This window comes from Acipenser ruthenus, chromosome 11 (genome assembly GCF_902713425.1).
Source record: "Acipenser ruthenus chromosome 11, fAciRut3.2 maternal haplotype, whole genome shotgun sequence".
Classification (NCBI taxonomy): Eukaryota; Metazoa; Chordata; class Actinopteri; order Acipenseriformes; family Acipenseridae; genus Acipenser; species Acipenser ruthenus.
In genome coordinates this window covers 12,345,029-12,405,138 of record NC_081199.1, presented here as the reverse complement: position 1 = coordinate 12,405,138, position 60,110 = coordinate 12,345,029, and the positions used below count along the sequence as shown (strand labels likewise).

Here is a 60,110-nt window from a genome sequence, read left to right as displayed (position 1 = left end):
ATTTTCCAGCGAAAGTTAAGATTTGCTAGTTTATAAACACATTTTGTTGATTACAAAATGCTTTGGCTAGATGTATATAATCATGGACTTATGTTAAAACCAAATCAGTAAAATAAATAATAAAATGAATCACTACTAGTTGTAGCCTATGTGTGTTTGTTATTTTTTATACACATACAAAATTAATCATATCTATTGTTAACTATTTTGCACAAATTATGATGATGATTTCCATTACATGAGAGTAGATGTTAAAACTTCATGCTGATTTGAACTCAAGATAAGCACCAACTAAGACGTAGCTTTACCGTAAACTAATGTGATCCATATGTGTCTCCATCCATTTGCGCTTCCTTCCATACGATGATGTAGATATCCTTCTGTCTGGTGTTGATGGCTGAAGTGTAATGCTGGCTCCAGGGATCAGCTTATTGCCTCCCTAGCGCATCAGCACACACAGCGACTGTAATGCTGGCTCCGGGGATCAACCACAGTGCGGTCTCCCCAGCGCATTAGCATGACAACCGTCTGGATTGAGCTAAGTAGAGTACATCTCTGGGGTCTTCAAGTGGGCACCTTCCATCCTTGGTGTTTCGTCGACTAGCCCACGACACCTCAAGAGGGCTCGACGGTGATTCTGGCGTCCCAGCATCACTCCCCTCTGTCCCCCACTCAACTCAGCCCAGCTTACTTACCTGTACATCAGCGTTTCTTTCTTTCTATTGTGCTTGAGATCCCCAGCCAGAATCTTTCCGTCTCAACCACAGCCAGTTGCTGCTCCTCTCTGTTGCTTCAGATAAGTTCTTCACTGTGCGACGCAACTCTTGGCCAGTGAATCCGACGTCTCTGAGAAACCGGGTTGTAGAGTGTGCCACAAATCCTCGACAACCCACCTCCGCTGGGTAAACTCGGACCAAGGGCGTAGGTTTGGTTTGAACATTGGTGGGGACACCATTTTTTAGGGGGGCGGAGTTGCGGTCGCTAGGGGGCTTCAGGGGCGTGCCCCCCCGGGAAGAAATTTTTTTAGGAGACAGCTGTTAAATGGTCACTTCTGGTGGCTTGAAATGAATGCTGGACATGAATCGAGGACAATCTGATTGACATGAAGTTAGCTGGTATACACTTAAAACACTATGATAAAGTGTCCCTCCTGGAAGCTGGTTTGACATCCCTGCTATAGAATTACTAATAACCTGAATTATAACCTATCCCAGCCTTACTGTAAGCTACCATTACCCCTGCCACTACAAGCATGATCACATGCACGCTCACGTGCTCTGCCTGCCTCTCCTGTGTCTGTGCTGCTGCTCGTACCTGGGTACATTGCTTCATTCACCTGATAAAATAATAAACTGATGCATGTCATATAGAGAGAGAATATATGGCTATGCTAACTTATTTTGCTGAGTATTACTATACAGCATTAGCCTACTATCATATCACAATGTGTCCCAAACAATAATATATCTCAAAACTGAGTCTAACACTTTCACTGTTATAATCACTAAGCCATTACAGACCTCACCTGCGACCCTGTTGCTCCACCTGCCTCTGTACTGCTTTTACTAGGATACACTGCTTCACTCGCCTGATAAAATGATAAATTGATGCATGCTGTTTAAAGAGAAAGTATGACTGCTAACTTCATTAGTAAATTATTTTTTCATTTGCTATGAGAATCATTATCAATTGTGTTTATTACTTTAACAACATCTTCCATCCTACTTACACTTTGACTTTTTGTAAAACACGTCCTTATGTCCATCTTTCTTTTTTTGGCTGCCATTCTGCTTTAGTCACCTAAAGCCAAATTGAAGTGATTAGCTAACGTTAGTTGGTTGACGATATCAAAACATGCTCACGCACACTCACACTCTCTCTCACACACACACATAATGATTAGCTGTGAAACAAGCTAGCTAGCCACCAAGGATGTGGGGTTAGCAGCTAGCAAAGGGTCGCTAACGTAATAAACCTACTTACCTACCCATTAGGTAGGTCGGTAGGTTTATTCTGTCAAACTATGTTGCTGACGAGCTGACAATACCTTCAGCCCCGGCACCTGGCTTTCATTCAGTCAGTGGCTCACACTCATATCAGACTGACCGGCAAGCGGCAGCTTCAGATGAGCGTCTTTCCAGAGTCCAGCCTAAGCCAGGGTTCTCAATCTTTTTTTACTCACGCCCCACTGAAATTTATTTTTATATCTGCCCACCTCCCCATTTAATTTGACTTTTTATTATCTATTTTTTATGACTGCCTATATAATATAGAGCGTTTATTTAGCCGCCTGGATAGTCACACTGTCCATTCAATCAAATACATATGTTCGTGTTCGCTTTTTACACACACGATACAAAAATATCAAGCAAGGAGTAAGTTAGTTACAAAGGGATGAAGGAGGAGGATTGAAATAATGCGACAACTCATTAACCAACAAACACAACATAAATATCGAATTAAACTGATTATATTTATTCTTATTTTTTAAAATAAATGTGAAAAATGTGGCACAATATACACCGTTTATTGAGATATACACCTCATTTCCAAAATAAATAAATACAAACATCTACTGGTATTGTAACGTTATTGTACCCAATGCATAATTATATAACTTGTGATTACATATTTGACCTTGAGGAATGAATGTATTTTATACATGACAATTTACAACTACGGTTAAATATTTTATAATTTAATAATGACGGCGATTCCCCTTAGTCCACAAGGTGAAACGTAGTATCAGCTACAATACAACAACCTTTTAGGAGGATATTGCACATTCTAATGGATGACATTCTTAAACGTCTATTATATTTTACACATACATTAAATATACATTTTCTAAATGTTATTTTACTGTGTGAAACACTAAAAAATACTAACTATATACACGTTTAAACTTTGTTTATAGAAAATGTACATGTTGCGGTTATGGGTGTGCTTCAACGTGTGATTGATTACATGACTAATCCCAAAGGTTTACTGGATAGAAGAGGAATTGGGCAAACAGCGTTTTGCTATGTGCTGAATAAATACCACGGATTAGATCCACAAATAACACTCGTTCGAGCCTCTCTTTTTTGTTGTTGTAAAAAACAGTGGGTGACTCCAAATGTACAGAAAAAAAAACCACGTAAGAAATGCAATTGACTATTTTTTTTTTTTTTTTTTTAAAGTTAAATTAAATTAGATTGATACTGATGGCTAAACAATGCTAATGGTTCCAACTGTTATGTTATCTCCAGTATTCTAAATATATATGATTATTTTTTGTCAAACTATATTTAATTTAATGTTTATGAACCCAGTCAACCAAATACAGATTCTCCCTAGCTTTTGTGATGTGCAGTTCATGAACGACTCGTTCTTTCCGGTTCAAATAAACCTACGTAAACAATCTTAATGCGGTCTACACTGATTGGTTTTGTGTCATTGAATCAGTGAATCAAATGAACGAAATGAATCGATTCACCAAACTGAACTGAATCAAATGAATTGAGTCACTAAAAATTATCGAACTGCCCATCACTAGTCCTCCCCGACCCCCCTTCCCCCGAGTCTGACTCACTAGTGGCCTACTAGCTAGTGGAGGACATGCCGGTGGTGATGCTGAACTGCTAGCTAAGGCATCGCCATCAGGAGCAGTTGTTCCCTCATTTTTGATTGGACTTTCCTTTCCCACGACACGTTTCAAATTCAGTAGCGACGACTAGGCTACCTGACGTGATTACGTAGGGACCTCTCACTAGCTGACCACCACTTTTCAAGATCAGTTACTTACCTCGCCAGCCCACCCCATAACCTCTATGTAGAAATGAGAGCAGGTCTGGAATCAGTGTGGCAGGATAGGATGTGCTTTTACGGGGGCGGGAGACATAACGAGGAGGGAGAGGCAACTTTAACTCTGATCGCTTTTATTAGAATATTTACAGTGCAAACCGTGGAAAAAATAATAAATCACGAGAGGTACTGGATCCGGGCAAATTAGATGCCGGAACGAAAAAAGTCAAATCTGAGAGGTGCCGGATCCTGTTCCGGCAGGATCCGATTCAAATTAAGCACTGGGTAGATTTTGTTAAAAATATTTACTGTAACACAAGGCACTAAAAACGAATTGAAGGATGGTGGTGGTTTTGATAATTTAGCAACATTATAGCTCTCTGGTGTTAAACTTTTAAAACAGTTAAGCACCAATGTTCGAAATGATTTGCACCCCTGACGCTGGAGCTGCAGCTCATCATGTCTGCACCACGCAGCTATGAGTCCTGTGAAAATGATGCAGTACATGCATGAAAACATAGGGAGCCGTCCGATCATTCCAGTGACGGCTGCTTCTGGTGAGCACAGCTTTTCCAGGCTGAAACGGATCAAGACTGCGCTCAACAGTGACTCAAAAAAGGTTGTCAAATTTGGCCATTCTGTCAAATGAGAGCGAAGTTGCCAAGAATTTAGAATACTCACATTTGATAAAGGACTTTGCTGCCGCTAAAGCTAGGAAAATGTCTTTGCAATTTATAGCCAAGTAATTTAGAACGTAAAATGAAAAAAAAAAAAAAAAAAAGATTTGATAATGCCCAGGGGTTATTTTGTAAAAACATTTTGTAAAAAAGTGGCATTGCACACAGAGTGTGAAGTGTCAAAAATGTATTTGTTGTTATTATTATTATTTATGTATTTATTTCTGCCTGGTTATTCTTGTATGGTTACATGATGCACCTATATACTAATTTTAAGATACGGTTGCTACTGTAGCATTCATTTGATGTTCTGGATCCCGCACTTAATCATCACTGGCTAGTGCACTGCACAGCCTGAGGCCGGCCCTGGGAGCAGGACCCTGATGTGGAGAACGTGAGACATCACCACCAGATTATAAAGTGATACAAACCTATCTTACATATTGAAACGCACTGGCACATAGACTCAGTCACAGTATTGAGTACAGTATTGAATGATGCAGAACTGCATTAGGGTCTATTAGGGTCTGAAACTCGCTGGCACACTATTGGAATGAGCTAGCTGCATTAAGACTCTCACATTATTATTATTATTATTATTATTATTATTATTATTATTATTATTATTATTATTATTATTATTATTATTACTATTATTAATATTTATTTATTTATTTCTTAGCAGACTCTCTCACTCTCTCACATCAATGATACACACCTCTATTGAACTCTGAAACGCACCCTCACACACACACACACACAATGCTGCACCAACTACTAGGCTACACACGAGATTCAAGCCCTTTTATTATTATTATTATTATTATTATTATTATTATTATTATTATTATTATTATTATTATTATTATTATCATTATGAGTTTATTTGGCAGACGCCTTTATCCAAGGTAACTTACAGGACAATACTTCAATACAGTGTAGTTTACAATAAGTGCAAATAACCCAAGAATACAATATGAGATGAGAAGTAACAAGTTAGGAGGAAGACAATTTGTAGCAACAATGACAGAGTAGTCGTGCGCTTCTAAAGGACTGAGATCAGAGTCGTTTTGGACTGACCTGTGAGTTTGTGTGCAGCCTCTCTCTCTGGTCTCTCTCTGGTCTCTCTCCTCACTCAAGAGTAAGTCAGTTCTAACTCAGAGCCTCTGTACTGCTGCTGTTATATACTGAGAGACACACACACACACACACACCCCCACCTGCACTGACATGCACTGAGACACACTGATAGGCACACACACACACACACACACACACACACACACACACACACACACACACACACACACACACACACACACACACACACACACACACACACACACACACACACACACACACACACACACACACACACACACACACACACACACACACACACAGAGAGGGGGCTGTGTGGTCCAGTGGTTAAAGAAAAGGGCTTATAACCAGGAGGTCCCCAGTTCAAATCCCACCTCAGCCACTGACTCATTGTGTTACCCTGAGCAAGCCATTTAACCTCCTTGTGCTCCATCTTTCGGGTGAGACATAGTTGTAAGTGACTCTACAGCTGATGCATAGTACACACGCCCTAGTCTCTGTAAGTCACCTTGGATAAAGGTGTCTGCTAAATAAACACACACACACAGTTAACGATCCAAAGCGCGCCAACATTTATTTTTTATTTTTTTTTATTACCTCTGTCAGCACAGTATTGTATTATCTTCTGCTGGCACCCTCCCATATTACCGTTATGTTATCTCTGTTTGTCTGCATTGCCACTGAAGATCATTTGGGAAGGGAAGGAATATTTTACCAATACAATGCATTACTGTTTTGTTACAGGAAACATTTGTTTATCTCTAATTTAATTTAATCACAGGTGTATTTACAGACTGCCATGCTCTCATTTGGAGTATGCAAATATAATGGCTAAATTCTAATTCAGGTTGTAAGTGCCTGAATTGGAATTTAGCCATTATATTTGCATACTCCAACTTTATAGCCTACAGTGTAAACTATCAGAAATAGATAAGGAATGTTTGATAGGTGAATAAAATATATTGAACTCTGCCATTCTATTCATTTTGAGGTCTGATAAACCCCTACGCATGACTATATATTGATGGACATTACATAAGCAAATGAGATGCCCTTTTTTTGGGGGGGATGCCATGTTCCTTCTCAAAAATGTTTCAATATTGACCTTTAATAAAGGAAAACGACTGTGTTAATTAATTTTCATGTATCTATTTCAGTGCAATGTAGATCCTTCATTGTAATAAAGAAAACAGCTTTTTTTTAAAAAAAGAAACAAAAATTAAAATTTGATTTGTGTCTTCATAAAAAATAATGTTTTCTGGGGAGAGTAAAAAACACATTAACTTTTATTTATGTACTAAGGGTTTGTCAGGATTTGCGTGGTGAAGTGCAGAAAGGGAATGTCCACACAAAGTTCAGTAAAAAAAAAAAGTGCTTTGTTATTTCAAAAAGCCGTCGATCAAAATAATAAAGTCACCCCTGCTACCAACAATGGTATCAGGGGGAAAGAAAAACCAAACAGTCTCCAAACAAAAACTATATAATAATTAATCCGGCACAGCGGTGCCACCTGGATCCCTCCGTGCACGAAAAGCTGTGCTCTCAACACCATATTATGGTGTGGTGCTGTGCTGGGCTGTGTAGTGCTGTGCTTAGGCTATGCAGTGGACAGCAGCAACACAATCACAATGCAACACAAGTCAGAAGCAATGCAAATACAACACAAACACAACATAAACACTACAGTAAGAATCAAACTAATACTAATAATAATGCAATAACGACGGCTGGTTGTTGAATTCTTGGTCAGTTCAACTCTAACCCTCTGTGTGTAAACTGCGATGCAGCCACAATAAACACATGATATCTGATTTACAGAGAATAAGGAAACTCTGGCAGATCAATAGAGCAGTCATTCAGCTGCCCAGAGTCCACTCTGGAGGCGGGGGCATGTGAATGGAACGAGCCTCAATACGTCATGGAACCCTTCAGAGTTAAACAGCGTGAGAAAATGTGAACAGGATGGCTGCAGGGGTGACGTCAGACCAGAAACAGACTCAGGAAGTAGCGGAAGAAACTGAGGCGCTACAGCGCTCACTATTTTATTAAATAATAATCAAACAAAATATTTAAAAAAAAACACAAAACAAAAGGGGCACGTTGGCAAAACAAACAAGTATCGTGCTGGTTTTTAGCCAGCATGTATAGCAAGTGTTTAATCTAGACTAGTTTTTCTATTACCTCCTCACCACACTCGTTCTCCACTAGTGAACCCTTCACCAAGGGCAGCCAAACGGCAGATCTTTTATAGTTTGTGACCGAGGGACTAACTAACTATCACTTATATTATCCCTCGGTGACATTCTGCACGGGTCTACCAAGTATGCGCGACTGTCAGCTAGTTAAACAATCAGTAGCTGACAGTCATGCATTCTCACAAGGTATTTAAAATTAAAAAATGCAAAACACATAATAGTGGCGACATTTCGTCCGCGCCGCAAACAATAATAATACAAATAATAATAATACAAAAAATAAGAAACAGCGCACATATATAGAGGCGGGGCACTGTGCCACTGAAGTGTTAGGAACTTAAACAAATAACTGTACTGGGAACGGCTGTGCCTGGGTAACTTGCGCTGGAAATCTGCATTTCTGAAGCCAAACCCAGTGCTTAATTTGAGCCGGATCCTGCCGGAAAAGGATCCAGCACCTCTCAGATTTGACTTTTTTCGTTCCGGCACCTAATTTGCCCGGATCCGGTACCTCTCGTGGCATGATTTATTATTTTTTCCACTGTTTACACTGTAAACATTCTAATAAAAGCAATCAGAGTTAAAGTTGCCTCTGCCTCCTCCAGTGCTTACTTTGTAAATTGGGAGGTCCCAGAACACATAGTGAGCTTGAGAAGGGGGTTGTTCCGGGGGGCTCTGAGGTACCGGAACGCATGAGAAAAAAGTGACAAACACAATGCAGCCAGACAATGTAACTATAACCTGTGTTAAGGTGTCATCTTTAGCCTTGGCTACAATGCTTGCTGTCACTAAATGGGCCTTGGTTCGGGCATGTTCAAAAACCTTTTTTCTGAGGGGTATTTGTTGTTTTTTTACGTCGGAGGCAGAGGATGTTACTGTACATTCCACCCACTCTTTTGCTAGTTTCATCCTTCTAGTCTTTTCCTGACCCAAGCTCCCTACCTTTTTGCATGTTGTACAGCCCAGCTTTGAATTTTGCATGACAAGCCAGGGGTTATACGTTTGCTTTTTCTTGAACTGAGCCTCCGTCCAAACTGCACCTGCTCCGGGCACTTCGTTGGTGGATGCACTGTCCTCCCTAGTGATGTGTAGTTCGTGAACAAATCGTTCTTTTTGAATGACTCACTAAGGTGAACGATGGGAATCGGATCAGAGTCCCTATTGAATCGGTTCTTTTGATTCACCCTATGAACAAGCTGCGTGGCGCACAGGAGTCGAGTTACCAGCCTATCAGAAGTCATGAAATGATTCCTTACCTCTCGAGTCTGACTGATTTGTTCATTGTAACAAGGAAACTGGGTTGTCTCTCAACTCGTTGAGTGTTCTGAAACTGAAGACCGTATGTGCCTTGTTGGATCCAAATTCCTGCTTACTTAGTGCATGATAAGAACTCTGTGTGAGCCAAAATGGTGTCAGTTGCATCCTCCATACCATAGCTATATATCTATGATCCAGACAGTGTGTACGTTCTAGAGTGCTGCTTCACGCTGTCAGAAACTCAGATTACAAGTTTGTGCACCATAATTTTATTTTTTATTTTTCTTACAATTCTTCTTAGTTTACTATGCACGTAACCTTGTGTAAGTCTGCCAAACAAATAATTAATAAAATGAATCACTACTAGTTGTGGCCTATGTGTGTTTGTTATTTTTTATACACATACAAAATTAATCATATCTATTCTTAACTATTTAGCACAAATTATGATTCATACTTCTGTCATCTTGAGTAAAGTCAGTCAAATTACTAAATAATATTAATAATAATAATAATAATAATAATAATAATAATAATAATAATAATAATAATAATAATAATAATAATAATAATAATAATTGAGATATACACCTCATTTCCAACGTAACGTTATTTTTTGTAATGTTATTGTACCCAAGGCTTAATTATATAACTTGTGATTACATATTTGACCTCGAGGAATGAATGTATTTTATACATGACAATTTATAACTACGGTTAAATATTTTATATTTTAATAATGACGGCGATTCACATTAGTCCACAAGGTGAAACATAGTATCAGCTATGATACAACAACCTTTTAGGAGGATATTGCACATTCTAATGGATGACGTTCTTAAACGTCTATTATATTTTACACACATTAAATATACATTTTCTAAATGTTATTTTACTGTGTTAAACACTAAAAATACTAAACATATACACCTTTAAACTTTGTTTATATAAAATATACATGTTGCGGTTATGGGTGTGCTTCAACGTGTGATTGATTACATGACTAATCCCAAAGGTTTACTGGATAGAAGAGGAATTGGGCAAACAGCGTTTTGCTATGTGCTGAATAAATACCACGGATTAGTTCCACAAATACCACTCGTTCGAGCCACTCTTTTTTGTTGTAAAAAACAATGGGTGACTCCAAATGTATAGATAAAAAACACATAAGAAATGCAATTGACTATTTTTTTTTTTTTTAAAGATTAAATTAAATTAGTTTGATACTGATGGCTAAACAATGCTAATGTTTCAAACTGTTATGTTATCTCCAGTATTCTAAAGATATATATATATTTTTGTTAAACTATATTTAGTTTAATGTTAATGAACCCAGTCAACCAAATATAGATTCTCCATAGCTTTTGTGATGTGCAGTTCGTGAACGACTCGTTCTTTCTGGTTCAAATAAATCTACGTAAACAATCTTAATGCGATCTTCATTGATTAGTGGTGTATCATTGAATCAGTGAATCAAATGAACGAAATGAATCGATTCACCAAACTGAACTGAATCAAATGAATCGAGTCACTAAAAATAATCGAACTGCCCATCACTAGTCCTCCCCGACCCCACTCCCCCTCCCCCTCCCCCTCTCCCTCTCCCTCTCTCTCTCCTGCCGAGTCTGACTCTCTAGTGGCCTACTAGCTAGTGGAGGACATGCCAGTGGAGATGCTGAACTGCTAGCTAAGGCATCGCCATCAGGAGCAGTTTCCCCCTCATTTTTGATTTGGCTTTCCTTTCCCACGTCACGTTTCAAATTCAATAGCGACAACTTGGCTACCTGACGTGATTACGTAGGGACCTCTCACTAGCTGGCCACCACTGTTTCAAGATCAGTTACTTACCTCACTGGCCCGCCCCATAACCTCTATGTACAAATTAGAGAGCAGGTCTGGAATCGGTGTGGCAGGATAGGGTGCTTTTACGGGGGGCGGGAGAAATAATGAGGAGGCAGAGGCAACTTTAACTCTGATCGCTTTTATTAGAATATTTACAGTGCAAACAGTGGAAAAAATAATAAATCATGAGAGGTACCGTCTCCGGGCAAATTAGGTGCCGGAACGAAAAATGTCAAATCTGAGAGGTGCCGGATCCTGTTCCGGCAGGATCCGATTCAAATTAAGCACTGGGTAGATTTTGTTAAAAATATTTACTGTAACACAAGGCACTAAAAACGAATTGAAGGGCGTGGTGGTTTTGATAATTTAGCAACATTATAGCTCTCTGGTGCTAAACTTTTAAAACAGTTAAGCACCAATGTTCGAAATGATTTGCATCCCTGACGCTGGAGCTGCAGCTCATCATGTCGGCACCTCGCAGCTATGAGTCCTGTGAAAATGATGCAGTACATGCATGAAAACATAGGGAGCCGTCCGATCATTCCAGTGACGGCTGCTTCTGGTGAACACAGCTTTTCCATGCTGAAACTGATCAAGACTGCGCTCAACAGTGACTCAAAAAAGGTTGTCAAATTTGGCCATTCTGTCAAATGAGAGAGAAGTTGCCTAGAATTTAGAATACTCACATTTGATGAAGGACTTTGCTGCCGCTAAAGCTAGGAAAATGTCTTTGCAATTTATAGCCAAGTAATTTAGAACGTAAAATGAAAAAAAGAAAAAAAGATTTGATAATGCCCAGGGGTTAATTTGTAAAAACATTTTGTAAAAAGTGGCATTGCACACAGAGTATGAAGTGTCAAAAAGGGATTTGTTGTTATTATTATTATTTATGTGTTTATTTCTGCCTGGTTATTCTCGCTGCTGACCTTACAGTATTTTCGCTGCTGACCTTACAGTATTTTTCAATAGGCCTTTTAAGAAAAAGAAAAAGTTAATACGTGATGTGTTTGAAGTAGACTGCAATTCTGAGTGCTTTGAAGTTGTGAATTATATGAAATGATAAAGTCTACAAAACAAACAAACTGAAACAATCATTAACATTTTAATATCATGAATCTTATTTACCGTATCTTAATGTTAGTATATGTAGATGCGTATGGTTACATGATGCACCTATATACTAACTTTAAGATACGGTTGCTACTGTAGCATTCATTTGATGTTCTGGATCCCGCACTTAATCATCACCGCCTAGGGCACCGCACAGCCTGAGGCCTTGGGAGCACCCTGATGTGGTGAACATGTGACATCACCAACAAATTATAAAGTGATACAAACCTATCTTACATATTGAAACGCACTGGCACATATACTCAGACACAGTATTGAACGATGCAGACCTGCATTGGGGTGTGAAACTCGCTGGCACACTATTGGAATGCGGCAGCTTCATTAAGACTCTCTCACATCAATGATACACACCTCCATTGAACACACACACACGCACTCACACACACACAGACGCACACACACACACACACACACACACACACACACGCACACAATGCTGCAGCAATTTCTAGTCTACACACAAGATTAAAGCACTTTTATTATTATTATTATTATTATTATTATTATTATTATTATTATTATTATTATGAGTTTATTTGGCAGACGCCTTTATCCAAGGTAACTTACAGGACAATACTTCAATAATGTGTAGTTTAAAATAAGTGCAAATAACCCAAGAATACAATATGAGATGAGAAGTAACAAGTTAGGAGGAAGACAATTTGTAGCTACAATGACACAATAGTCATGCACTTCTAAAGGACTGAGATCAGAGTCGTTTTGGATGGACTTGTGAGTTTGTGTGCAGCCTCTCTCTCTCTCTCTGGTCTCTCTCTGGTCTCTCTCCTCACTGAAGAGTAAGTCAGTTCTCATTCAGAGCCTCAGTACTGCTGCTGTTATAGACTGACACACACACACACACACACACACACACACACACCCCTGCACTGACATGCACTGAGACACACACACTAAGACACACTGATAGGCACACACACACAGTAAAAGGTCCAAAGTGCACCAACTATTTTTTTTTATTTTTTTTTTTTTATTACCTCTGTCAGCACAGTATTGTATTGTATTATTTTCTGCTGGCACCCTCCCCATATTACCCTGTTATGTTATCTCTGTTTGTCTGCATTGCCGCTGAAGATCATTTGGGAAGGGAAGGAATATTTTACCAATACAATGCATTACTGTTTTGTTACAGGAAACATCTGTTTATCTCTAATTTAATTTAATCACAGGTGTATTTACAGACTGCCATGCTCTCATTTGGAGTATGCAAATATAATGGCTAAATTCTAATTCAGGTTGTAAGTGCCTGAATTGGAATTTAGCCATTAGATTTGCATACTCCAACTCTATAGCCTACAGTGTAAACTATCAGAAATAGATAAGGAATGTTTGATAGGTGAATAAAATATATTGAACTCTGCCATTCTATTCATTTTGGGGTCTGATAAACCCCTACGCATGACTATATATTGATGGACATTACATAAGCAAATGAGATGCCCTTTTTTGGGGGGGATGCCATGTTCCTTCTCAAAAATGTTTCAATATTGACCTTTAATAAAGGAAAACGACTGCGTTAATTAATTTTCATGTATCTATTTCAGTGCAATGTAGTTCCTTCATTGCAATAAAGAAAACAGTTTTTTTTAAAAAAGAAACAAAAATTTAAATTTGATTTTTGTGTCTTCATAAAAAATTATGTTTTCTGGGGAGAGTAAAAAACACATTAACTTTTATTTATGTACTAAGGGTTTGTCAGGATTTGCGTGGTGAAGTGCAGAAAGGGAATGTCCACACAAAGTTCAGTAAAAAAAAAAGTGCTTTGTTATTTCAAAAAGCCGTCGATCAAAATAATAAAGTCACCCCTGCTACCAACAATGGTATCAGGGGGAAAGAAAAACCCAACAGTCTCCAAAACAAAAATATAATAATTAATCCGGCACAGCGGTGCCACCTGGATCCCTCCGCGCACGAAAAGCTGTGCTCTCAACACCATGTTATGGTGTGGTGCTGTGCTGGGCTGTGTAGTGCTGTTCTAGGCTATTCAGTGGATAGTGTCCTGGGTCATCTCACTGGCTGTATAGCTGCAGCTCTGTCAATCCTCTGTAAACAAAACAAACACAGAGTGCTAAAGCATGTCATCAGTGAGCAACTTAATGTCAAAAAAGGGGCAGCATGGTCCGTGATGACAGTGAAGGAACACCCCAAGAGATAATAACGAAAGGAATGAATAGCCCATTTAATGGCCAAACACTCCTTCTCAATGACAGAGTAGTTCCTTTCCCTGGGAGTCATTTTCTTGCTCAAATAAATAATGGGGTGTTCTACTCCACCAGTTTCCTGGTTCAGGACAGCTGCAAGACCAATGTCAGAGGCATCGGTCTGAAGAATGAACTCCTTGCTGAAGTCAGGTGTAATTAGAGCTGGGGCTTGGCAAAGCTTCCTCTTAATCATGTCAAAGGCCCCTGACATTCCCCTGTCCACTTAACTAAATTTGCTGCATTCTTCATGACGAGGTCAACCAGGGGGTTAACTATGGTGGAATACTCGTGGATAAAACGGTGGTAATAGCCGGCCAACCCCAGTAGAGACCTCACCTGAAACTTGGTCTTCGGAATCACCGCCTCTACCAAAGCCTGGACATTGGAATCAACTGGCTTTCCCGGGCCATTATCCATAATATAGGCAAGATATTGGGTCTCACATTTTCCAAATGCACATTTCCCCAGGTTAGCCATAAGACCCGCTTCCCTCAGAAACTGTAGGACAGCGGATAATCTAACAATATGCTCTCCTCAGGTAGAGCTAAAAATCACCACATCATTAATATATGCTGCAGCATATTTCTGATGCGGATATAGCACCTGGTCCATCAGTCTCTGGAAGGTTGCTGGGGCTCCATGCAGCCCAAAGGGCATTGTCTGGAAATGGAACAGATGAAAATTGAACAAGTCAGCATTGCTTAAAAAGGATATTTTAGTTTAAGATATGGAAATGGAACAGACCATGAACTCTGAGTTAGTGGGATCTGCCAATATCCTTTTGTCAGATCCAGAGTTGAGATAAACCGTGCCTTTCCCAGTCTGTCTAGGAGCTCGACCACCCAAGGCATAGGATATGCATCGAACTTGCAGATCACATTCACCTTACGAAAATCCACACAGAAACAAGTGGAGCTGTCCTTCTTGGGCACCAGTACAATAGGGCTGCACCACTCGCTCTGGGAAGGCTGAATGACTCCAAGCTCGAGCATAGTCCCCACCTCCTTGCGAACTGCTTCCCATCGACTTTCCGGGATCCGGTACTGCCTCTCCCGGACCCTGACGTGGTGGAGAAATAATAGCATGTTTAATAATGTTCATTCTACCAAGCACATCAGAAAAAACATCACCAAACTCCCTTACCACTGAAGTTCCTATTTCTGATCAGGAAGCAATTGTTTCCCCATCGGAATATTAACTGTATTAACCCTTTAAGGACCGGGATCACGTTAACACGATCATACTGAAGTGGGCTTCTAGGACCGCGATCGTGTAAACACTATATAAAAAACTTTGTTTTGATGACTTACAGGGCCACCGTAATTTGCAGTACAAGCTTGAAACACACATCAATGGATAGGGGACAGACTGAGGTTCACTTTCTGATAGTTTTTTTTTTTCTTTTTCGTGTGACGTCACTGAGAGGGGCATTTAGTGTCTAAAGGGTGGAAACTGGTTACAGCAGCCAGGAAGAAACAAAAGCAGAAACAAAACATCACAGAAACTTGTTTACAGCTAATAAAAGGGGAAACACTGTAATTCTGATGTATTGACTTATAATTATATTAGAACATTTATTCTGTCTCTTGTGTTTTAATATACTCTATATGTTTTTCCAACATTTATAAATATCAAGAAACAAGTGGATATAAGCATATACTATTTCATGAACTAAATGTATCAGATACATTTTTTTCCTTATTACTGAGAATAATGAAATGGGTAACTATTATTGTATTTATAAATATTTATTTTGAGAAAAAAAATTGAGAGTAGTGTCCATTATGGTTAATAAAGACCCTGAGAATAAGCGTGTATTATGTCATTGCAATCACTCAGTTGAAACAATATCTTGTAATCTGCCCAAACATCAAGATACCTGGGTGCTCGCTACCATACACAACAGTTACACATTGCAGTTCCGTTTGGGACCTTCTCCTCCAAGGAGTCTCGCACACTTCGTGTTGGACCCTCTTCAGGTCTCGGTACTCAAAGAGGAAGTGGCAGCCTTGCTGTGCAAGTGAGCCATCCATCTAGTAGACTCCATCTCCCGCAGAGAGGGGTTCTACTCAAGATATTTCGTAGTACCCAGGAATGACGGTGGTTTCTGCTTCATCTTAGACCTAAAGGAAAGGAGGTTCCAAATGCTGACTCATTGTCACATTCTCCAGTCCGTCCGACAAGGCATCTGGTTTACCACCGTGGAGTTACAGGACGCGTATTTCATGTTCTCATTCGTCCAGTGCACAGGAAGTATCTCCACTTTGCCTTCACTGAAGAGTTACGAGTTCTCCGTGCTGCTGTTTGGCCTCTCACTAGCTGCACATACGTTTTCAAAATGCATAGATTCTATCCTGCCCCCCTTGCGTTGCAGGGGATCAAAGTACTAAACTATCTAGATGACTGGCTAATCTGTGCTCCGTCGCAGGAGGGAGCAGTGGCTCACACGGCAATGGTGATGCAGCATCTGGCGAGGCTGGGCCTCACCATCAGCAATGCTTTGACCGATGCAGTGCACAACATACTTGGGACTCCGGCTGGACTCCAGTACGATGCACGCATACCTGTCAGACGACAGAGTAGCAGCTATTCAGGGTTGTCTCTCCCTGTTCAACAGGGATCGAAGATCCCCTTAGTACAGTTCCCCAAACTGTTGGTTCGGATGGCCGCAGCCATATCAGCCATGGAACAGGGTCTGCTACGCATGCGCCTGCTCAAAGCGTGGCTCAATGCGTTCCATTTACACCCGATGCGAGACAGACACCATTGCCTGACGGTGTCTTGCATGCCCCAGTTCTCAGGGTTCTGTGCTGCTTTGTTTTTCATATAATGTCCAAAATTCTGGACCGCTCTGGTTTTCAGATAACATCCCAAATTTTGGTTTTCAGATAACGTCCAAAATTCTGGGACGACTTGTTTTATAGATAACGTCCCAAATTCTGGGCTGCTTTGCTTTTCTGAATTCAGCCCAGTTTTGGGGATATTCTGCTCTGCTGACAGCTGAGTTTCTAGGTATGTATGCTCATTTTACCATAAAAAAGCACACAATAATTAGACATTTAATTTGTTTAAGAGTATCACTTAGTACATTAATAAAAGTTAATGTATTATTTTACTTTCCCCAGAAAACATTATTTTTTATGAAGAAATGTTTGTTTTTTGTTTGTTTGTTTGTTTTAAAAAAAGCTTATTTCTTTATTACAATGAAGAAACTACATTGAACATTCATTAAAACAGTCATTTTCCTTTATTAAAGGTTAATATTAAAAAACCATTTTTGAGAAGGAACACAGTATTTTATTTGCTTTTGGAGTATGCAATTGTCACGGGTGACAAAGGTGTATGTGATTTATTGAATTATATTGTTGTGATATTTAGAATGTTTTTTTGATTTTTTCTTTTTTTTCACAATGTGTTGTTGGAATGATTAATTTAAGCACGTTATTGATGTATTGATTTATTTTGCTTTTACGTTTTTGTACACACGCTGTGTTCCCTGTTCCTATGGCAACGCCACCGGTGTCTACCGCTTGAAATCACTGTTTGGATCGCAGGTGTGGACAATAATTTAATCAGCTGTGCACTATAAAGAGGGAGTAAAAAGAAAAAACTAAAAAGAGGATATTGGGAGACGCAGTTCAGAAAACGAAGTTAGAATAAGGCGGAACGAAAAGAATGATAGGCAGAAACAAGATAGGGATAAAGCAGAACGCGGGGATAGAGAAAAGAACAAAACGGATACAAGACTAAAGAAAGCAAGGAGATCAGAGTGTTGCAGGTAGCGGCACGGGACCAGGATGTGAGGAATTTGGGGTGTTGTTGGCAGCAGTACGGGACACTTGGTGTACTGGGAACGAGACTAAAGAGAAATCGGGACGTGAGGAGCTGAAGATGACCAGCTGAGCGGCGTTGGCTGGAGAGAAATAAAAAGCACGAGCACTTTGAGAGAGAGAGAGAGCTGCCCAAGACGCTGGACTGGGAGTTGTGGGTCGTCATCCACCAGCTAAGTGTTTTGTTGTGGTGCATTATGCTTAAACTGCAGTAGAGTCACACACCTTCTCATTGAGCTATTGTTACTTTTTATTATAATTTATCAGCGGAGTCTTTTCCCTGTTCCCTGCCTTACATTACAGCCAGAATTAAACTGATGCCGGGCTGTATTTTACTGCTACAAATGCTGTTAGATTATACTTGGCTGCTACACTAGACAATGCTGCTAAATTGTATCTGCTGCTAAAATTATATAACGCTGCTAAATTGTATCTGTTGCTAAAATTTATATAACGCTGCTAGACTGTATCTGTTGCTAAACTACATAAAGCTGCTAAGTTGTATATGCTGCTAGGTTATATCTGTTACTAGATTATACTGTGTATTTATATATATATAGATCTAGATATATGTGTATTGATATATGGTTATAGATATGTGAGTAGTAATATTACTATAGCTTATGTCAAAAGTCTAATTTATGACCCTTTTGACCTTTTTTTGACCTTATAGGTATGAATTTATGTATATATAATGAGGGGGCGTGTATTTATGAATTTATGAATATATAATGAGGGGCGTGGGATTTTATTATGGTTACAAGACAGATATGCTTATTGAATATAGGGCTTATATATGCCTATAAACTTATTGCACGTCTTTTATAAGATATGTACAAAAATCAGTGTTTAATATGTTATTTATGTAATCAGGGATAGTGGGTACCCAAGTTTTATATAAATGCTTATGTTAACTTATGCTTGGTGCAGACAACATTGAAGTCTTAGTATTTTTTACATTAGACACTTAATGAAAAGAGAAAGTTAAAAAGAGGGTATTAAAAGCATAAAGAAAAAACAATTTATATTTAAAATGTGTTTAAACATTACACACATAAATCAGGGAACAACTGAGCATTAGTCGTTTTGAAAGTGTATCGCTAAAACAAAATAAATTAGATATTAAATTAAATATTTATAAAAGAACAAAAACAAAATCTACCAGAGGACAAGTTCTGAGAAAAAACAAGTTCTCTCTCTCTCTCTCTCTCTCTCTCTCTCTCTCTCTCTCTCACCTTTTTCAAAAACACTCCCCAGGACAACCGCTTAAGTACAGTCTGAATTCTCTCCCTCGCAGCCAACTGCACTCATCAAACTTTAGCAGAAGAATGACTGCAAACTCGCTCTGTGACTTAAATAGGGGGCGGTTCCTTTGGCTTCGAACATGCGCACAACTTCCTATAGGTCCACTCACATGCGCGCGCACATGAGCACAGGCACTGAGACACCCCCACACACAGACACAGACACTCACAGACACATAACCACCCGCTATGAACAGACTGGCGTCTCGATGTATTAAAAAGCACCGATACCTATTTGTTAGAGGAAGGCACCCTGCAGAGAAGGCTTGTGAAATGTGTGATTTGTAATGCCTTAAGGTTTGGTCTCAGCATGGTAGACACTCCTAGGACTATTTCAAATGAATATACAGACTTTATATATATTAAGGAGCTTGCATACTTCTGTTAAGACTAAAACCTGGAATCAATTCTATAAATAAAAACTGTTTAAGCGTGTTTGGTTGTTTGTGTTTGTTTGTTTGTTTGCTTGTTTTTTTAAAAAAAGATAAAATGAGAGCATTTTTATCCTGACGCAAATAAAATTAAAAATGCTAAAATGAAAGACGTATTAAAAATATATTGCATGAACATTTTACGCCTGTAATACCGCGTAAAGAAAATAGATTTAACTAAGCCTACGTTCAACTATAAACAAACAGGTATAAGTATATGCTATTGCTAAGTTATTAGCGCCGTACCAATAAAACTTATGGAATTGAATATAACTGAATAAAAACAAAATGTTATGATTCTGCAGGAAACAAATGAAGGAAAATTAAACACATATGTAAATGAATAAAACAGAGTTTAACATGTTTTAAGGAATAAGGGCTACGTTTTTTGTAGCGTATTTGGCGTGTCTGAAAAGCCTAAAATCAGTTGTGAGGTGAGAATCGTGGCACCGCTTAGTCTAGTTCTTTAACATATCCGACTTAGGGTATATATATATATATATATTGTAAGGCAGCAGGTTGAGTGAGGCAGTAGGGAGGGGGTTAAAACCTCCCTACGTGAGGAGACACCTTTTTTTAATTGTTTTATTAATTAATCATCATACGCACCTGGGCGTTATTGGGGAATTAGACCCAGGTGCGGGCAGTTTAAAGGGAGAGCAGGCAGTCTGCTCGAGGCTGCTGAGTAGAAGGAGGCAGATGAGGTGCTCTGCTTCCGTGCAGTCAGAGTGTAAGTGCTGTGTTAAACCGGTGTGGTTTGGGGTTTATGTTAGCAGGTAAACGGCTTAGCCGTCCTGCAAGTTAGTGAGGGAAAAAACTTGTGTAGTAAGTGCTCCAAGAGGAGCTAGGTGTTTATTTTGTGTGTGTTTGTTTTATTTTGTGTTTATTAAAATATAGCGCGTCAGCGCTGAAAAAGCAATTTCTGAGTCCTGGGTCGTATTCTTAAAGGGGCAACGAACCCGAGAAGGTGAAGTTCTTTTACATATGGTACCAGAAGTGTGGGTGCCCCTACGACCCAGTAAAAGAAAAAATGGATTTTAAGGAATTGATCGAGAAGATCAAAAGAAACACCGCTGTTCAAGTGGAGCAGAACGAGAGGTGGAGACAGGAGTTGGGGCTACCGGATCCGGAGCCGACGGAGCTGGACCTGCTGCTCCAAAGGTGGGAGCAGGCAGGGGGTGCCCCACTGACTCAAGTTCCAGAGCCCAGAGGGGAGGAGCCGCCGCTTCCGGAGCCCAGTGGGGAGGAGCCGCCGCTTCCGGAGCCCAGAGGGGAGGAGCCGCCGCTTCCGGAGCCCAGAGGGGAGGAGCCGCCGCTTCCGGAGCCCAGAGGGGAGGCGAAGAGCATACCTCCGCCACAGCCCCGACCACCACCCCTACAGTCCAGTTCGGCGCAGCTGCGTCCAGTCCCTCACCCCTTGCTCTGGGACACCCTGCCGGTCTTCCTGGACCTCCCTGTGCTGGACCTGGAGCCCAGGGGTCTGCAGCACTGGCCACAGCTCTGCCCCTGGTTACCTGCTCCGCTCTCCCCGAGCACCCAGACGTCGCTGGGCTGCTGCCAGACGTCGCTGTTGCTCCCCCTGTTCGCTGCTTCGCTCCCCCTGGTGATCGGACATCACTGCGCCAGTTCCCAGGGGAAGACCTGTGTCCACTGCGGCATCCTCCAGTGCCCCGGCCTACGCTTCGGTCGGCCCTGTTAGCCCGGTGGGGTCCCGTGTCGCCGGTTCGCGGTCCCTCCCTGGCAGCGCCGGAAGGACCGACCCATCCTCAAGCCCGCCCGTGGAAGAGGACGGCAATGGACATTGCTGGACTTGAGGCTGGGTGGTTGTGTTTTAGGGGAGGAGGTGGCCGTCTCGTGGCCTGTGTCTTGTAAAGACAAGGGGGGGATGTGTAAGGCAGCAGGTTGAGTGAGGCAGTAGGGAGGGGGTTAAAACCTCCCTACGTGAGGAGACACCTTTTGTTAATTGTTTTATTATTAATGATCATCCGCACCTGGGCGTTATTGGGGAATTAGACCCAGGTGCGGGCAGTTTAAAAGGAGAGCAGGCAGTCTGCTCGAGGCTGCTGAGTAGAAGGAGGCAGATGAGGTGCTCTGCTTCCGTGCAGTCAGAGTGTAAGTGCTGTGTTAAACCGGTGTGGTTTTGGGTTTATGTTAGCAGGTAAACGGCTTAGCCGTCCTGCAAGTTAGTGAGGGAAAAAACTTGTGTAGTAAGTGCTCCAAGAGGAGCTAGGTGTTTATTTTGTGTGTGTTTGTTTTATTTTGTGTTTATTAAAATATAGCGCGTCAGCGCTGAAAACGCCATTTCTGAGTCCTGGGTCATATTCTTAAAGGGGCAACGAACCCGAGAAGGTGAAGTTCTTTTACAATATATATATATATATATATATATATATATATATGGGATAAATATTTTTATTCAATTTTACACGTTAGGAACAGATTGGAGCCCCGGTGTATTAAAAGTACAGATAGTGTATGTTAGAGGAAGGCACCCCGCTGAGAAACATGGCTCGGTGATCACAGCGATGCCGTTTAGTCTGGTAGGGGCTATAAGCCTCGTGATATTTCAAACTGGATATAGTTTGGGGCATAATGATTAGAAAATAAAATAAGATAAAAATCTGTGTTATTGCAAATAAAATAAGAGAAAATATTTAATTGTTTTATCACCGCCAGTTTTTGAATAGGCTCCGATCAGGATAACCTCCAGTAGCTTCTCATACACGGTCAAACTATTCTGACGATGGTGCAAATCATTAATACGTTTTTTTTTTTTTACTGTTTTAGATTTAAAACTATGTGTGAGCATAGTACATCGTTATGTTTTTAAAAAAACGGCGAATGTTGACCCAATCCAGTTGTTATGCTCCTTTACGTGTATCTAAAATGATTCGTGTTATAAAACAGATTGTATAAAATCGTTTACAAAACGAATGAGTATTTTTTGCATGTAATACTGAGTAAAGAAAAATAACTAAGCCAGCGTTTAACTATAAAAACAAAACATAGTAGTAAAACAAGTATATGTATATGCTGCACCAATTCTTGTTTATTAACGGCTTACCAATAAAAACGTGATTTAAGCATAATAAAGCATAATTTAAGCATAATATCGAGAATGACGGGTGGTTTTGGATAACGGCTTTAGAGATGTGGGGAGGTGAGATTTGAGGCGCCGCCTAGTCTAGGTACCGCTCAGGTGTCATGTTTATCTCCCCCAGGATAGGTTTTCCTGATCTGGCCCCCTGTGGTTACAAAGGCATTTACCGCGGATCTTTTGAGAGTATAAAACACCCCGTACAGAGCTATGTATTACACTTCTGGAAAAGGATGATTCCTCTCAAGAACAATATCCCGTAAAGACCCACTTCAACTATAAATGGACAGAGAATTAACCCGCAACAATGAGGTTCTAAATGGTAGGTCCTATGTTTAATGTTTAAATGCTGTTTTAACTCTGTGTGAAAAACTATGTTTGATACGCTTTTATAACTGATTATGAATGAAGACTCTGCGGTGTGTCTGTGATGCAACATAACGTGTTTTTTTTGTTTGTTTGATTGTTTGTCTTGTTTTTAAAAATTGGGTTTTATTTTAAGAGTTAAGATGATGCATGTAACTCAGATATATGAACACTACTATAAATACACACTTTAACACTGTGAATTTTAGGCATGTATTTTATGTGGCCATTATTATTATTATTTTTATTTATTTAAAATTATATATTTTCATATTTTATAAATATCCAGGAACTTATAGAAGAACATTTAATTTCACACCAGGAGGAAGTAATTGAACAGCCTCCTACGTTCATTCCTCTCTCACCTACAATCATTCCGTTGTCCCCAACATGGTTTTTGGAGAGTCAGAATGGTGAGTTTTTTCATTCGCTAAACCAAAATATCGTGAGGGTTTTTTTTTTTTTTTTCTGGTCTAACTATAAATATCTCCTTTAAATTGCAGATACGATCCCTGGACACTGCATATCCCTTGAGCTACCAAGCGCTCTACTCGTGCCTGAGGACTTTTTAAATAATTTCTCAGTGACAGCAGATACGCCTAAAAGTGAGTAAAATAGTAGCCATATTTGTCTGTTTATGTTTATTAATAACAAATACAGAAATATAATTATTATATATATATAGTGATTGAATGATATTATATGTTATAGACACTGTTTTTTATTTTATTATGATTTCCTTTTAAAAACATAGCTGATTCATTCTGTTTTTTAGAAGCTGAATATATTGAAGATTCTGAGCATCTGGAACAATACTTCATGACATCTTCCAGCGACCTAGCGTCAGACTCTGAATTGTGTTAAACTATGAACCGTACTGTTTTTATAGGTTAATAAAATATGTTTGATCGTTTTTTTCATAATTAATATTAATTTTTAGGTTAATAAAACATTCATATTCAACCATTTATATTTTAGAAGATCCTGAAAAAACCGTAAGGAAAGACGTTGCCAGTACATCGGAGGAGGGCCAAGCTATACATGCGAAGGCCCCCTTAGATCCTCCCAATACTCAAAAATCTGAAAAAAGACCTCTCAAAAGTAAGTATCTATTTAAAATGAAGCTTTTTTTTTTTTAAGTGTTACATATTTCATCAAACATCTGTTAATGTATTTTTGGTCTGATTGTATATTTTGGCATATTTTCATTTAGAACGGCCCACTAGACGTACACTTCTTTTGGAAAGTGAATCTTCCGAGGACGACACATCCTTCAGCAGAGACCCGAAGTCTAAAAGGCCACGTAAAATTTCCGGAAGGTTTCATACTTCGCTACAATCAAGAGCCCCCCATACGCTCTCCAAAGTACCACAAAGGCTAAAACATGCGATACCCTCAACTTCAACTACTACTAGGTATCACAGCGTTGAGCTATTGAAACATGTAAAGTTGACTATAGATCAGATCATTTACAGACACCCTGCTATAAGGGCCCTAGTTTCCAACCCTGAAGTGGCTTAGAATATACAGACATTAATTACCCTATTGAAAACGCTGGGTTTTTTAAAACAGTAGCAGTGTATTTGTAGAGCTACAATGGAACCACATCGCAAAAAAACTTGTAAAAGGAAACACATTGAAATTACTGTTGATGATTCGAGTCATACTGTGTCAAATTATGTGGTTAATTCTATATTCGTTCCTAAAAATACCTTAAATTCTGATCCCTCAACATGTTCCCATACACATAGTATATCTACAGCCCACAATGTCAGACCACCCACTGTTCACCCCCAAAATTTAGCCTGTTTTGAGAATTTTGACTATCTAGACAAACTATTAAATGATTTAAATTATAACGCGTATATTTTACCGTCAATCAGGGCTCTGATTGATGAAATTTCTACAGATAGTCCCCCTATAAATGACAACTCAACTAATATAGACAACAATAACTCACAGTGCCCTGGGTTTGTTAATGATGCTAAATTGACTCAGATCAATTTTGACTCTTTGGATAAGCTTTTGCATGAAATGTCTAGAGAAAATCATGGTACTCTAGAGAGTGTAGTTGATGTGGAAAAACAAATAGGGGGAGGCTTGAACGATGGGGCTTACCATGATGATTATTTTAGCATAAAAGTCCCGGGGGTGGTGTATTACATGATGATCAAGTGGCTGGTCCTTCTGGTTTACAGGCCCCCCATAGGGATAGCGACGGTGATAGAATTGGTGGGGAAGGTGTACAGCTTCGACATAGACCTATGTTTAACAATTTCGAATTGAAGCAATCTCTTAACTTTACACATCTGTATGATCTTGATTCCTACGCTGAAGTTTTTACTGTGCTGCATGAAACGTTAAAGAATATGTTGAGTGAGGTTTCTAGAACGCTAAGACCTGCAGACATTGTGCAACTTGAATTACGAGCAGGATCCTTAGATATACCAGTGTATGTAAAAATGACTGGAGACAATTTAAGTCTAGACGATTTTCTCAGTCAGATTGAAGCTCTCCTTCAAAGTCATAGTGAAATTTTGGCTGATGACTCTTTGATGTTGATTGTCCAGGTTATTAGGTGTCCTGAAGGAGGTGGTCTTAGGAGAGGTTTGCAGACCTTAATGAAAAGTGAGCTTATTAGAAAAAAAGCCAAGCATCTGATTATATGTTACAACAGACAATCAATTATGTTTTGCCTACAGCGTTCTGAGCTTGTTATTTCCAGAATTCAGGGGTGCCTATGATACGTGTATGGCTGAGGCTTTAAAACTTCAACAGAGTGTGGGATTAAGTGAACATCAAATGGTTTCGTTTGCAGACATAGATAAATTTGAACAGGCCTTAGATGTTAAAATTGTGGTCTGGTACAGATGTCCTCAAAAGGATGTGTTCCTGAATCACCAAACAGATACTCGAGCAAAAAACAAAACTGTATTTCTGTTTCTTCATGAGAATCATTTCTATGGTATTGTTAACTTGAAAGGTTTTCTGGGTGCTGCCTATCTGTGTAATTACTATTACACAGCATATTTTCACCAGCTTGTAACAGTGAGTCCTCTGTAAAGGTAAAATGTAACGATTGCAATCGTTATTGTCGATCACAGCTCTGTTATGATGAGCATAAGATTCTCCGAGATAAAGCCAACAGTGAAAAACAGGTTTATATGTGTGACATTTTAAAACTTTGTACAAGGTGCTATTCTCTCTATAAATGTGACCCGACAAAGCCACAGACTCATAAATGTCTTACTCCTTACTGTAAGCAATGTAAAGCCGTGTTGTTAGCTCACACTGATCATAAATGCTTCATTCAAATGCTTAAACCTTAAAGGAACCCACAGACAAATATGTGTTTATTATTTTGAATGTCTGCAGGAAGCTGGCGTGCACATTCCTAATTATTTGTACTGCATGCACATGGGTGGTGAATCATGGTTTTGGGAGGGCGAGGAATGTGTGAAAAAGTTTTTTGAACGGTATTGCAGACCTTGTTATGCAGGCTATACTTTCTTGGCACACAATGCAAAGTCTTATGACAGTTATTTACTGATGAATTATTTAGTAACCAACGGTATTAACCCACATATCATAGCTCAGGGTAGCAAGTTGATGTGTTTTACAGACGAGGCTTTTAAGATGTGTTACATTGATTCCTTTAACTTTATGCCCATGAAGTTAAGTGCAATGCCTGCAGCTATGGGGTTTGAAGCCAGAAAAGGATATTTTCCTCATTTTTTCAATACTGCTGAAAACCAGAATTATGTAGGCCCTTATCCTGAACCCATTTACTATGGTGTTCAGCAAATGATGTCTAAAGATCGTGATGACTTTTACAAATGGTATGATTCGATTAAGAATGGTGTTTTTAATTTCAGAGACGAAATGGCGTTCTACTGCAAAAATGATGTTGAAATTTTGAAAGAGGCATGTATCAAATTCCGTACCAAGGTTTATGCAATAGGGCAGATAGACCCCTTCCAAGTGCATGGCTATGTATAGAAGTAAATTTATGCCTAAAGACACAATAGCGATCATTCCAAAAATTAAGCAAAAAAGCTTTTCAAATGCCTCGATACAATGGTTAATATATGTAGCAGAAACTGAAAATGTTTTCATTCAACATGCTTTAAACTACGGAGAGCTTAAAATAGGCCCCTTCTGATTTTCCAGAACGCATCAATCCTCGCGAGGCTCTGTTTGGGGGTCGTACAAATGCCATTACATTACATTATGTGGCCCAGGAAAATGAAAGGGTGGAATACTTTGATTTCACTAGCTTGTATCCTTTTGTTAACAAAACAAAAGTGTACCCCGTAGACCATCCTACCATAATTTACCATAATTTTCAAGACTTGAGCCAGTACTTTGGATTGTTCAAATTAACTGTTCTGCCTCCTAGGGGTCTTTATTTCCCTGTACTGCCTGCCCGCATCTGTGGTAAATTAATGTTTACCCTCTGCCGTTCATGAGCGGAAACACTAAACCAGACTGAGTTATGTAATCATACCTCTGGAGAAAGAGCCTTGACAGGGACATGGTGCAGTGTAGAGGTAGTCAAAGCTCTTGAGAGGTTACAAAGTGTCTAAAATACACAAAGTTTGGCACTTTCCTCAGAAATCTGACACTCTCTTTACAGGGTACATTAATAGTCATCTCAAGGGGAAACAGGAAAGTTCAGGTTACCCTGCTCATTGTACCGATGAGGAGCGTAAAGAGCGTTATATTGCTGAATATTTTCAGAAAGAGGGGGTTCAATTAGATCCTCAAAACATTAATGTTAATCCTGCTAAAAGACAAATCTCCAAACTATCCCTCAACAGTTTGTGGGGAAAATTTGCCCAGAGAACTAACCAACTCTCGACAAGCTTGGTTAAGGACCCTGACCAGTTTTTCCATTATCTCTTTTCAAAAAGATATCAGGTTTCGCATTTTTGTTTTGTAAGTGATACGGTGGCTCAGGTTCAGTGGCGTTACGCTTCTGATACCTATACTCCCACAGGTAATGTAAACGTATTCATAGCGGCATTTGCAACCGCTTACGCCCGGCTAGAGCTCTATAACCTCTTGGATCGTCTGCAGGGTCGCTGTCTGTATCATGATACGGACTCTGTAATCTTTGTCAGCAGGCCCCAGGCTTGGCGTCCAGAACTAGGCGATTATCTTGGTGATTTAACTAGCGAGTTAAAGCCGGGGGAATACATTACAGAGTTTGTGTCAGGGGGCCCTAAAACATATGGATACGTCACAAACAACTGAAAAACATGTCTCAAAGTAAAGGGGATTACCCTAAACTATGAGAATTCCAAATTAATTAACCTCGCTTCATTAAAAGACCTTGTACAAAACTTTGTGAATCATGATAGAAACACCCCCTCTGAGCATATCATGATTCTTGGCTCCCAGATTCACCGTAATAAAAAAGAATTTCAATTGGAAAACAAACCACTCCAGAAAACCTTTCAAATAGTCTACAATAAGCGAGTCTTGCGGTCTGATTTTACATCTCTTCCTTATGGATACTGAAGATGGTTTTGATATTAGACTATCCGTACCTTTTGCAGCTATAATATCGGGACCCTCCAATTCAGGCAAAAGTTATTTTGTGAAGCAGCTTTTAGAAAACTCTCTTTTCCAAAACCCCTGAGAATATCATTTGGTGTTATAGCTGCTGGCAGGCATTATACAATGAATTGGCACTTAAATTTAAAAATATCAAATTTATTGAAGGCATACCAGATTCATTAACCGATGATAATTTAATGCCTCCTAACAAAATCAATTTACTCATTATAGATGACTTGATGGAAGCAGCTAGCGAAAATGATGAAATACAGAAAGCTTTTACAAAATACGTTCATCATAGGAATTTATGCGTGCTGTATTTGGTTCAAAAGTTGTTTTTTCAAGGAAAAATGAGTCGTACCATAAACTTGAATGCCAATTACATTATTCTGTTTAAAAACCCTCGAGATAAACTTCAAATCAACACACTAGCCCGTCAGATGTACCCCGGTAACTCCAAGTTTTTCTTAGAAGCGTTTGAAGATGCGACAAAAAAACCCTATGGTTATCTTTTAATAGACTTGAAGGCACTAACCCCCGAAGCTTACCGTCTAAGAACTGGTTTATTTACTCCTGATTGGCCAGTTGCTTACATCATGAGAAATACCAAGACAAAACACTTATAAGCGGCCGGTTATTGCTCTAAAACTTTTATTTATCGAAGCTTTGCAACAGCGCAGCATGTCGGCTAGAATAAAACGTAACCTCCATCTCTTAAAGAGCATAGTTCATAGCTCTGCTCATCAGAGAAGAGCAGTTTTACAAAACGCTTCAGACGATTTTATCAAATCTATTGTGGAAATTGCCTTAAATGCCTTAAAGGGGCACATCCCCTTAACTTCGAGTCAGTTAAACACTCTCAAAAAGCAGCGGCGTGTTATAAAGAGCCTATGCAATAAGAACCATTCAATTAAAAAGAAAAACTGTGAATCAGAGTGGTGGTTGTATTGGCGCTTTAATAAGGATTGCAGTGCCTTTTTTATCAGGACTCTTAACACCTCAAAGTTAATTTGTAAAAAATGACTCACTCCCAGAAAATGTTTCTGATACCACAACATCAACTCGATAGACTTCGGCAGCCTGAGCCCCAACACCCCGAGCCTATTAAAAAAGCAGTTGAAAGCCGACTTGACTCTGAAATGAAAAGCATTCTACTTAGAACTGACATCAGTGACCATGAGAAAGTTAAGCTATACACCAGCTCCTTACAGAGATATCTAAACTTGCTTAAACAGAGTGAAAAAGAGTTGAATACCCTTACATTAATTACACCCCCCTCTGAGGAAACGGCCCAACCGGCAGCAGAATCTGAATCTAAGATAGTGACTGCTGTTATGAGTAGCATTCCCTCCAGATCTAAGAAAAATGCTAATTTTATTTTAAACACTATGTCTCAGAATGCTTTGGTTACCTCATGGAATGATCAAGGGGAATTCATTCTTAGGGGCAAGAACATTAGAGGGTCGCATATGGTTGATTTAATCAGGGCTGCAACGGGGTATACCCATATCCCTGAACATAGGTTACCTGTAGGATGGGCCGAATTCATCAAAGGTTTGTCTGTAATAAATGTCCCCTATTCTACAGTACCTAATTCTCAAACACGACAACTCATAGAAGCTTATAAAAAACAACCCTTAGAGACCCATATGCATAAGAAGCAGAAAAAAGGCAGCAGTTATGGGAAACTTATTAAGATGTTACTGTTTTTATTGAGTTTACATATCTTTACATTTTGTTGTATATTCATGCAAATGCTGTGTAAACATTGTCTGATACATTTTGTTGTATATTCATGCATGTGTTATATAAACAATGCCTGATATATATATATATATATATATATATATATATATATATATATATATATATATATATATATATATATATATGTCTTTACAGCAATAAAAATATTTATTCACCATCTACATTGTCATAAGTTTTTTGAAGATTAACTTTCATAACATTTTTTAAAATCATGATGAGTCTTGACACACTGCATGCATGAAAATATATTTATACAGTTCTGTTTTTTAGGGTTAGACATACAACGTATAAATTGGGACACCATCAGATCATTTTTGTATAAATCAGAGCTGTAGAGCGCCATAACCTCAGGGTAAGTAAGTCCTTTGGCTCTGATGTACAAAGAAAACACAGTGATGGCCGCAGGTCGTGGTCATAAGACCTTGTAGAGGCTGATTATTGTACACTGTTTGTTTGGCGTTGTTGTCTAAAAAGTTTGAGATAGTCTTAGGAAAATAAATAAAATCTGGAGGGTTACCATAAGAATCAAAAAACTCTCCCTGTTCCTCTTCTTGTAGATAAATCCCTAGCCAGTGTTCTCCCGGATAATTCTGGGGGTCCGTGTTGACAATGAGTATCGCCGGCAGTTTTTTTTATTTTTCCTTTAGGTAGTTGATCACTAGCTAGAACCCCATAAAAATACTTTGCAGTCAATAGGTTGCTGGATAGCAACGCTGTAAGCTGAGTGGTATTAATTTTTAAAAGGATCAATGTTGTATCAAAATTTTCAGTAATCAAAGAGAACAGCTCTTTGGTGGGAAACCTCAATCACGTTCTCAAAAACAGCATAAACAATCATATTCACAGTCTCTGGCAGAGCATTGGCAAAACGCATTTCAAGGTGCATATTACCATTTTTCACTAAGGAAAAATGATCTCCAGATTCTTGATCAGGGGTCAAATCAAATGCATAGAGCGTATAGCCTCTAATAAAGTCTGACTTATCAATTATCGGCGGTTTGTCTTTGAGATGTCTGCCCGTGGCTTGTATTAGACTGTAATATTCCCTGACTGGGTTGTGTCTTGCTGTATAGTGGGGTTGTAAAGGTTTTGAGGGGACTTGTTCACCATCGACGTACATAGCTATAAAGTTCCCTGCATAGTGTTTAAAGTTAAAAGGGTTTTTAGCGTAGGAACCACTAAAGTGTCTGTAGCAGGGCGATTGCCCTGCACGTGTGTATTTAGTGTTGGTATCATTTGTATGGGGAATGGGTTTATTTTGTGTCATTTCGGGAGCTGATTTGTTTAATTGAATTATTGTTTACAGATGGACGCTCGATTGAGACTTGCTGCCTGCTAGGCTTGGTTGAGGGGAAGGGCAGCAGGTGATTGGCTGGGCTGGACCTCAATCAGCAGGTGGGCGGGTCTTGATCGAGTGTCCATCAGGTTAAAAACATCCGCGGGAGATGGTTCAGGGCTGCTGCAAGGCCTGCCGTTTTCACGGCACCTTTGATTTATAGTTTGTGGGATTGTGTTTTATTTTGCACTTTTTGTACAGCTTGATGTACTGGTCCTCTGTGCGTTACCATCGCTGGTAACGTCACATGACCATCTTTATTTTACTTTCGTTTTCTGTTTGTTTGTTTGTAAATAAAACCTGCGCGCCTGTGTGGCAATGCGCCCCGCCCCTGTGTGCATTTGTGTGTTTTGTGTGTATGTTGCGTGTGTAAATGTTGGTGTATAGTCATTGGTACACGGGATATAAACGGGTCTGTGTTTCACGTGTATTTAAATAGTGTATATTTGTATTTAGGCACGGGATTGCACATCACGCACGTGCATTTAAAATATAATATGTGAACACGGGGTTTCACGTAATGAATTCACGTGCTGGGATTCAAGTGAGTAATTAATTAGTAATTGAATCCCAGCACAACAGTATATATAGATGCACGTTTCTTGCACTAGGGGTTGGGTGTTCGGAAGAGGAGAACGGGTGAGAGAGAGAGAGAGAAGGAGAAACGTAAAGTAAAATAATAATCAATAAGTGTTTTGTTTGTACTCACCGTGTTTGTTCGTCTCCGTGCACCGTTTGTTAAGTGTTTAGTCCGTTTTGTTTATATGTTTATTTTGGCGCAAGTGCCGTGTCCTGTTTTGTGTACTGTTTAAAACCTTTTATTTGTTATTAAACGCTGAGTGCAGCCATTGCACTCAGCTCATCACAACCACTGTCTTTGTTTGAATTCCTGTCTGGTCTGACGCCACCCACTCTGGCCGTCTTTGTGACACGTGGTGTCAGAGTGGGATAGCCGCGCCTCCAAGCGTCAGACCAGGAGGGGTTTTGTTTAAAAAAAAAAAAAAAAATATATATATATATATATATATAATGGCAGAAGACGCCATCAAACTGCGGGGCTGGTTCCTGGAGAATGCTGGGCTGGAGGCCCAGTCTCTGCCCATGGTCGTCCGGGCCCTGTGGATGATGGACAGTGAGAGATGGGAGGCCTATCAGCAGGAACACACCCCAAACACCTTGGAGGAAGGTGTGGAGTTTGTCCTCAGCTACCTGGAGGCAACCATAAATGGAACAGCAGCCCAGGTAGCAGGACCACCAGCAGAGGAGTACCTGCTGTCCCCATCTCCACCAGCAGAGGGTGAGTACCTGCTGTCCCCATCTCCACCAGCAGAGGGTGAGTACCTGCTGTCCCCATCTCCACCAGCAGAGGGTGAATGCCTGCTGGTTTTGCCTTCACAGCCCAAGCGGGAGGCAGAGACGGATAAAGAGGTGAAGGACAGGGAGGAGGAGTGCCGCCTAAGGGCCAGGCATCCACGGCGATGTAACAAGCCATCGTCGGGGTGCCTCCTCTGCGACCAGGATCACCTGTTCGCCCACTGTCCCTTCCGCAGTTATGGGGAGGAGCCTGAGCGTCCACAGCCCAAGCGGGAGGAGCCTGAGCGTCCACAGCCCGAGTGGGAGGAGCCTGAGCGTCCACAGCCCGAGTGGGAGGAGCCTGAGCGTCCACAGCCCGAGTGGGAGGAGCCTGAGCGTCCACAGCCCGAGTGGGAGGAGCCCGAACGTCCTACGCCTGAGTGGGAGGAGCCCGAACGTCCTACGCCTGAGTGGGAGGAGCCCGAACGTCCTACGCCTGAGTGGGAGGAGCCCGAACGTCCTACGCCTGAGTGGGAGGAGCCCGAACGTCCTACGCCTGAGTGGGGGGAGCCCGAACGTCCACAGCCCAAGAGGGGGGAGTCGGTGCGTCCACAGCCCAAAAGGGAGGAGTCGGTGCGTCCACAGCCCAAAAGGGAGGAGTCGGTGCGTCCACAGCCCAAAGGGAGGCAAGTCGGGGCTTCCACAGCCCTGGGACCCAAGCCACCAGCAGAGGGAAAATGCCTGCTGGTTCAGCCCCAAGAGCCGGAAGGGGAGGGGTTACAGGCTCAACCCCCTGAAAATTTTTGGGGGGGAGAAGGGCAGGATGCTGGTGTCCCCCAGCAGCCTCTCGCTATGCTGCTGAAGGCAGCACGGCGTGCACATGCCCAGCCGCCACAGCAGAGGGAGCCAGCACCGCCAGGAGCAGAGGAGCTGGAGCTGCCTCTGCCTCCACCACCTCCAGGAGCAGAGGAGCAGGAGCTGCCTCTGCCTCCGCCACCACCACCTCCAGGAGCAGAGGAGCAGGAGCTGCCTCTGCCTCCGCCACCACCACCGCAAGGAGCAGAGGAGCAGGAGCTGCCTCTGCCTCCGCCACCACCACCGCAAGGAGCAGAGGAGCAGGAGCTGCCTCTGCCTCCGCCACCACCACCGCAAGGAGCAGAGGAGCAGGAGCTGCCTCTGCCTCCGCCACCACCACCGCAAGGAGCAGAGGAGCAGGAGCTGCCTCTGCCTCCGCCACCACCACCGCAAGGAACAGAGGAGCAGGAGCTGCCTCTGCCTCCGCCACCACCACCGCAAGGAGCAGAGGAGCAGGAGCTGCCTCTGCCTCCACCACCACCCGGAGCAGAGGAGCAGGAGCTGCCTCTGCTGCCCGTACCTCCGCAGGGAGTACGGTGGCCGGAGCCCCAGAAAGGGGAGCTGCCGGCCACGAAGGGGGAGGAGGTCTGGAGACCACCAACCCCAGCAGCAGTTTCGCTGCCGGAGATCGTGGGGGAGGTCCGGAGACCTGCTCCCACTGCAGCTTTTTCGCTGCAGGAGTTCTTGTGGCCGGAGCCCCACAGGAGTGAGCTGCCGGCTATGAAGAAGGGGGAGGTCGGGGGACCACCTGCCCCCGCAGCTTTTTCGCTGCAGGACGGGACCAACAGGCTGTCAGCCGTGCCACTACCGGCAGGGGTGCTGACAGCATGGCCAGCCATGGGCCCACTGAAGCCTCCCTTCCCAGCCCGAGACTTTGTCCTGGACTGCTGGGTTTTTAAGGGGGGAGGTGGCCGTTGAGGCCATGTGTGCTGCGCACAAGGGGGGGTATATGTGGCAATGCGCCCCGCCCCTGTGTGCATTCGTGTGTTTTGTGTGTATGTTGCGTGTGTAAATGTTGGTGTATAGTCATTGGTACACGGGATATAAACGGGTCTGTGTTTCACGTGTATTTAAATAGTGTATATTTGTATTTAGGCACGGGATTGCACATCACGCACGTGCATTTAAAATATAATATGTGAACACGGGGTTTCACGTAATGAATTCACGTGCTGGGATTCAAGTGAGTAATTAATTAGTAATTGAATCCCAGCACAACAGTATATATAGATGCACGTTTCTTGCACTAGGGGTTGGGTGTTCGGAAGAGGAGAACGGGTGAGAGAGAGAGAGAGAAGGAGAAACGTAAAGTAAAATAATAATCAATAAGTGTTTTGTTTGTACTCACCGTGTTTGTTCGTCTCCGTGCACCGTTTGTTAAGTGTTTAGTCCGTTTTGTTTATATGTTTATTTTGGCGCAAGTGCCGTGTCCTGTTTTGTGTACTGTTTAAAACCTTTTATTTGTTATTAAACGCTGAGTGCAGCCATTGCACTCAGCTCATCACAACCACTGTCTTTGTTTGAATTCCTGTCTGGTCTGACGCCACCCACTCTGGCCGTCTTTGTGACAGCCTGTGCCGGCGTTTTCAACACCACCACCTCTGTCTCTCTGTATGCTTGAACAGCGGCTACCCACACGCGTGACACAAGGAAGACCCTGTCACAGCGTCATTATATGTTAAACCAATAACCACAAACTTTGGTAACTGCCCCAGAAACAAATTCTCCTGATTACAGACCCTGCTCCCTCTAGGAATACTAAAAACTTTCATAGACACTCTATCAATAGGATATCGGGCATTAGAGGTCATCAAGGCCTGAGCTTTTACTTTTTAGGGACACTTTTACTTTTTTAATATAGAGAGAGGCTTCTAAAATTTTAAGTTTGAACTCTTCTGCGGCATCAGACATTAAACAAAAAGTGTCATTGGCCCTCACCATTTTAATTTTCAGGTCAATACCATTTAGCATGAGTTTCTCTTGAAAAAATATATCCGCATGCAGAGGTCCTCAAAGTTCAACGGTATGACTAATTCTGGTAAAAGCATGTCGTTTAACTAGACCTTCATTAGCCCCTGCAGGATCAGTCTCATCCATGTGTCCTGTGGTATCTTTGTAAAACAAGCCGGCAGTGAACTGAGATTCTAGAGTGTCCTTACTAAAGTTTAGCATTGCTTCTATAATGCTACGGTAAGGATAAGTATTACTGCTTTGACTAATTAAGCGATTTCCTAAAGTTACATCCACTTGTGAAAACATGTTAGCTACAGGGTAATTGATAATACCAACTAAACTGCCTCCAACTAAATCGGCGCCATCAGCCCTAGTAATTTTGCATGAAAGTCTTAAAAGAGTATTATTCAAATCAAGATAATCTTCCCCATTTCCGGCTATGTAAAATTCGAGGGGGGCCGTGTCAGACAAGGCAGACAGGGGGGAATTTCCACATAAAGGTTTTTTTCAATACTTGTCTGGGTATAAGGTATAGTAAACAGATCCAATTCTGATTTCACACATTCTTGAGACATAAGATGTACCAGCGTCATGATTTAAAAGATGTTTCTCTTTTTCGCTGTTCTGGGAGTCTTTGGTTTCTTACTCCTTCTCCGGTTACCGCTACTAAATGACCTCAATGTAGCTGGTTTAGCCTTTTTGTGTGGATGATAGCGAGATCCTGGGGGTTTGCTACGTTTTCTCTTGTATCCTCTGGACATCACCATCAATCCCTCCCCTGACTGGCTCTTGTTATGGCTATGAGGGTTATGACTTGTTAGGACATTTGACACTACGTCACTAACAATATTTTTAGCTGCTGATTTAAAATGAGGTTTAACTATTTCAAAACCCCTTCTAAGTAACGGTAAAGCTTTTCTGAAAAGACTTCTAAAAATACCCCCTATACCCGCTCCGTACATTACAGGAGCTCCAGAAAATCCAGGCAAACCATTACCAGCTTGATTTTTGTAATAATTAATATAAGGATTGACATATCCATTAGGGCCCATTTTCAATTAGGTGTAAAAAAGAGGCTTTACAGGTCGGAAATGCAACTTCACTACAACCTTCCCAAACGGAATGGCACTAACTTGTTTTGATCCGTCTTAATTTGTATAGTTAACGTGTCAAAGTTGGTCTTGCTGAGGGGCACGTAATGAGGTATGTCGTAAGTTACCGTGATTATATCGTTGTTTTTGCCTTTAATAGGGACACACCTTAGAAGAGGCACGTAACTATCTCCAACGGCTTGATGTGTAATGATATCTGTATAGACATACAGGGTATAAAATCCTGCTCTGATATCGGCTGGGTAGAGGGTCCTCAAATGAGCACTATACACTTTAGCCTCAATAGGGCCCAATAGTTCAATAGTTTCACCCTTTATAGTCTCACGAAACCCCAACATTTGTCCGAGATGTTCTTTGGCATAAAACATATATGGTGTAGTACTTTTTATATAAATTCGTCTTTCTATAGGTTTATAGACTAATTTCAAATCATTTTTATATTGTTCATCGGGAGTTTTGTCACCTTTCTGATCTAGTCCTTTTCCGAGCATGGCATCGTTCATAGCTGTTATTACATCCTGAAGGGTCTCATAATATCCTTTTGGTATAGTATAATCACGTTTTACCACTTTTTCTATATCATAAGTAATAAAAGTGCTGTCTTTAAGGCTTATATTATCCCAGGTATGGGGATATTGAATCTCTGCTAAGCAAACTTCCCATTTTCCCAGTAGATTCAGTGTTTTAACCAATTTGATAGTAAAATTGGATATAGCGTTTTTAGGGAATACATCCTGTGAAGCGTTACTAGGCAGAGTTACATAAAAAGAGTCTTGAGACATCATGAATAATGTTTTAAGTGTAATTAAATACACTCTGTACTTGTTAACTCTTTAGATCCACCACCTGATGCCCCGCGACCCAACTGTTAAATTTTTCAGGCCAACCAGCCCATTTTATGAGATAAGACTTTTTGCCATTTTCCTTTTTCTCAGCAACTATCTTCTCTATCCTAAACAGCCTATCAGTCTTGACATTTATTTTCTGCAATTCTGGTTCATAAAAGGTGCCCATTATAGACTCTCCATCATAATCACATAGTTTATACACCGGTGGAAATCTTGGTATACATTCTGTTATAGTAAAAATCTCTGATGTAAACATCTGTTCATAGCCTTTTATAAAGGGAGCTCTTAACTTTGAAATTCTTACGCTGTCACCAACGGCAAACTTAAACTTTATATGTTTAGGGCTTTTCTTCTTAGAGTATAAAGTTTTAAACACTTTAAATGAATTATCTTCATTAACTTCTGAAGGTTTCATTTGAATACTACGGTGGAAGGAGTTGTTATAAGCCTGTACCATTTCTTGTAGTTTATCCATATACCTGTGCGTGTTAAAAGCGGTGAAATATTTCCACATTTTTGTTTTCAGAGTCCTGTTGTATCTCTCAACAATATATGCTTTTAGTTCATTCCCCGTGGTAAGGTGTAGAATATTATGTTTTTTAGCATGTGCTGAAATGCTTTGTTTAGAAATTCTGCCCCTTTATCAGTTTGTAGTTTTTTAGGTTTCCTACCAGCGCTGATGATCCTCTTGAACGCCTCTGTCACCGTCTTAGATGACTTATTTTTCAAAGGTAATACTCATGCATATTTGGATAAGATATCTATACATGTTAACATGTACTTATAACCTCCATTTTCTTTTGACAAGCTAGACATATCCACTAAATCAGCTTGCCACTGTGTATCGATATTAGATACAAATACGGTGTTTCTTTTAAAGTTTATTTTAGAGGGCTTATGCAACGTATATGAGTCTTGCTCTGATAAAAAGTCAGTTAAGACCCTCTCAGAGACTTTAGGCCCCTCAGACCTCAGAGCTCTTTGAAGAGTCTGTAAACCCCCTAAACCTCCAGGATTTGAGGGATCGTAGTATATTTTTTTCATACGCTGATGTGGCATCTTTAACCAAAATAACACAACTGCGACAAATATGACTTTCAAAAAGTTTTTATTCAAAGTTTATCATAACACCTCAAAGACATGTGTGAAGTTCAAAAGTTTTATTCACAGTTTATCAAGAAGATTAGGACATTTTAGAAGACCTATAAAGTTTTTATACAAACATTCATGATTAGTCACTAAATAATCCACTACATTTTGCACAACTTTCGATATATGTTCATCTCTTAAAAACCTTGCCATGTTATAAAAACATACATCAGTCACATAAGCATACAAAACAATGATATGTGTACATTTGCAATCTTCTATTTCATCAAACATTTTAGGTAAAATATTCATTAAAAATGCATTTAAGGGTTTACAGTGTTTTACATGTGTATTTACCAACTCTGCCCATTCTTGAGCATCAATATCTTTACGGATTAAATCAGTTACACTTTTTAAATTGTTGAACATTTTTACATTTACGGGGATCAGGTTTTGAAAGAGTCTCTTGCAAGCCACTTTCTCAGCTATTAACTCAAACAGCAGCCCCTCCATGGGTTCCTCAGTTTTGCTGGAGTCTGGACGTTCCCCATTTTCAAAGTCACGGGCTCCGTAATAAGCTAAAGGAGCTTGGGGATTTGTAAAACTGCGATGGTAGAAAGCTTTGGTTATTTTGTTAACAATGTCTCGGGTCTTGTCATCCAGGATTTCTTGTAGATGAATCAGTTTACGTCTAATGCTGTGTTCTGGTCTTAGCTATGTTAAAATATCTTCCACCAGTTTCTGAAGTTTTGTCAAAGATGGGTGAAAATTGAAACAAGCTAGAGCTTTAGCCACCAGAAGCTTCAGCCACGGGACGTGTATTTTTTCTAGTATTTCTTCAAAATGTTGATCAAAGTAATTGGGGGCCGCTTCAAAAAGGCAGCTGTGTCTCAGCTGGCTCGGGTGGTCAATTTCGCAACCACGGCAATTTTTCACCATATCACGGTCAATGATCACTTCCAATAGAGAAGCCACGAGACCCATAGAGATCTTTAATACTTTTTCAAAAGAGATGCCTAAGCCCCCGTCAACGTTGTCAGACTCTGCAGGGTTGAGGAGCGGGACATTTTCAAAGTCTTTTATAAGCTGGGTCATTTCTTCACTGGTCCAATCCATCTCAAGATCGCAAGGTTCAAGAATGGCATTTTCAGAGAAGTATCTAAAGTTTGCAGAAGCCATGGTGTCAGACTCCTTCAATCAAAAGGGCATGTGGGGGAACCCCTTTAGTATGCTCCCCAAGATTAGGTTTCGGCCTATGAGGGTGTTGACGCCTCAGGCCCCGTGGGGGATCCTTTGAGATGACCTATCAGAGATCCTTGAATGGGTGGTCCTTGAGGCGCCGCCCCTAGGGGCGTTTTCAGAGTTACCCTAAAACATCCGCCCCTCTCTCTCATTGATGTTTGTTTTCAGTTCAGTCCACAGAGGAGGTTGTACAGTACACAGAGGATCCTTGGGACGGATGCTTGAAGGCCCCTTGCTTGGACTCTCTCTTGAAACTTTTTTACAAGCCGTGGTTTCTTCTGCCTCTGTGGAAGGGCTAATGTGCATTTTTTAAAGGCTTTTATAAGTTCAGACATTTCCCGATCCTCAAGATCCACTTTCTCTGAGCAGCAACTAACAACAGTATGAGACATCTTGTGTAACACTCTAATAAACTGACCAAATATTTTCCTCCTTTTTATGAGGTCTGAAAAACATGCCCAGACTTGCCCCTTTAAAAAACAAAAACCCATCGTAGTCTCCATCTGTTCAACCTTTTGCTCAAACACCATACCACCTTGATTCTCTGAAACCCCCGGTAAGCTTAATACTTATTTTTTATTTATTAATGTTTTAAGAAAAACTGTTGTGGCCGAGTGGTTAAGGCGAAGGACTTAGGATCCTTTTGACTCAATTGTCAGCGTGGGTTCGAATCCTACCAACAGTAATTATTTTATTTTCATACTCTTTTACATTTATAAATATTTAATGTTTATAAGCACTTGTTAAATACAAAGGGTCTGTTATATATATATATATATATATATATATATATATATATATATATATATATATATATCAATACCAATATTCCATATGCCTATATAAAATCTCCGCCCCCTCATTATATATTCATAAATTCATACCTATAAGGTCAAAAAAAGGTCAAAAGGGTCATAAATTAGACTTTTGACATAAGCTATAGTAATATTACTACTTATGTGTTTGTGATTTAATTTTAATCAGTAATTTGCTTAATAGTAATCTCTCTGGTTTTATTGTACTATTTTAATTTGTTGTATAAATTAGCAGATTAATTGAAATGTCTTGAAGTGCACTGATCCTTTGCTTTATTTTTATCAGGAAACCTGTGTCGTGTGCAATATCCTATTTTAGATCGAGAGTGGAGGCCCTGCTCTGTTGCAGATTGAAACGTTTCTTTCTCCATTCAATTGACTCTGGGGAAGGCTCAGTGTTATTAGTCTGTTGGCTTGGACTCGGTGGTGGAGTGGCACCCCCTGTTGGGGAAAGGGATAATTGAGCAGTTTTGAAATTTGGGATGGCAGGAGATTGGAACCACGTCCCTTACCGACAATCCAGCCAGGGCAAGTGTAATATTGAATAAGGACTGGTCATGCACATTATTTTACTGTGCTACTTTGACTTGTTAGTGACGAGGTGTGCTATACTAATGCCACCTTTTGAATATTGCCTGTTTTAATAAAGAATTGCACATTGCTTCTTGTCTGTGTTCTTTGATGTGGGCTAGTTGCTGTCCCCCTTTGTTGATAATTCGAACCTGTGTCAATGAAAGTAGAAGGTAATTATAATAGAACAGAATTCCTTATTTTCTTTAAACATAATGTGGCGTAGTCTGGCTATATTTATTTTGGGGGCGCGACAGTTATAATGACTAAATTCCAATTCAGGCACTTGCAATCTGAATTGGAATTTAGACATTATATTTGCATACTCCAAATGTTTAAACATTATCTATAGTCTACAGTTTAAACTTTTAGGAATAGATAAGGACTATTTTAAAAAATAAAATAGTATTTATGTTGTTGTTGAAGGTCACTGGTCTCTTAAAACCCATAAGTGAAAGAGCTGATATAGGCCTTTATTGTTTTGTTTTTGTGTGTGATAGGTGAATAAAATATATTGAACCCCACCATTCTATTCATTTTGGGGTCTGATAAACCCCTGCGCATGACTATATAATGATAGACATTACATAAGAAAATGAGTTGTCCTTTTTTGGAATACCATGTTCCTTCTCAAATGCGGTTGTCCTGTTTCTTTCTTGCTTGCTTTTATTTTTATTTTTTTAAAACGGTGTGAGAGGGGAGGGATTTGGACTGACCGTCATGTGCATGCGGGAGCCTGTAGGGGGGTTGTATTCTCTGTGTATTCCCACGCTGTCAGGCAATGTGTTATGACGGGACAGCTGTGAGGAAATCTGCTGACGTTCTGTCATTGGCTGGGGGGTGGGACTACACGGGGTGAATGAATTGATAAAAAGGCGCTGTGTTGTATCCTCTCTGGCTCATACAGGAAACATAGTGGAGCGTGACTTCACGGCCGAATCCTGAACAATCGGAGGCTCTGGAGCAGCGACTCGGAGAGACGGAGTGGCACTTCAGCGCGAGGCTTACAGACCCGGGGTGCAAGCAAGGCACACAGGTTTATTTATTGGGATACTGTTTTAGTGAATGAGTTTAGCGGGACTGAGCCGTCCCACAGTGTGCGAGAGGGTGCAGAGCAGTGCCTCTTCCTCGGGGCTCACACCGCTAGAGGGAGCAACGAGCCACGGTAAAAACCCGCACACTTTATTTTGTAGTTTTTCCTTAAAGTGTTTTGTTTTCCTTTTGACTTTTTACTTATTGTTCTTTTGGATTACACACCTGTGTGTTGTATGAAGACTGAGCACAATACCATTGTTGGTAGAGTGTCCCGAACTGTAACAAAACACCGCATGTGCCGGCGTTTCATATTTGAACTTTGTGTCTGTCTTGTGTCTTCCCACACCCTACTACAAACGGACAACCGCATTGCATTGACAGTACGCAGATTTGTTTACATTTTAAATCTCATTAATCCCGCTGCGGTTCTAGTGTTAATATTAACCTTTAATAAAAAGGAAAACGACTGTTAATGAATTTTCATGTATCTATTTCAGTGTAATGTAGTTTCTTCATTGTAATAAAGAAACATTTACATTTGATTTGTATTTCTTCACAAAAAAATTGTTTCCTCGGGAGAGTAAAAAAAACACATTAACTTTTATTCATGTACTAAGGGTTACTCTTAAATGAATTCACAATCCAGTTCTCATGCACTTTTTTATGGTAAACTGAGCATGCATGACTTAGACACTCCGCTGTCAGCTGAGCAGAATAGCCCAAAAACTGGGCTGAATTCGGAAAACCAGAGCGGCCCAGAATTTGGGGCATTATATGAAAAAGCAAAGCGGCCCAGAACCCTGAGAACAGGGGCAGTCTTTATGTAAAACTGAGAGATAAACTAATGAATCCTGTGACAAAACTGTAATAGCAGGTAGGATATATATTTGCAATTAAAATAAATCACACAAACGATTATAGATATATGTTTGAAAAAAAATAAAAGTGGATCACTAGAAAAAGCCAATTCTTACAAAGGCATTCTCCCCGCCTTTTCTAGAGACTGAAGAGAAGATAATGCCAAAAGGGGATGCGAATCAATGTGCACAGACTCTGTAATGATATAAAAGGTGCGCTTTTAATTGAATGCAGTCGGGCCACAGCCAAGAAATAGACATATCTACATCTGATTAATGAAGAGTAATAGAGTGGTTTTAATCAGAATACTTATGGGAATTAAAGTAACTTCCCTGACCGGGCCGCCGCGGTGAGAGCGCCGAATCCTAACCACTAGACCCACCAGGGGCGCTGCTGTAGAAGTTTGCACGGCTGGCCAGGAATTCCTTTGCTATCAACGCTGAAGCATCGAAAACGGAACAGCCCCCAAGCCCTGAGCAGTGACAGACAATGAATCATAATAAACTTCCGCATAATTAAATGAATTGCTGTGGTCCATTTCTAATTGTTCAAGAACTAGAAGTAGTTCTCCCTTTCAGATTATTCCGGACCATGCCGCGCTTAGTTTGCTGGTAGGTACGTTTGCTTACTGCCCTCGAGAGGCTCTGTGATGCAATCGATAGCGCACTGTATTTCTACTCAAGCACCGAGGGGTTCATTGGAAGGTTGTGAAACCGAGTCCCACCAGTCAATGCTTTTAAAGCTAGCAGTGGGAGTCTACAACATTGGTCACTTAAAATCAAAGCCTGATTTTCAAGTTTGTTTTTGTAAGACAAAGAAAATAAACAAAAGGTCCCACAGAGATTTGAACTCGGATAGTTGGATTCAGAGTCCAGAGTGCTAACCATTATCCAGTTGGATCAATAGCAGCAGTATTCACAATGATTATCACAATTCAAATATAGATTTAGCTACAGCAATAGCGACAACAATGGACAAATAGCTATATCCATAACAGCAGTAGCTATCACAACTTAAATATAGGTTCGGCTACAGCAATAACCAGCTATATATCAATATCAGTAACGTTGGAAATGGTTACAGCAACAAAGGTAATGTAATTGTCTAACAGCAGCAATCAATAAGAAAAGTTTATAACAATAAAAAGTCCCAAAGCCGTCTTCTCGGTGTTCCACGGTAGCATTATCTGAGACTCGAGTAGGCTACAACAGCTCTGGATAGGGAGGGCCGTCACTGGAGACGTTTCTCTAAGAAAGTAAAACAAAATAAAAGAACTTCGGCTAAGCAATCCAAATTGTTGAAAGCAGGGCGATGCAGCAAGCACACACAGCAGCAGCAAAGGATTGCACACTTAACGAGGGGGGAGGTATAATCGCATCTTCCCCTCTAAATACCCAATCCGCCTTGAACAGCGTAAACGCTCTCCCTCTCAGTTGCTTCCATAGTTGGGTCTCTCAGCGGCAGCGACATGCTGTACAATTCCCTTGGTCAGCTCCATCAGGTGTGGGCCCGTCTTTGTTCCTTTAGTTCTTTATTACTTTCTGGTTTACTTTCGTTTCGTTTCTGTCTCCTCGCATTTCTCTCCTCTGTATTCACGTCTCTGTGTCTATGTTTCTCTACAGCTGCGCGTTCCCACATCTCTGTCCCTGCAGCTCTCTCTGCTCTCTCAATCTGTCCGTCTCTTAAAACCGTTTAGTTAATTAAAAATAATAAGACCCCGTGCGGAATGCGCTTCAAATGCGACACATTAATTGTCAATTAGGTGGAGAGGCAGTCCAGGCAAGTGCCGTGATTCAAAATGAGTGAAAATAAACAAAAGAAAAACACACAATCAATCATAAATTGTGCAGTGAAAATACAAAATCATAACCTGATTTAAATAACAAAAACAAGCACACATGTATATAAACACAAAATAAACAAATAATAAAGTGTAAATGCACACCTGCAACACAATGACAGGCAATGAATCATAATAAACTGCCATAATAAAGTGTGCTCCTTAGGACAGATTAGGCGGCTTCTACACCCACGCTGTGAACAAATAGTGAGTGTTTCATCCTCTTTAGTTTGAGCAGCTGGTTATCGGGGACGAGGTGGCCGAGTGGTTAAGGCGATGGACGGCTAATCTATTGTGTTCTGCACGCGTGGGTTCGAATCCCATCCTCGTCGCAGCTTTTGTTTTATATTTTATTACTGTTTCTCGTTCTCTTTTCTTTTGGCAAAAGTGTTTATCCTGCGACTATAGGACAGTATTGGTCTGTGTTGGAGATGCTCCCCAACAGTAACACAATATAACACAAACACAGCCTAAACTTTGCTGAAAAAAAGTATAACCAAAGGCACCGCTGGGATTTGAACCCAGGATCTCCTGTTTACTAGACAGGCGCTTTAACCATCTAAGCCACGGCGCCCTACAGCAGGACACGCAAGAAAAAATGTGTCAGAGACCTGTGAAATGAAACCTATCAGGGACATCATTGGCTTGACTGTCGTCCTCTACTACAATGCACGACTGTAAAATTAAGCGCGCGACTTTTCTGAAATTAATCTGAAACACTTGACAATACACATTACTTGTTATTAAACCATTTTCGACCTCAGATACCGGAATCTGCATTGTATTTTATATGACCGATTGTACCCTTGTGGTCCAGACATATGACATTTGGTAGTTCACATGATCAAAACTTATGGTTAAATACAGGTCCCACCGAGATTTGAACTCAGATCGCTGGATTCAGAGTCCAGAGTGCTCACCATTACACCATGGAACCACTGCAGAGCAACCGAGAGAGGAATGGCTGTAAAGGCATGTAGATTTAGAAACTGTTTTAATAACCGGTATTGCTAATTTAAAATAAGAAACATTTGCTTAACAATTAAACACGTTGCTTCTTTACAATTGAAAATACACTTTCAAATACAAATTCCTCCATTTAACCATCATAAGGACACGACCGGACCCCAGCAATAAAACGGCATATAACTAACAAGTGGAGTAAATGAATGAATAAAAATGTGTATAGGAACACTTTATTTTGCTTTCCTTTACTTCTAGCCATTTTTTGGCATAATGTGTTGTTTATGCTATGCAAAATGGTTAAGACGCCCAATGCGCTCAGCTGTCTCCTAGCAAGTGAAGGCACCACTGTATTCTGGATGCTGTAGTTTATTCTAGGAACATGACACCTGGGCATGTTAGATATCAGGGGAAATCGCGGAGCCTCCTCTTTCGTTTAGTATGTGGATTGCGTGCCTAGCCCTTTCCGTTTCTGAGTTACAGGCACTTGAACGCACCTACCTATTTGCTGCGCGTCACAACACTGGAGCACTGAATGAGAGGCTGCATAGGATAATTCCCTATCTCTTTTTAGTAGGTACTTATTGTGTTAACTGTGTGATTGAGTAGAGGGGGGTGGTTAAACCATAGCTGTCCTTTGACTTATAAGGAGCAATTGTAAAATCCTTTTCTGCAGACTGAAAAGAAGATAATGCCTAAAGGGGTTGCGAATCAATGTGCACAGACTCTGTAATAATATAAAGGGTGCGGGCCACAGCCAAGAAATAGACATATTTACATTCTGATTAATGAAGAGTAACAATTAAACATGTTGCATCTTTACAAGTGAAAATACACTTTCAAATACAAATTCCTCCATTTAACCCTTATAAGGACACCACCGCACCCCAGCAATAAAACAACATGTATATTCCCTGTACTGCTCTCTTGATTGCCTACTGCAGCCCTCGAGCCTGTATTTCCAGCCCGGTGTATGCTATGTGCTACCCTGGGTTATGTTGACTACACATCTCTGTGCTCAGCGCCCTCGGTGCTTAGATGTTCCATGCCTTGGTGCTTAGATGTTCCATGCCTTGGTGCTTACATGTTCCATGCTTTGGTGGTTAGATGTTCCATGCCTCGGTGCTTAGATGTTCCATACACCCTCTCCCACATGGTCTCACCCTCAACGATGCTAGAGCCAATTAATACAGATGCAAAGTACGGTCTACTTGGGTCTCTGGCTGGATTCCCTTATGATGTGAGCCTACCTGTTGGACGTAGCTGCCATTCGCAACTGTCTGGCCCTGTTCAACAAGGGTTCACAGTACAATTGGTGTTGTGTTCAAAACTATTGGGTCTAATGGCTGTGGCCTCATCAGCCACCCAACTGGGGTTACGCCACATGCACCCGATCCAAGTGTGGTTCAGTGCCTTTCGGCTACACCCCAAGTGTGACAGACACCGTCGGCTGACCGTGTCTCGACTATGCTGGGAAGCTCTACGCTGGTGGAGGCAAGCCTCTCACCTGAGCGAAGGCGTAAGTATGGGAGTGATACAAAACCGTCAATTGGTGATGACAGGTGCATCCAACTCGTTGGGCGTCAATCTGGGCAGGCAGAGGAGTCCGCGGACCCTGGTCGGGTCACTGGACATCCCTTGCACATAAATGCGCGGGAGCTGGGAGCGGTCCACCTAGCGCTTCAACATTTCCTTCCTGTTCTCCAGAACAGACCCCGGGGTTACAACACACAGCCTTTCGACTGTTGATCTGGGCACAGAGACACTTACTTTCCCTCCAGGCTATCCATCTCCCGGGAATGGAGAACTGGGCAGCGGACCTCCTCTCCAGGGAGGGTCCTCACCCGCCAGAATAGCAACTGCACCCTCAGGTGGTGCAGCGCATTTGGGAACGTTTCGGGGAAGCCCAAGTCGATCTCTTTGCCAAGACAGAGACAACCCATGGATCTCCTCAGCCAGGCTCAAGGCAGCCTCTAGCACCCAGAACCGGGCAGACTCCAACTGTGGGTCTGGCCCCTGAACTGGACCATCTGTCCGCCTTAGGGCTCTCAGTTGTCAGTACACTGGAGAATGCTAGGGACTCCTCCACTGAAGCGTTGCACACCTATAAGTGTACTTACACACCTTTTGAATTACAGACATGTCATCCTGATTGCACTTGTCGTACCCTGAACACCACAAAATAATTTGAAACACTCATTTGTGTTTACAGCAGATCCTAAGCAGTTTGCTATTTTTTGTGATTTATAATAAACCAATAATTCCTAAGTTTCAGAGCCTAAAGAAACCATATTGTTCTCTATAGAGTGCCTTTCAGGTGTCTTTCTTTTCTAAGACTGTACACAGCATGGTATGGAGAGTATGGAGAGAATGGAGAAATGCTTCTCCGATAATAATCTCAGACTTGGATACAGTGAATCCTGCATGCAAATTGTTGATAAGCAGTAGGTTGTCAGTTTTTGCACAGTGTTTTGCTAAACCTGCATCACCGTGTCGGGTACAGAGATATATTGCTGAGTTCTAAGGGCCTAACATTTGACAGAACTTTGATGATTTGACGAAAGGTCTGGTCACACGGGCAACTTTTATCGATGGTAACAAGAGGAACACATTTGTTGCCTTCATGTTGCCTTGCAGTTTACGGTGATTGTTAAACATATGATATATAGTGTAAATAAAGTATTTTTAAACTATATTGTTGTTGTAGCTATTATCATGTTATTACGAAGAAGTTTTGTATTATTTAAATCATAGAGAGTTTAGGAAAAATGACCTAATCAAACAAAAAAAATGTAAACTCAATACAAGGAAGTGTAAAGTGAAAGACGCAGTGCAGTCATTGGTAGTTTGTGCATTGAGCTGTACAGAGTCTCATCACTGTGGGGTTCAGGGCGCAGTCTTATTGAGCTGTACAGAGTCTCATCACTGTGGGGTTCAGGGCGCAGTCTCATTGAGCTGTACAGAGTCTCGTCACTGTGGGGTTCAGGGCGCAGTCTCATTGAGCTGTACAGAGTCTCATCACTGTGGGGTTCAGGGTGCAGTCTCATTGAGCTGTACAGAGTCTCATCACTGTGGAGTACAGGGTGCAGTCTCATTGAGCTGTACAGAGTCTCATCACTGTGGGGTTCAGGGCGCAGTCTCATTGAGCTGTACAGAGTCTCATCACTGTGGAGTACAGGGTGCAGTCTCATTGAGCTGTACAGAGTCTCATCACTGTGGGGTTCAGGGCGCAGTCTTATTGAGCTGTACAGAGTCTCATCACTGTGGGGTTCAGGGCGCAGTCTCATTGAGCTGTACAGAGTCTCATCACTGTGGGGTTCAGGGCGCAGTCTCATTGAGCTGTACAGAGTCTCGTCACTGTGGGGTTCAGGGCGCAGTCTCATTGAGCTGTACAGAGTCTCATCACTGTGGGGTTCAGGGTGCAGTCTCATTGAGCTGTACAGAGTCTCATCACTGTGGAGTACAGGGTGCAGTCTCATTGAGCTGTACAGAGTCTCATCACTGTGGAGTACAGGGTGCAGTCTCATTGAGCTGTACAGAGTCTCATCACTGTGGGGTTCAGGGCGCAGTCTCATTGAGCTGTACAGAGTCTCATCACTGTGGAGTACAGGGTGCAGTCTCATTGAGCTGTACAGAGTCTCATCACTGTGGAGTACAGGGTGCAGTCTCATTGAGCTGTACAGAGTCTCATCACTGTGGGGTTCAGGGTGCAGTCTCATTGAGCTGTACAGAGTTTCATCACTGTGGGGTTCAGGGCGCAGTCTCATTGAGCTGTACAGTCTCATCACTGTGGGGTTCAGGGTGCAGTCTCATTGAGCTGTACAGAGTCTCATCACTGTGGGGTTCAGGGTGCAGTCTCATTGAGCTGTACAGAGTCTCATCACTGTGGGGTTTAGGGCGCAGTCTCATTGAGCTGTACAGAGTCTCATCACTGTGGGGTTCAGGGTGCAGTCTCATTGAGCTGTACAGAGTCTCATCACTGTGGGGTTCAGGGTGCAGTCTCATTGAGCTGTACAGAGTCTCATCACTGTGGGGTTCAGGGCGCAGTCTCATTGAGCTGTACAGAGTCTCATCACTGTGGGGTTCAGGGCGCAGTCTCATTGAGCTGTACAGAGTCTCATCACTGTGGGGTTCAGGGTGCAGTCTCATTGAGCTGTACAGAGTCTCATCACTGTGGAGTACAGGGTGCAGTCTCATTGAGCTGTACAGAGTCTCATCACTGTGGGGTTCAGGGGGAAGATGGCATTTCCAAATGTTTCACCTGTGGACATAAAGCAATGTGATGTAATTAAATACTGTTGAAGAAGCAGAATGAAAAGTGTTTACACATCATCAACAGGCAAGCAAGGGTACCGATCTCTACTGTAAGGAGGGTGGACAAAACATGTGACAATTTAGGAAGATAAGGCATGACGTCACGACACATTCTTATAAACACAGATGGCGACCATTGAAAAGGTAATAGTGATAAGAAATGTTTTAATGTGTATTTGAACTATAAACTAATCTTCTTTAGAAACGCTATGTTTAATATCATTGTTACTTGACAAATTAGAGTGATTTAATAACAATGTCATTTAGAAGGAAAAATAAACATTTCGACACAAATATATTTATGAAGGAATAAGGTCTTTCACCTAATATTTTCCAAATAGGTTTTTTCTTATGTCTGATCTGGAACAGAATTCCTTTTACAGTTCAGGCAGATTGATGTCATCCAGAATGTCTTGGTGTGTGTTACGAACTGCTACAGAGATCAGTCTGCTTTGTGTCATGCTGAAACTGCGTTCTGCCTGGGCTGAAGATGCTGGTGAAACTAGCAGCAAACGTACTAGTTGTTCTTTGTTGAGGGAAAAGTCTCCTCTTCGGTTGTCAATTCTTGCATCATTTTTGCGGCTTCCGTTATATTTTATTGACAAAAAATTTCTACCTTACTAACTTCTGGCAATTTTTCACTGCTACCATCTAGTTCTTCCACTCTATTTTTTTTTTTTTTTTTTTTTTTTTTTTGCAGGTGGCTTGCTAAAAAAAATTGAATATCCATTTCTAAACTTAAACCCGTAACACCATTATTGTACGCATCGACTAAGCAATGACATGCGTGCAAGCAATGCTGCGTATCACGCTCACAGGACCAGATCATTGTGTAAAATAAAGAGGGGTGGACAATCTGGTGTGTTCCAGTCCCAACAAAACAAGCTACCCATATTTTGTCTAAATATTTTGAATCATAAAACCGTTTATAAGTATTGTTGGGGTCGTGAAAGTGGGGGACAAATACATGTACTGCCCCCCCCCCTTTGCAAAGAGTGGGTGGGACTTGACTATAATAATAATAATAATAACAAACCAAATGAAAGATGCCTTAATGCATTACAATGTGCTATTCATTATAGTAACATTTGTGTTTTTTGCGCATCTATATTCTCAAACTATTCAAAATATTTTGCATAAGATTTAAGTTTGATTCTTAAATGTTTTTGCATTTCTTGGCGTAGGTGTCAGTCTGGCACTACCATTGCAATGGCAATGATGCAATAATCCAGAACGGTCCTGGCAATTGATTCAAAGACTCTTCTGCCCTTTGGTTTCTGTTGTAGAAGAGGGAAGTCTCATTCAGCGCATTGGAAATTCAGAGCGCACCACCTTAACTTTATGAACAAGTTTGTTTCATGGCAAAACAGCGCCACCTCCTGGTAAAATATATCAGTTTGTGAAGAGCAGCTTGTGTTTCAGTGTCAGGTAGTTTTTGTACAGTGCAGGATGGGTTTCTGTCACTGTGGGACTCAGGGCGCAGTAGTACACGGCTGCGTCAGTCACTTCCGTGTCTATCAGTTTCAGAAACACGCGATTATTGTCTTTATCAAGCTCTGCTGAGATTCGGTTTTCTTCCTCGTTTGCTTTAGATCCACCACCCGTTTCAAAGCTCATCAGCAGGTACTCCAAAGCCTGTCCGGGATACTGGCGGTACCACTGCAAATTGTTTACAGCACCCGTGTAGTTGCACTGGAGGGTCACATTATCTCCTTGTTTTACATTTTCCACACCGGATATTGGAGTAATTGTGTTTCCAAAACTCCCTTCTGTAGAAATAAAATAAAGAAAAAAAGTCTAAAGTGTAATCTTCAAGCTATGCCTTTCCAACACTGACTGCCCTTCTATAAATCAGAACGGGCAATTATTATTTATTTTAGATTTTAAAAAATGACATTTGAAGTAATTTACTCTGTAAAGCCATTCGTGTTGAAGGTACGCAATTAAACAAGAAGCTTTATAAGTATCTTCATTTAATGTCTCGCTTGGTCATCAGACTTACCTAATAGAAGTGTAAAGAGCAGTAAAGTGATGAGAGCCATTCTCAACCGTGACAATACCAGAGGATCTGTGACAGCCCTCCCCAATGCGTGAGGATAGGAAGCGCTCTGAGGACACAGTGCTCTCAGCTGTGTATGATGTCACATTGAAGGCTTGTCAGACAGTTAGAGGTCACACCAGTGGAAGCAAAAGCAGGCGGATTACTACCACCAGCTGCTGATATGCTTTACAACTGTTTTTTTATATTACACTTTTGTGGAATTACTTTTGAAAAACAAATGCATCAGAAAGAGAGACAGTCTTTTAAAGGGAGCTGCATACCAGAATGCACACGGTGATGCACAAACGATTTCCTCACCATGTAATCTGTATACCTCTGTATTTGTGTCTGGTTTGTTTGCAAACGACTGTCCCAATAACAAATGCAAACCAAAAAAAAAAATCATTAATGATCAAAACATTGACATAAAAGAAAACGAATCTAAAACAATAGGAGCCCCAATGTGACATAGGAGGCTGTGTGGTCCAGTGGTTAAAGAAAAGGGCATGTAACCAGGACTTCCCCAGTTCAAATCACACCTTAGCTACTATTATTATTATTATTATTATTTATTTCTTAGCAGACGCCCTTATCCAGGGCGACTTACAATTGTTACAAGATATCACATTATACATTATTTCACATTATACAGATATCACATTATTTTACATACAATTACCCATTTATACAGTTGGGTTTTTACTGGAGCAATCTAGGTAAAGTACCTTGCTCAAGGGTACAACAGCAGTGTCCCCCACTGGGGATTGAACCCACAACTCTCCGGTCAAGAGTCCAGAGCCCTAACCACTACTCCACACTGCTACCCTGAGCAAGTCACTTAATCTCCTTGTGCTCCGTCTGATGCATAGTTCACACACCCTACAGCGTCAGGGGTGCAAATCCTTTAGAAAATTGGTGCTTAGGTGTTTTAAAAGTTTAGCACCAGAGAGCCTGTTGGTGCTAAATTATCCCTCCCCCCTCCCACACCTCTTCAATGAGTTTTTATTGTTTGGTGTTACAGTAAATATTTTTAACAAATTGTACCCCTATCTATCACACCCATATTTGTAATATTTTGTAAAAAGGAAATTCTGCCACATCTCTCATCCATGGCAAGACTCATAGCAGCCTGTAATGTTATTTTAATTTTTTCTTAGAATAAATCATTCGTAAACAAACATGTACTTAAAAAGAGTGTATTTAATGTTGCTGGTGCTATATGAGGTACCCCAGATTTGCACCCCTGAGCATTTTGTACGCATGTAATGAACACATTAAATCTCACGGCAGTCCGGTTCAGTGTGGGGCCCCCTCAATGGTGGGGGTCATAGGCAGACGCCTCACTTGCCTTGCCCTAAGGCCGACGCTGGTGTAAATATTCAGAAACAAATTCCTCTTACTTTGTTGGGAATTGCTGGTTCAGGACTTAAGAACAAGTGTACATATTTAGTAGAACATGATTTTATGAACAGATTTGCAGATACAATGGATAATGAAATAAATTCAAAATAAATCAGTTTAGTAATACAGTTATTGTCCTTCAGGAGATCAGAAAACTCAAGAGGATTCCACCAGCCAGAAATGACACATTTGATAGGAATTGATTGTTCATGAGATCAAGACAGTATCTGTGTGCTGTGAGATATTGTACAGGTAGAGCAGCTTCCTTTCTCACTGTGCCTGCACCGCACAGTAATACACAGCGGCATCCTTCAGTTCAACACCTGCGATCTCAAGAACACAGGAGCCCTTTGCTTTCTCTACTACTAATGTAAAGTGTCCTTCTTCATCCTTCTGGTGTTCACCGACGATCATGTGTGGAGCTGTACTGGGATACTGTCTGTACCAGAACACTGTATCACCGGCAGCTATATTGCTGCAGTGGATCTGGGCTGGTGATCCCTCCACTGTCTTCAGTCCAGATGTCTGATTGAGCTTCCCCAGGCAGCAGCCAGCTGAAGACACACAGAAAATCAGGGGTTTCATGACATCAGCAAACCCCTTCAAAAAGAGCAGTGCAGTATTCCAGGATAAAAGCAGAGCAAAGTGTAGTAAAACATAGTAAAAGCATTGTAAATGCAGTAAATACCTAGTATAAGCATGGAAAACAGTATCATCAATGCACACATTTACCATTTTTAAATAAATACACTGATAATTGTGAGAAATAAATGTCATAATATACACTAAATGACCTTTAACCATTTTAGCTGGAGAAATATACATTACATATGAGAAGCATAATCAATTCAAGATACAAGAAACAGTATTAATCTTATTAAAATAATAAATAGTTCATTTTATACATTTAACTAGATGACCACAATGAAGCTCATTCTTACACATTGTAAGCAGAAGCAGTTGAATTAGAAAATGCATCTCTTAGTCCAGAGTGTTCTGCAGCCTGTTTGTCTTTTACGAAGGGAACTGCTTGACTGTGGTCTTGAGGCTTCCCTCAGCATACACAGTCTGAGAGAGGGAGGGAGAATTGAGTTTGCAGCAGCTGTCTGTACCACAACTGACTGTGCTGTTTGCAAATCTAGATGTCTGCTCACTGCAGGGTGTTGATATTCACAAACAAATTCCTGTTACTTTGCTGGGAATTGATGGTTCAGGAGTTAAAGGCAAATGTAAATATTTAGTAGAACATGATTTTATGAACAGATTGGTAGATACAATGGATAATGAAAGAAATTCAAATTAAATCAGTTTAGTAATACAGATGATTTCCACCAGCCAGAAATTACAGGAATTGATTGTTCGTGAGATCAAGACAAGTGCAAATATTCAGTAGAACACAAGTCAGTTAACAGATCTAAAGATCCAATGCAAATGGAATACATTGAAATGATAACAGTATATTGATACAGTATATCAAACATTGGATGTCACAGAATTTTCTAATGTTGAATTCAGGTAAAACAGAGGTTATGCTAGTGGGATCACAGAACCAACTAAAAGGAAATGTGGGATTACATGAGCTCGACCATTGCGGTCTCTCATCAAAACTTAAACTAGAAATGAAGAGTTTGGGGGTCATCGCTGATCCTGATCTCTCATTTGAGACTCATATTAGAGAAGTTATTAAAGTATCTTTTTACCATTTGAGAAATATAGCCAAACTTAGATCAATTATTTCCATATCTGATGCCGAGAGACTAATGCATGCCTTTGTTTCATCTAGAATTGATTATTGTAATGCACTTTTTTTCTGGTGTCCTAAAACGTGTGGTATCCCACTTGCAGCTTGTTCAGAATACAGCCGCTAGAATTCTGACTAAAACCAGAAAAAGTGAACATATTACCCCTGTTTTGGCCTCTACATTGGCTCCCTGTGCAGTATAGAATTGATTTTAAGATTTTGCTGTTAACTTACAAGGCCCTGAATAGATTAGCACCTAGTTATTTGCAGGAGTTACTGACCCTGTATCTTCCAAACCACACTCTGAGATCACAGGATGCAGGGGCTGCTGGTTATTCCTAGGGTCAACAAAAGCAACACGGGAGGTAGGGCTTTTTCTTGTAGAGCTCCTAAATTATGGAATGCTCTGCCTTCATTTGTCAGGGAAGCTGGGACCGTTACAGTTTTCAAGTCAAGACTAAAATTGCACTTTTATAAAATGGTTTTCTTATCTTAGTTGGTTTTAATGTAACTTTAAAATTGCTGCTTTTGTATTATGTGTATTCTGTTATTTAAATGGTCTGCCTTGGCAGTTGTATTTGTGACATGCTATACAAATGTATTGGGGTTTGTTGTTTTTTTTCTGCCAAGTACTGTACAGTGCTTTGTGATACTTTTCTATAATATATATATATATATATATATATATATATATATATATATATATATATATATATATATATATAGTGCCTGTAGAAAGTCTATACCCCTTTCAAAATTTTCACCTTATGTTGCCTTATAGCCTAGAATTAAAAATGCATTAAAATAGTTTCTTTTTCATTTATCTACACATCCTACCCCACAACTTTGAAGAGAAAAAAATATTCTAGACATTTGTAGAAAATTAATTAAAAAATAAAAATTGAAATAGCTTGGTTGGATAAGTGTCCTCCCCCCTTGTGAAAGCAGTCCTAAATTAGCTTAAGTGTAACTAATCACCTTCAAAATCACACACCAACTTAAGTGGCCTCCACCTGTGTTAAATTGTAGTGATTCACATGATTTGAGGATAAATTCAGCAGTTCCTTTAGGTTCCCTCTGCTGGGTAGTGCATTTCAAAGCAAAGACTCAACCATGAGCACCAAGGCACTTTCAAAAGAACTCCGGGACAAAGTTATTGAAAGGAACAGAACAGGCGATGGGTATAAAAAATATCAAAGGCCTTGAATATCCCTTGGAGCACTGTCAAGACGATTATTAAGAAGTGGAAGGTGTATGTAGGACAGCAGTGTGGAGTAGTGGTTAGGGCTCTGGACGCTTGACTGGAGGGTTATGGGTTCAATCCGAGGTGGGGGACACTGCTGCTGTACCCTTAAGCAAGGTACTTTACCGATTAAAAACCAGTAACAACCCAACTGTATAAATGGGTAATTGTATGTAAAAATAATGTGATATCTTGTAACAATTGTAAGTCGCCCTGGATAAGGGCGTCTGCTAAGAAATAAATAATCATAATAATAACATGGCACCACCAAAACCGTGCCTAGATCAGGCCGTCCCTCCAAACTGGATGACAGAGCAAGAAGGAGACTGATCAGAGAGGCTACCAAGAGGCCACTGGCAACTTTGCAAGAGCTACAGGCTTTTATGGCTAAGACTGGTCAAAGTGTGCATGTGACAACAATATCCCAAGCACTCCACAAATCTGGCCTGTATGGTAGGGTGGCAAGGAGGAAGCCATTACTCAAGAAAGCCCACCTTGAATCCCGTTTAAAGTATGCACAAAAAAACACTCAGGAGATTCTGTAGCCATGTGGCAAAAGTTTTGTGGTCTGATGAAACTAAAAGTTAACTTTTTGGCCTAAATGCAAAGCGTTATGTTTGGCGCAAACCCAACACAGCACATCACCCAAAGAGCACCATCCATACTGTGAAGCGTGGTGGTGGCAGCATCGTGTTATGGGGATGTTTCTCATCGGCAGGGACTGGGGCACTTGTCAGGATAGAAGGGAAAATGAATGGAGCAAAGTGCAGAGAAGTCCTTGAGGAAAACCTGCTGCCCTCTGCAAGAAAGCTGAAACTGGGATGGAACTCCACCTTTCAACATGACAATGACCCAAAGCACACAGCCAAAGCTACACTGGAGTGGCTAAGGAACAAAAAGGTGAATGTCCTTGAGTGGCCCAGTCACAGACCCGACCTAAATCCAATCGAAAATTTGTGGCATGACTTGAAGACTGATGTCCATCAACGCTCCCCAAGGAACTTGACAGAGCTTGAACAGTTTTGTAAAGAAGAATGGTCAAATATTGCCAAATCTAGGTGTGCAAAGTTGGTAGAGACCTATCCCAACAGACTCACAGCTGTAATTGCTGCCAAAGGTGCTTCCACCAAGTATTAACTCTGGGGGGTGGAGAATTATCCAATTATGATCTTTCAGTTTTGCATTTTTAATATATATATATATATATATATATATATATATATATATATATATATATATATATATATATATATATATATATTCAATAAAAACTTTTTTCCCCTTAACAGTGTGGAGTATGGTGTGTAGATAAGTGGAAAAAAATCATCATTTAAATGCATGAAACTCTGAGGCACTGACACAACAAAATGTGAAAAAAGTTCAAAGGGGTGTAGACTTTCTATAGGCACTGTATATATGGGATTAGTGAGATGATCGTCCAGTAGATATTTAGGACAATCCGATGCAAATCAGAGGCAATGTTTACAGTAGAAATGATACAGAAGATGGACAAGAACCTAGTATTGAAGATCATGGTGATCTCATTGAATACACATACTAATGTCATTTGCCATGTGCTTGCCCAGTTCTGAATGCTGTCTAGATCATTTTGAATGACCTTCACTGCTGCAACAGTGTTTGCCACTCCACCTATTTGTGTTGTGTGCAAATTTAACAAGTCTGCTTACTATGCCATAATCTAAATCATTATGTAGATTAGGAATAGCAGAGGACCTAATACTGATCCCTGTAGTACACCACTGGTTACCTCGCTCCATTTTGATGTCTCCTCTAATCAGTAATTACAGTTGGGAGCGGCTGCTCCCGCGTTCCCCACCCCCCATCACTGCAGTGACCTCGCTGGCCACTATGGGCGCCCAGCAGGCCCCCATAGTGCTCCCTTCTCTGTCAAATAGTTTTCTACCAGCTGCGAGCTTCAACGGGGCCCCACAGCCCCCTTCTATTCCTTACCTCCGCGGTCTTCCAAATGTAACCTTTTAGGTTACCCTCCCCTCACTGCAGGCATTCAGCAGGCCCCTGCAGTGACCTCCCTGGCCGCCATGGGTGTCCAGCACGACCCCATAGTGGTCTCTTCTCTGTGAGATGCTTTTTTTTCTTTCAGCTTATCGGCAGTTTATTCAAACACTTTCAAAACCGTTCCCATTTCTTTGAATATCAGTTAGGGCCGCAATACTGCATACTCTGGAGGCCTTCTGTTTTCTACATGTTAACTACTCCCTAATCCACGTGCATGCATTTCCTCGAATCCCTACTGCGTTCAGTTTGAGAAATTAATCTTTTATGTGGGATTTTGTCGAAAGCTTTCTGGAAATTTAAATAAACCATGTCATATGCTTTGCAATTTGTACGCAATGAGGATAAATCCTCGAGGCAGAGCTTTTATTTCCTACCTTCTCTCTATTTGATCCTTTCTGTCGATTCCCTCAATGATGTCATACTCATGGTTTGGTTCCTTTTTTTTGCAAGGAACTCCGCCTGTGGGAGCTCCTACTAAAAGAAAGGAATGGCAGTACTTTCTTTTACAACAACTGTCTCCTGCTGCACAAAGACATTCAACCGTTCAAAGATGCAGCTCCCTCTCTTGGCTTTGGAGGATACTACAAGGGAAAATTGGTTTTCTGCTCCATGGCCCAACAAATTCAGCATTATTCCTATAACCGATCACTCCTCGTCATTGCGCAAAATGTGTCCATTAGCTGAAGCCGCACTCCTTTTGGGGGTCTTCCTGGGCTCAAAATCCATTCTTCTCCACTCGCATAATTCACCTACAGTCTAAATCTTTAACAAGATTGTTCATTCTCCCACCATATAATGAGAATATTCAGAAGGATTACCTGTTTATCTGTTACTCATCAGTTCATTTTCAGAGCTCAACACATTCTCGGCCATCTGAATAGAATCGATTCTCTTTCTTGATTCCAAACGCAGAGATTCAGAGCATTAGCTTCCGAAGACGACCTCCTGCAAACTCAGAT

At 40.9% G+C, this 60,110-nt stretch overlaps 4 non-coding genes across 4 annotated transcripts; 2 read left to right on the top strand and 2 right to left on the bottom strand.

The window, feature by feature from the left end:
• The first annotated feature begins 40,893 nt into the window (after positions 1-40,893).
• Positions 40,894-40,978, top strand: trnal-uaa (transfer RNA leucine (anticodon UAA)). Its single transcript has one exon. It is a non-coding gene; the product is annotated as a tRNA-Leu (tRNA).
• Positions 40,979-45,661: 4,683 nt separating this feature from the next.
• trnas-gcu (transfer RNA serine (anticodon GCU)) lies at positions 45,662-45,743 on the top strand. The gene has a single exon. It is a non-coding gene; the product is annotated as a tRNA-Ser (tRNA).
• Positions 45,744-45,911: 168 nt separating this feature from the next.
• trnat-agu (transfer RNA threonine (anticodon AGU)) lies at positions 45,912-45,985 on the bottom strand. Its single transcript has one exon. It is a non-coding gene; the product is annotated as a tRNA-Thr (tRNA).
• A 291-nt stretch (positions 45,986-46,276) lies between these two features.
• On the bottom strand, positions 46,277-46,348 carry trnaq-cug (transfer RNA glutamine (anticodon CUG)). Its single transcript has one exon. It is a non-coding gene; the product is annotated as a tRNA-Gln (tRNA).
• Between the last annotated feature and the right edge of the window lie 13,762 nt (positions 46,349-60,110).